The sequence below is a fragment of the Apostichopus japonicus genome, chromosome 10, assembly GCF_037975245.1.
Source record: "Apostichopus japonicus isolate 1M-3 chromosome 10, ASM3797524v1, whole genome shotgun sequence".
Classification (NCBI taxonomy): domain Eukaryota; kingdom Metazoa; phylum Echinodermata; class Holothuroidea; order Aspidochirotida; family Stichopodidae; genus Apostichopus; species Apostichopus japonicus.
The window spans coordinates 10,226,840-10,298,928 of NC_092570.1; the positions used below are offsets into that span (position 1 = coordinate 10,226,840).

The following is a 72,089-nucleotide window of genomic DNA, read 5'->3' on the forward strand; positions in this document are numbered from 1 at the left end:
ATCAAGAATTGAATTTGTGATATCTTAAAATAGATGAACTATTATAGATATCAATAATTCAATTCAAGATATCATAAATTCAATTTCAGATATCTGTATTTAAATTAATGATATCAAAAAGTATGACGTACATATCACGAATTCGGCCATATTTAATGATATCATAAATTCAAATTAATGATATCATCAAATATGGCGTACATATCACGAATTCGGCCATATTTAATGATATCATTAATTCGAATTTTTGATATCATAAATTCCAATTAATGATATCATCAAATATGACCGTACATATCACGAATTCGGCCATATTTAATGATATCATTAATTCTAATTAGTGATATGTACATATCATTAATTCGAATTAGTGATATCAGTAGATGTGACGTCATATTTCATGATATCACTAATTCGAATTAATGATATGTACATATCACTAATTCGAATTAGTGATATCAGTAAATATGACGTCATATTTGTTGATATCATTAAATCGAATAAGTGATATGTACATATCACTAATTCGAATTAGTGATATGTACATATCACAAATACATTTAAAGATATCTTTAAATCATTTCTTGATATCACTAATTCATTTAATGATATCATTAAATGAATTATTGATATCAAGAAATGAACCGAATTAATGATATCATTAATTGATTTAATGATATCAACATTTCGAATTCTTGATATCAACAATTGATTTCATGATATCATCAAATAATTAAAGATATCATTAAATATTGAATAAAAAGTAAAACGGCTTGCCATAACGCCGTCATAAAATTTGAAGTAGTTCAATTTCTATGGATGCCGTTGAGATTATATTTTTACGTGACACCAAGCCGTTGTCGTACATGCGTGTCAGCAGTTTTGCGAAACGCAAGTCGCGCCATCGACACACCGCAACTTGAAAGTGTTTCAGTATTTTAGACTATAGTAGTGTAACTTAATCTTACAGAAGGGAAGAACTTACAACATGGATAAAATCCCGTCATTGGCCGGTTTGTATTATTGTGCATCATAAACTGTCGATGACGATTTTGAGCTCATGTAATACTGTGGATTAGCCTGCCTGCTTACGAGCCACAGTCATTGTAATTCGTAGGCTATAGCCTATTGATCTAACTAGGCCTAGCTATTTAACCTTAGGTTGCTAGCAGCGGTATGTAGGCTACGGTAGCCTGTTATTGTGAATTATGGTTTACCTACGACTTGAACTAGCAAGTTGCAACATTTGAAAAGTCACTCTACCACACATCTGCAATTTCCAATTCATCAAATAAGTAAGTTATATGAGGTGTATTCCTCAGTGTATCATGTCTCTCTCGAGTCTCATGGCCAGGGTGTTATAATTTTGATTGGAGTAGGCCTAGGCTAGGCGATTTAGCTTGACATCAAAGTTTGGCATAGGAATTAGGTTTGTCAATGATCACAGAAAATAAAACAGTTGCAATATAAAGTAAAATTCTTTCCTTTTTTCAGTGAGAGGAACAGAGGGCCTGTCTCTATTCAAAGGACCACCTGTAAATAAGTTTGAGGAAGGCTTTGGCAGGTAAAGTAAAATGGCAGTGTAAATTAAAGCCCGAGACAGATCGATACTGAAAAATGATTTGTTTAAGCTATATCAAGAAATGAAAAACCAGAATTGGATAGACCTATATTACATTTATTTAAATGTTGGCCAGATGTACTGATTTGTGAATGGCCCTGTATTCTATGTACCATTTGTGATGTGATATTACTAATATTAACTCTGCCAACACTTGTTATCTTGCTTTCATTTGAATAAGAGTGTTTCAAGTACAACATAATTTTTGTTGATATATTGCAATGTACTGACATGTGTCAATGGAGACAACAAGTGTCTCTTTTATGTTTGTTGTTTTTTTGTTGATGCTTACACTTTAGCATATTAGAAGTAGGGTGAACTGAGGAAGTCAGGCCTTAGCCTCCTATAGTTTAAAAGCTAATTTGAACATCATGTAGGTCAGCTTCAAGCATCCTGAAATACAAAATTGCTGAAACTGTTGCTTCCAAGTCCAAAATTAATGTTCAGGTTCCTTCTCAATGAAATTATTCTCAGATGTGTGGCACAAACAAATAACTTAAACTTATTTATGAACATCAGGCATTAGTGGGAGGGGGAAGGGAAGGTCTTCTTGAGGGTTTCAGTTCTAGCTTCTTATTGAGGTAAAATTATTTATTTTTGTTGTAGGAAAATGACAAATATATGCCTTTTAAGACATGTGATACTTCTTCATTTCTTATGCACTGGCAGAGATGTTTAAAGCACTCAAGACCATTCTGACATAATGATTATTGTGATGTTACATAATGTCTTTTGGTTGGTATTTATTTCAAAGTTTGGAAACTAGCATCGATGCTGTCAATCCTCAAAGAGTTCTGCAAGCCACCAGACCCAACCATCCTGTCATTAGATCTTGCAGTTGTGCACATTTGTAATCTGCCACACCTAATTTCAGTATCACTGCTTCATTTAGATTTGTGTTTTGTTTATTTTAATACTAGTAATCTGTCTTTCCTCACAGTGATACTAGTCCAAAATGTAGAGTTATGAAGTACAGCAAGGATGGGAGTCTCTTTGCATGGTGTAATGGAGATTGGTAAGAACATGCTCAAGATGTGTTAGCCTATCAGTGCAGTTGTAATATATATATGATAATTTTCATGGTATTACACAGCAAAAATGCTGTGACTAGATGAACAAGCTGCTACACAGTTGCACATATGTTCTGCAAATGTCTGTACACAGTATTCCCTATTAAGTAGTTTGTTGTATCTCAAGTGGTTATGGTTGTTTTGGAGAAAAGAGCTTGAAAGTTTTGGAGGTCTGTCTGTGATGAGCTAAGAAGTATCGTTTACTTCTGCTTATTTTTATTAAACCCAAATATGCAGAATTTACCAATTAGAAAATGCTTGTTTTATGAAATGTGCCTAGAATATTGACTTTCAGAATCTTTGGATGGTGTCATGCAGGCACATAACTGAGCCTCGTATTGCCTTAGGGCACCCTTTTTGTTGATCTTGATAACTTTTATGATAATCAACATTACTACAATCCCATAATAATGCAGTTTATTAGCACAGGTAAGCAGAAATGCTTTAAAATAGTTATGATATATTATACTACAGTATATATTATAACTTTTGAATATTTCTATTTATTTTTGCATGTCATTGATAGTAATGAACAAAAAATGTCTAACATTTGTGAATATTTTTTTAATGTACAAAGTAAGTTTCATGAATTACTTGCTTCTGTATAATTAACATTCATAGGATGAAGCTATCTGAGGAGGATGACTTAGAACTTTGTATTGTGTTACGTTTGGTCAAGTTTCATCTTTAATGCCCAACATTAAAGCAATTTTTTTTGTCCAGCTCCAACTTAGTTTTGTTTGTTTTTAAAAGGAGTAACTAATGTATCATTGCCAAACCACTATAAAGACAGTAATTTCGAAGTGTGTAAAGAAAGATATTCCATTTCAAAGTAAGATTAATCTTGCAATTGAAGTTAGTGTCCTGAAATAATCTGTTCATTGAAAGGAAATTTGTAGCCTGTACTCCTTAATACATACTGTAGCAAAGGCCCAAGCTATTTCTTATTCCTTTTGTGTTTTTAATTCCCTTTGTTTCAGTGTATTCGTTGTGAAGACAGATACATTTGAAACTGTGTTTGAGCTGGATTTGTCTAGAACATCTGGATTGGTTATATCTCCAAAAAATACTTGTCTAGCAACATGGGAAATTTATCAAGGTATGTGCATGTCATGAAATTCACCATTCATAGATATATAACAGTTACAATACAAATTACTAAATACTAACATATGCTTTGGAGGCCAGACCTATTTACTAAATTCTTGCTGGCTCATCAGTTATACTTTTTTTATATTTTTAATCGGTAAGTTAACTTTTAATATTTCACACTTTATTTATTTTATCATTATTTTTCTTGGGGGGGGGGGGCAGAACATGCACATTTTACATATGTTTTTTTTTTTATCTTTGTTGTACATTGAGTCAGTTTGAGTTGTTTGTCCTCATTCTTGTTGAAAAATGTCCTTGGAAGGAAATTTTGTAGAATATTTTGAGTTTTGAATTTATTTCTGGAAGTTAATGGTACATACTGTAGTCTACACAAAATAAGGAGGAGAATTTTAACAGTCATTAAGTTATTTCAGGTAGTTGCATCAATGTTTGTAAAGGTGTCAAAATATTCATTTATTTTTAGATTTGAACAAAACTGATTTGAATACATGTGTTTTCAGTTTTGACTATGTAAGTTGAACATCAAAGGTTTTCAAAGATGCAAGGTGGCTATGAACATTGAGGCTTGTTTCAAAAAGCATTGGATATTGTTAGATTTGAAAAGAGCAATACATTTTTTTTTTGTGAGAGCACCACAATGATAGCTTGTTAATAATAGGAATATTTTCTTTTTTAGAATTTTGTAGGTGATTTAAATGAGGTGTAGTGTTTCCCCAAATAAGGATGGATAAGTAAACCGTTAAGTGTTTTATGAGTATGGCATGGAACAAAGGAATAAACTTTATGAAAAAATTCCAATGTTCTTTGAGATGTGAGAACAAAGTGGGATCAAAGTGAAACGTGCAGGTGAGGGGGTGGGGTTGAAGATAAATAATTTGATTCAAAGTATTAAAGGCACAGTACTACTTATTTGCATCATACTGTACTAATCACTGAATTGCATTCAATTCATAAAGAGTGGTGCATGGCTGTTTTTTAAAACAAAAACTCATTTTTGATCTTTTCATTTTTTACTGTTCTGCATTTTGCTTAAAATTCCTGGTAGTTTGTCAAATCCTCTCAGGGGGAAGTTGCATAGCGATGAATTAAGAACATAGATTGTCTGTTGTTTTTGTAAATTGTGTTTTTTGTTTTTGTTTGTTTCATCCCCTGTTGTAAGAGCTTTATCAATATGATCCTTCCTTCTGGCATGTATGTTTTCTTCTTTTGCAACGACATTTTCAGAGGTACATGGAAGACCAACTACACCAAACTTTCATATTTACGATCTGGAGTCTGGTGAATGCCTTAGGACAATAACCCAAAAGAGGCAGTTGGAAAATTGGTAAGAGTGGTCGGCATAGTTGTTGTGGCTGTTTTATCAGTTGTTATCATTCCTACGGGTACTGTTGATCAGATGGTTAACTTGCATTACTTAAAGCAGCATTTTGCGTCCTTTTCTATGGTTTTTCTCAACCTCAATGATTCCACGATGCCATAACAACATACATAAATAGCTTATCTATTCAAATCCGACTTCAAATGGTGGCATAAAAGTCGAAAAATTTACAAATTTCAACTTTGTTTTTCTCGAAGGTATTTTCTGTTGGGATCCAAATAAACCTCGCCCATAATATAAATATTTAAAAGCAATAAACGTCATTGGCCAATACGTAATACAACACCATGCTTGAATTGTGTAGATTGTCTATGGCAGTTGTACCAGGGAGCTGTTAAGAGTCCAGCTCGCTGGTAGTATCGAGTTACCAATGTGACGTTTGAATCTATTTTTAGCAACGGCTCATAACTAAACCTGCATCTCTGATTGGTTGGATTCAAACTAGTGGGTTGGGGGAACTGTATGTATTAATGTATTAATATAAAATGTGGAATTGGTCGGTGGACACTTTTCTCATTATCTGCAAACGTCCCTAATTACTCGCCAATTATGACGCATTTGGCAGGGAATTAACTTGGCTAATACCTTAGTTTGCTGTTTTGTGATTGATATATGTAAAAAACTCGATGGGCTTGAAAAAGTGGAAAACGACGACAAAACACAAAAAGCTTGTTTGTGATTGAAGCTTCATTTCCTTTGCCATCAAATATGCTGGAACATAGAGAATGTGGTTAGCAACCAAGTCATCCCTAGATACTTGTATTGTTGAATTTGAAATGTTAATTTCAGAAGTTTCTTTTAAACCAAAAAGACACATTTCATACTTACTTTAAACTGATTGCATTTTTCTGGGTGTGTGACTGCAAGATGTTCAAGCTAGTCCTGTGAGAAATCTTTTTGCAATATGTTATGAACATTTTATATGACAGCAAAAGCTAAGTACAAACACTGCCCTAGATAGAAAGCAGTAACAATAAAAAAAACTGATGGTAATACAGAGATCTCAGAGCAACTTTTTCCAATGTTTTGAGTAATACAGACATTTTGTCATAGTGTAATCATGTAAGAATATTATTTTTACTGAATATTTGGCCCTTTCATATAATCATGTAGTTTGTTTTCAGGGAGTGTAGAAGAATCTGCCTGCCATGACATCCTTTCTGTTTGATTGTTACAGGGAGCCACAGTGGACAGAAGATGAATCTATCTGTGCACAGATCTCAACGGGAGAAGTCCTCTTCTATCAAAACAATGATTTCTGTGAGTATAAAACCTGTTGTTTATTCTGAGCTCATTGATAGCTTATGGTTTCTTGTCTCTTGACAAAGGTCATTGGTATGTTTAGGGAATTTCACCAATTTTGGCTTTATGGTGCACCAATTTGCATCTGTCACAAAAATCAGTGGACTAACTTTACACAGCAAAACTGGTCTTATTTCAAGAAATATTCCAGTGGCAGACAATGCCACTTGAATGTAAATGGAAAATATTTCACACTGTTAGTTGAAACTCCCATGATCTCTATGTCTTGTCCTCAAGTCAAGATATGGTTGATTGAATGGACTCTATTATAAAAATGATAATGGACACTTTGTATATAGCACCGGTATCCGCCTGAAGGTGCTCTTGGTGCTTTGCAGAAAAAGCAGCAAAAGGTTACATAAATGAAATTTGGAACAGGTAAGTTTTTAGATTTTCTTGAAGGTTCCAAGGCTGTTGACAAGTCTTACTGATTGAGGTAAGTTATTCCACACTTTTGCGGCTGCACAGGAGAAGGATCTCTGGCCTCACCGATTCCTTGAAATATGATCCTGGAGTAGGTTTTTGCTGGACGAACGAAGTGCTTGACGAATAGGTCTGTATGGCTGTACAAGTTCTGACAGGTACACAGGTGCAACATTATTGAGAATTTTAAAACCGAAAAGAGCTGTCTTGTAAATGATCCTCTGTTCAACCGGTCACCAGTGTAATTTGTTCAAACTTGGTGTAATATGGGAACCTGCTGAGGTTAATCTTATTATGGCTTGTTAACCCTGAATCCTTCTTCCCTGCAATAAAACCAGTAGAGTGTCATAACAGCAAATGCTCTTCAAATGCTTTACTTTCCCATTATAAGTCTTGTTGAGTTTTCACTTGAAACTTGCACATCTGAAATGTTTACTTAGCTGTCAAGGTTCTCTGTAAATTCAGAAGTTTCATCAAAATGCAAATTTTATGTGTAGAAATATTACTTTCTTCCATGAATAAGTGAGTTACATGTTATAAATGGAAACACAAAAAACTTTTAGAGTTGACTTGACATCATTCCCTCTGCTGTTGCTAGGATATATTCACATAATACTTCCAAAGTTACAACTCCATACAACAATGGAAGTTGTTTGACCTGAAGAAGTAGAAATCTCAGTGTTTTTACTTGTGTCTCAGTGTCTCAACTGTGTCTCAACAATCTCAGTGTCTCAATTTCAGTCACCAGAATATCAATATATCAATATATAATGTCATTATTTCCAAAGTACTCCATGGTTACTGGTCAATGATGAGTACCTACAATTCAATACAGTTGAATTCCTAGCTGTGGAATTTCAGTGCCATGAATTAAGCCTTGTACAAGGCATATTTCAAAAACCAGTATAGTCATTGAGGAAAGCAACGCTAATGACATGTGTTTCCCTTGTGACATACAACTGTATGGTTGGAACATCTTCAGACTTTATTCAGGTCTCTGTTAGCTAAAAGCATACTCATATGTCATTTTTTGTTTTCTATTTACCCATCTTCAGCCAAACCTGTACAGAGATTGCAGCTCAAGGGAATCTCAAGCTGCAAGATATCTCCAGGCCCTGTACCTCCTAAAGTGGCAGTGCATGCCCCTGGAGCTAAAGTAAGATATTATTACAGGGAGTTTGAATTTATGCAGTCCTTCAAAAGTTTGCTCATTTGATCAAGTAACTGCAGTTTTGTATTTTCTTTTGTGAGTTATGTTATGTGAGTGAATGTGTAACTTATGTCGATAATTTGTGAAGTTTGGTTCTTTGATCTTCCAGGTATTTATGGCTTCTTTTGTTTCTTTATGTAGGGCGCACCTTCCTTCGTTAGGTTGTTTAGATATCCAAACTTTTCTGGTCCTGGTGCTGCTCTGGCTAACAAGAGTTTCTACAAGGCAGACAGTGCTCACATTCTATGGAATAAACAAGGTAAGAACTAAGGAAATATTCTTTAAAGGAAGCAGTCTTCAAATGTCTGATAGAGCATTGTCTATGGCAGGTAGAGTAAAGTGTCTCTCTCCATCTGATAGAGTATAGGTAGTCTGTTATTGATGAAGTACAGATAGTCTCTCTGATAGAGCATAGTCTCTTGTGGGTAGAGTAAAGTGTCTCTCTCTCTGATAGAGTACAGATAGTCTGTTATTGATGGACTACAGATAGTCTCTCTAATAGAGCATAGTCTCTCGTGGGTAGAGTAAAGGGTCTCTCTCTCTGATAGAGTATAGATAGTCTGTTATTGATGGAGTACAGATAGTCTCTCGTGGGTAGAGTAAAGGGTCTCTCTCTCTCTAACAGAGCACAGATAGTCTGTTATTGATGGAGTACAGATAGTCTCTCTGATAGAGCATAATCTCTCACGGGTAGAGTCCTTCCTCTGATAGTCTGTCTGTCTATAGATAGTCTGTCTATAGATAGTCTGTCATGATTGAGGACGTATATAGCATTGTCTCTCTCTTTCTTATAAGGTTTGGTAGTCTCTCTGAATTGAATTGTGGGAATTGTGGGATATGTGTATCCTGGATTTCGATACAGACATGCAACTCAGTAACTTTCGATAGGAACAGAATATCGAAGACCAACTAACAATGTTGCCATTGTAGAACTCATTCTTCTCATGTACCACTACCATAGACTAAGATTGGGGGGTGGGGAAGAAATAATGATCTGTTTAAGAATTGTTGGGGTGGGGGAGGGCAAACTCAACAAACATATATCAAAGAGAATCTAGATATTGCAAACTTTGATGGAATATTGATATAAGGAATATGGTAAGGATGATCATCATCTTATCAAAATTATTTGATGTTAAATCTCTGATTTGCCTGCTTGTTCCCACTTTGAACGGTCCCTAGCCATGGAAAGCCACAAGCACTTGGCTTAATTAAACTTCTGAGTTCCTTGCGAGCATCCTCTGGATCCAAACCATCCAAAAATCATTTTGATAAGATGTGAAGCTGTGAGCATTATTGCTCCTTAAAAGAGTACAGTTATTACTGGTACAAGGTCTGTAATTTCACAGTGGTTGATGTTTACTTCGATGTGAATCATTGTTATTATCTCATCTCTATTCCTCTCCATTAGCCACTGCTGTATTGGTTATATGTGTTGCTGATGTAGACCAATCCGGGGCTTCTTACTACGGTGAACAGACTCTTCACTACCTATCAATCAAAGGAGAAGGAAGTAACGTAACACTCTGTAAGTTTACCTCTTGAAAGAAGTATTGTATGGGATGGTTGGTTGCTGCCTTTCCAATCTCCGTTAAACCATAATACTGTGACAAAATTGCTTGAACAAAGGAGCAAGTTTGCACAAAGACACTTTTATCCTTAAAGAAGTGGTAAATTTGTACTAGAGGAACTGACCTTTCAATCCTAAAAGAGAATTGGTCAAAGGCAACTTTGATCTATGCTAGGTCTACATTCCTAGCATCTGTTTTAGGGAGATGTCTGCTAGTTTTGTTCCATTGTTGTAATTTACTGACATTGAAGCGGGAAACTTTTAAGGTCATCTGAAAATCACCCCATATTCTGTCCATGTTTCCTCCTTAAATGTATTATAAAATTGACTTGGAATACTTTGGACACGAACCTTACTATATTGCTCTTAACGGTTTATGACTAGTTAGGAGGAGCTAATTGACGTGAATGTTACATGACTTGGCCATAGTGATACAAAGTACCAACACAATACAAATAGCATCAGTATGCATGTCTCACTACAGGTAATACTAAATTCAGACTCATACCAACAAATAACTTATTCAAAGTGCAGTGATTATTGGTTAATTTTGTTTTGTTTACTCTTTTTTATTCTTAGCAGTAAAACTCTAACATGAAGTGTCCCTAAAAAGTAAATGACTTAAAGTGTTAAACACCAATTTCTACTATTCCTACATAATCATATTAACTAATTGTAACAAGTAGTTTTGTCTGTCTGTTATACTTATAACATATTACTTTATCTAGCCATGTTTAAACAAAGTTTTGCTTTCTTTAGTGTTTTGTCTCATTTTACAATCTATTTATTCTTATATTTTCTGATTTTGTTTGCAGCCAAGAAAGGTCCGATCTACAGTATCGACTGGAGTCCTGTTGCGAATGAATTTATCGTTGTTTATGGATGTATCCTTTGAAGGCAGAATCATATCTGAAGTTATTTTGCTGTTTCACTTTTTTAAATTTTGAAAACAATCCATACAGCCATGTATTCAAGTCTCCATCGTTAGTGTGACGAGAAAATTCACAAATGCGTAGCATTGGTTCTAGCAGTGTCACTTAGGAATTTAATGATCGAATAGTGATTTATAACAAGTAATGTGGACAGTAATGGAGAGTGTATAGTTGCCCAAATGAAATATGTGTAAACCTATGATATACAATGTGTACATAGATATATTGTAATCATATTGCTAAAGAAGTTCAAAGATGAGTAAGAAGATATTGCACAATGGTTTGAATAAACTGGCCAAGCTAATGAAAGTTTATTCTCAAGCCAACATGTTCAGGAGAAACCCAAATAGAAATAGCAAGTTCAAATGCAAGCAATAGTCCACTTGAAGTAATACTCATGGTTTTCTGCTTTAAGTGATACTTGTCTATTAGTGATGTGCCGTTTACACGTTTAAACGTGTAAACGAATGACACATTTTTTAAACGTTTAATAAACCTGATGAACGTTTAAACGAAACTATGATATCAACTGAAAATTAAATTATTGGAAAAAATCGCGTATCAATTCCCGTGTTTATTTTGTCTACTACGCGAAATAACAACACAACTTACGATCAGTTGAATCATAAACCGCGAACATAATCGTACTATTGTTCCCCCCCCCCCCGATGTATCCGGCGATATGAATGGCTTGTATGCACTACATTTCTGATGTATAAATAACAGATTACTCGGCGCTAATAGATTTTCTACCGGCTTAAAAGGCGTGCACACTGCTTGCTCTAAGCTTTTTGTAAAACTTACCGATTAATCGGCGCTAACAGATTTTTTAATACGGGCATGAATAGCTTACGCTCTGCAACGCTGTTATCCTTTTGTGAAAACTTCCTGATTCACGGCACAATTGTACTTTATATCGAGCCGACAGCGGCAGTGCAGATAATCCAGTCAATGCATGTTCGATCGGAATGATTACAATCCCTGTCCATCACATTGAACTCTCCCACCAGACGATACTGGATCGAATACTCAACTTGGTAATAGTTGTTCAAATACATGATCAAAGGAAATGTATCAATTGGAGATCGTAAAAATTGCTTTATAATATGATTGGTCCAATAAATTCAGTAGTGGCTGACAAAGTGTTCGAAGGTACCAAATTGCACAAGGCTCTAGCCATATTCGCGGGTGGTGTCTTGGCGGTAAAAATATGCTCTTCAAGGAGTGAAGAGAATCTACCGTCTACACTTCAAGTACAAGTTGAAAAAATATCGCTAGCAAAAGCGGAGATTTGGTCAGCAAAAGTGAAAGTTGTTTACGTTAAAGTTCGAAACATGTGTACATCAACGTCAGCGAACAACCAACAGAAGAAACAGTGAAAGGAAACTTACAAAGAAAATAAAATCTATTAGAGCACAAAGAAAAGTTGTCCAACGGCAACATCTGTCATTTCCAGCCATATATGCAACATTTTCATTCCTTTTGTATTCCTTGGCTCAACCCTGACGCCAGGTGTGTCTGTGAATACTGGACTGTGATTGGTCTAATGTTACTTTTTGCATATTTGTTGTTCAACTAACAGAGCCCTGTTCAAATGTTTTCTCACTGCTAGGACTGTGTTCTGGGCCAGCTGTGTGCGTGGCTGTACATGTTGTATGGTATTTTGGATTGGGCAATGTACCTTTCAAGTTTTAACCATCATTTTTTGGACACGAACTGTGCGCAATGTGTTTGAAAAGATTTTCCATATCTTCTACTGTTAAATTGAAGTAAAATAATGAAAACATCACAAAGAGGACAAACACGTTGGATATAACAATTTATTTTGAACTGCATATCGTCATTTGAGTGTTTACTTGTCACAACTACTAACGTTGGCCACCAAGGTCAGTTCAATACTACAAGGTCACCAAACTGATTCACGCATATAAGAAACTGCATAGCCTAATGTTAGGCCTAGCTTTCATTACTCAGATCTGGTATATCGTGTGTGCTGATCGTAGCTGACAATGTCGTCTAGCAGAAAAGCTTTCTCTAGTTGCAGTTTACTTTCATATTGCAAAAAAGAACAGTAAATAGGAGAAACCAAAGTCAACAAATGATGGATGGAAGCTTTAACTTTGTTTTTTTCCAGTATTTGCAATTCACATTTTGGTTTTCTTAAAATAAAAAATAGTACCGAAATTCAGTCGGAAAAGACCGATTTCGGTACTAAAACCATTTCTCGCGATTTTTGCGAACGTTTAAACGAACGATTAGGTCTTTAAACGAAAACTCACAGCCCTACTGTCTATGTGAAATAATAGTTTCTTCAGTTATTGTTGTCTACTTGTAGTGAGGGTTACCTACTTCAAGTAATGATTACTGCATGGACTTAAAAGAATGGTTATTTACTTCAAGAAATGAGTATTCACTTGAAGTAACAGATACATACGTGAAACAACGGTTACATACACCATGCCTAGGTTGTCATCTTCAAGTAATGGTATGCTACTCAAAGTAATAATATCTTTTCATTGGACTCTGATCTCTGTTGCTAAACGTCTGTAGCTCTCATGAATGTTGTTTGATAAATTATTCTCCTTATCAGATATTTTTTTTTTCTCAGTCATGCCAGCCAAGTCGACCCTCTTTAATCATAAGTGTGAACCTGTGTTTGATTTTGGAACCAGCCCAAAAAACTCTGGCTACTACAACCCACTTGGAGACAATATCCTTTGATTATTTTTGTTGAAAAAAGTTCAAGCAACTTGCTGAGGTATATTATTAAACTTAGTACCTGAAGTGAGTAAGTGCACCTTGGTGTGTGTGCTGGTTTACTGCTGGAAGTTGAAAATTCTCACAAGGGATAGGATTAATGAGCTGCTTATTCAATAATGAGCTAAACAATAGTCAGTTTGAGAAGCTAGATCATTTTATTGTGCACTGTCCTTCATCACAAAACTAAGAGAGTACAGCCGCCTGTGTGACCATAAATGGTGGCGCTATACAATAATGCAACGATCGTTACAAGACCTATGAAAAGTTAACTTCCAGTTCAATTGCTATATTAAAGGTCAGCTTTGACTACATTTCTATAAAAACCGCATAAATATAGAACAGCATTACCTCCTTTGTATTCATTTGAATGGAGAAAAGACATTTAAAGTGTTCTGTCTGCTTTTTTGGTGAATGAACCATTTTACAAGATAAAAAAATGATTTTGTGTTTGTAAAAATTTTTCAAAGACACTTTAAAGAAAGCCTCTTTTGAGCCAAATAAAATTGTTTACAGTCAACACCTCATAGAAGTAAGTAATCATAGATAATGAACAGAATTTTTCTTTTATATGGTGTCCATCTGTAGTCTTGGAGTAAAAAAAACTGCCTTTTCTGTTTAAATTACTTGAAAATATACTTGTCATCTGCTTTCTTTAACGAATATCTCACTTATCTGTTTTGCTGGCTTTGGAAATCTTCGAGGACAAATGGTAAGTTAAGCATCAATTATTATATTGTGGCAGCTGCAAATGTTGGAGAGCTTGATTTGTGATAGAATTGCAATCTTTCAAGTTACTGATCATTCTTATAATATATTCACATTTTGATTTCATGTTGCCCACATTATTTTCTACCCCCCCCCCCAAAAAAAAGGGGTGGGAAACTTCATTCTTCTTGAACTCATTTAAATTTTATGTCCAATGAAAGTTCAATTATGAAATTTCAATTTTCCTATGATATGATGTTAAGTCCATAGTCACTTTCAGGCATTATGTGCTCAGATTTCTTTTTTTTTTGGCTGAGCTTGACTTTTTTTATTGTATTTTCAAGTCTGTGTGTTGGTGCTTTTTTTTAGTGTTTATATTTGTATGTGCATGTTTGTGTATGCGTGTTAATGTTTGTAAGATGTACTGTGTGTTTGAGTTTACTTTAAATTTTGTGTCCAGTGAAATTTTCACTTTCTTTGGATGTAAACTCTGTAGTTACTTACAGGTGGCTTTCAATTAGTATATTGTGCTCAGTTGTTATTTACGGTTTTCTTATAATTTCAAGCTAATTCTATGTGTTTGTGTTTACATGTATGTTTATTTGGTATATGTCGACTCAAGTGCTTTATGATGTATTTTCTCCCAGGAATTCTGGGATAGGAAACAACTTACAAAGATTGGTGCTGCTTCAGCTCCAGATACTACACAGTTTCTCTGGTCTCCTGATGGTCAGCATTTTGCAACAGCCACTTGCTCCCCAAGACTCAGAGAAGGGAATGGGTAAGGGACTTTCTAACAATGTATAGGACCCAATGTATCCAGCCTCATCATATCCAAACATTCTTATAATGACCCAATGTATCTAGCCTCATCATATCCAAACAAATGACCCAATGTATTCCAACTCATCATATCCAAACATTCTTATAGTTGAAATGACCCAATGTATTCAAACTGATCATATCCAATCAAATGACCCAATTTATCCAGCCTCATCATATCCAAACCAATGACCCAATGTATTCCAACCCATCATATCCAAACATTCTTATAGTTCAAATGACCCAATGTATTCAAACTGATCATATCCAATCAAATGACCCAATTTATCCAGCCTCATCATATCCAAACCAATGACCCAATGTATTCCAACCCATCATATCCAAACATTCTTATAGTTGAAATGACCCAATGTATTCAAACTGATCATATCCAATCAAATGACCCAATTTTTCCAACTCATCATATCCAAACATTCTTATAGTGTAAATGACCCAATGTATCCAGTCTCATCCTATCCAAACAAATGACCCAATTTATCCAGCCTCATCATATCCAAATAAATGACCCAATGTATCCAGCCTCATCATATCCAATCATTCTTATAGTTGAAATGACCCAATGTATCTAGCCTCATCATATCCAAACAAATGACCCAATGTATTCAAACTCATCATATCCAAACTTTCTTATAGTGTAAATGACCCAATGTAGTCAAATTTGTCATCTCCAATAATTATTCAAATGTGGGGGATGTTAGGGATATCAGTCAAGTCAGGGCTCAAAATAATTTTTTGGTGACGAGGGCTCTTTTCAGCACAAGCAGATTTTTTACGAGGGCTGTTTTACTGATGACGGGGGCTCTTTTTGGTGTTGCGAGGGCTGTTTTTCCTGTATAAATTGTAGCTACATAATTGATAAATTTTTACAACATTTTATCAGTAAAATCCATATACAGGGATGAGCCTGGGGTAAAAAAAATCACAGAACTTTGTGGGTGAAACTATACTAATGCAGAGGGTGTCAGTCAGCACGCAGTGCGACACAGTTATAGGTGGGGACCATGGGCCTGCCTTAGTGCCCGTGGTAGGGTCCATGGGCAACGCCTTGGTTGGGGTATGGGGGTCGAAGCCCCCAGAAGCTCTGAGAAAATTGAGGTTTAAAGACAACATTTTGGTGCCTATCTTATAAAGAATTTTAAATTTATTAGAACTCTCAAAGCAAAGTTTCATACTCAAAATGCGCACACTGAAGCCACATGCCTAGCCTGTCGTTTGCACCCTACATGATTATATTCAATCATGGCGACCCATAATTAAAAAGTTACTGTTCGTAAAATGTACACAATGGTCAGTTTTAATCTGGAATAATATTCAGCAGCTACAGCACTACACTTCTCCTCAGTTGTATCCTAATCTAATGATACTAAAATATTGAAAATCATGGGAAACTTATGAAAATATCGTTGCAATATTGTTGGGAACGTTATGAAAATCCCGAGAAAAAATTACGGTATAGGCTCCAGTTTGCGTATGCTACAGTGTGTTAGGATAATAGTTTTGTCCCCCTGCAGGTTGGATATGCATCGGTAATGAAAAACATAATGACGGATCAAATAATATAGTAACGCTGTTGTTAGAAATTCACGGAAATTGGCAGGTGTTAATTTCGGAGGTAGAAAAGAAATCACGGAAATCCGCAATATCACATTAATATACCCCTCCCCCATTGGTTCATAGGCCTATATCTTTTTATCATGTTAGTCATTTGATCAATTCCCCTATATCGAAACAAGTCTGTTAGCTGTTCATAAATAACCCACACGGCACCATGTCCTACGACGTAAGTCAGCTGCGGTTCCGATTTTCCTATTAAAAAGGAGTCGGAAATTTCCCGCCATTTTGTAACTAGACAGACTGCATGGTCGTTACTACGACGCAAAACTTTCCCCTCCTGCCTTTTAGGTATATTAGGAAAAACATCGCAGGAGCTTTCAATGTTAGCTCACTCTTTCCACAGTACCGTGATACACAACACCTAGCTGGGAGAAAAAAAATACACATACACGGGTGTGCAAAAATGGTCACGCGATGAACCGATATTTTTTTAGCTAGCTAGGTGGTTGGCTATTGAGTGTGGGTTTTCATATTGCGTTGTTGACTAGACTATTAATTCGTGTGTGAGCGAACGTACAAACCAAGCTGTTATAACGAAAGGATCGGCAGTTAGGTTTTTTTTTCAGTGATTTATTTCACTGTATTGCATTGTGTCATCTTTTTAAACGTGCGGCGCCCGTTGACTGAAAAGTACATGTGGAGGGCGATTTTAGCGCTATTTACATTTTTTTTTTCGCCCCCGTGATTTCTTTTCTGGGGCGATTTTTCAACTTCATAGGGCGAATCGCCCTTCGCCCCCGTCTATTTTGAGCCCTGAGTCAAGTACCAGTCACCATTGGTGAATGCCCAAAAAACTATTATCTAATTTATTTGGCTAATTGTAAATTTGTACTTGATCGGTAAAATATGAAATCAAGCACAGTGATGGTGATATTAACAATCAGTTCTTTCGTTTGGGTGTTTTTCATAAATATCGACTAGGTGCCACATTTTGTGGTAAACAATAGTCGGATGGACATTGAAAAAAGTTTTGTTTTTGCTTGTAGTCCAAAGCATGACAACTTTGAATTTTGCTATCTGGAAAATGGAATGTAGGATGTATATTTCACTAGGATGCTGAGATTTTATCCCTTTGTTGTTTCAGGTCAAAAATAATTCATCTATGCCTAGTGACTTCTGTTGTCTCTTTTTGTTTTCAATAACAGGCTTTCTCAAGTTCACAGCTATCCCCCTTGTTCCAAAAGCATAATTTACAATTCTTACCTTGGAAATAGTAACAGCAATCAAACTTAGTCTCTATAATTTGTTGTTCCCTTCCTTTCTTTATTCTTTTGTTTTGTATTTCTCTGTTTCGCCTTTGTTGCGTCCTCCATACGTACCTTTTGTACTTTAGCCATTTTATTTGTTTGTAAGACTATATTTGATCAATTTCAATGTCAAAATTAACAGAACACATTCATTTAGAACCTGTGAAGTCTTCCATTATTGACACACAATTTGCACTGGATTTTTCTTAAGATTGTGTAACGTGATACCAACAATGTGATGCCAATTACTGTAACATTGTTCAATTGTTAGGTAAACTCATTGCACAAAACCAAAGTTTCTAAAACTCTGTTTAGTAATTTCCATCCGCAGTGGAAACAAATCTTTTTAAGATATTGGTAACATCTGAGTTCAGGTTCTTTATGATGTCAAATCAGTGTTATTTTCAATATTGAAAAAGATGAGACGTTTGTAATGAGGTTTAAATTTGTTTGTGACTAGGTTCAAAATATGGCACTACAACGGCACACTTCTATACGACCATCCGCTGAAAGATAAGCAGGAATTGTGGGATATCCAGTGGCAGACATTCCCAGAGGGAACCTTTACTCCAAAGGCAATCAAGGCTCCATCATCTGGAACATTTGTTGAGCCCTCAAAACCAGCTGCCTACAGACCTCCTCATGCAAGAGACAGGGAAACCAAGGACCCTGTAAGTTCACAGTCATATTGTTATCTGTTTCTTTTTGTCTTTTGTGATCACTTCTCATGTTCCTTTTCTTAACCATTTCCTTCTTTTAGTTTCCATCCTAGCAGCTTCTACTACTGCCCCTCAATTTATGTTCCTTTCCATCACCATCTGCTACTGGTAATCTTCATCCTAGCAGCTTGTCTTACCCTCCTCCTCATCCTGGCTGATGCTGCTTTAATCTTTATCTTAGCAGCAACCCCTGCTGTAAAGTCTTCTGTGTTCCTTCTCTTCCCCTTATCCGTTCCTTATCTTCTCCTTCTTCTCCGTTCCGTATCTTCTCCTTCTCCCTCTCCTTCTCCCTTCCTTCTCTTCTCCTTCTCCTGTGTTCCTGCATTTGACCTTCTCCTGTGTTCCTTATCTTCTCCTTCTCCTCCGTTCCTTATCTTCTCCTTTTCTTCTGTGTTCCTCATCTTCTCCTTCATCTTCTGATTCCTTCTCTTCGACTTCTTCTGTGTACCTTCTCTTTGCCTTCTCCTTCTGTGTTCCTTCCCTTCTCCTTTTCCTTTTGTGTTCCTTATCTTCTCCTTCTCCTGTGTTCCTGCATTTGACCTTCTCCTGTGTTCCTTATCTTCTCCTTCTCCTCCGTTCCTTATCTTCTCCTTTTCTTCTGTGTTCCTCATCTTCTCCTTCATCTTCTGATTCCTTCTCTTCGAGTTCTTCTGTGTACTTTCTCTTTGCCTTCTCCTTCTGTGTTCCTTCCCTTCTCCTTTTCCTTTTGTGTTCCTTATCTTCTCCTTCTCCTGTGTTCCTGCAATTGACCTTCTCTTTCTCCGTTCCTTATCTTCTCTTTCTGTGTTCTTTCTCTTCACATTCTTCTTCTGTGTTCCTTCTCCTCTCCTTCATCTTCTGTGTTGCTTCTCTTTGATTTTCAGATTGAAGTTATGGTTACTTATTATAGGTCGGCATGTGTGAGACCTTTTCATTGGAGATGTGTAGTTGTTTGCATTTGTGTGTACTGGGAGCCATGGTGTATCAAAAATACACATGAAAAAGCGAATGATATATATGCAGATATAACATATATCTTGTTTGTTGTAAGACTAGCTTTACTCTGTGTGTTTTAGCTTGATATTTGTTTATTAATCATAAGTCAGGGATATCATCAGAATCCATTTCATGGAGTAGCCTGTCATGGCTTGGTAACAGATTAGTATATACTGCCACCATTCCCATGACACTCAACTCCAAATTCCCATTCATGAGTGTGCTGAACAGAAACCTCACAGAGTTGTAACAGTACAATGTTCCTTGCTGAAAACTGCACCACTTACTGTTCCATTAAAACAATTCTTCAAAAGAAAATCTACAGAGTACCATGTACCTATTATTTCTAGTTAGTGCCAAGTATAGGAAATATATTAAAGCCCTGCATTTCAATCAGCTCATTACTCAGTTATCATTACATATTCATTTATACATTCCAGGCTATACTCACAATTTCACTAAGCTTCAGAGTAAGATGTACATATAATTTCTAGTTAGTGCCAAGTACAGGAAATATATTAAAGCCCTGCATTTCAATCAGCTCATTACTCAGTTATCATTACATATTATAAATTCCAGGCTGTACTCACAATTTCACTGAGCTTCAGCAAACCAAAGATTAGACGCTTGGGGGTGTCAGATTATGAAAGATATAACGGAAATATGAATGTGCTTGATTATTCTTTGACCAAGTTTCCCTCTTGGTTTCATATCCTCTGTATATTGTTATTACTGTTACATTTTTCCAAAGTTTTGTAGTAGCATACACTACCGTTACATGCAAGATCAGGTGTCTGAAAAGTGAAAACAACGACATTTAATTAGGCATATCTTCAATGTGTTGCTTTTGAAAAAATGAAATTTCTTTGAAACACAAAAATTGCTTCATTGGAAAAAAATAATCAGTGTACAACCTGCAAATGATTTTATGTACATAGATAATACTTCAATCGAGATCGGTCCATATATGCATATATAACATGTGTTGATGGTAGTTACATACATTAACAACCAGTGGTGTGCACAGGATTTTTCAAAGGTGGAGGAGGGGATGGGGGTGGGGGGCCCTGAATGATTTAGTTAACAAATGTAACCATCCCCCAGCTGAATCAATTCCCCACCACCCCCCCCCCCCTGGCTGACGATGGAAGGTGAGGCCATGGATCTCCCAAACCCTGGTTTGCGCACCTTACTGCTAACAAACCTAATAATTAGAGCAAGTATTATATATCTTATTCTTCATTTCTTCTGTTTCTACACATTTAAAGTGACATGATAAACTATGGATGACACCCTTTCGTTCCTTATTTTTTTCTTTAAATTGTGAATTTGTCTCTTTGTTTCTTTTCCTGTTTATACATAGCATGCAGACTCATACGAAGCTCCAGGCCATGTGAAGCAGGCCGATGCCCCTGGTTAGTAAACTACTCTAGATGTAATGTCTCCAAACTGTTATGTTTAGCTTTAATTATTGTGTTATTTTATGATCCATATATTGTATATCGTCCAGTTTTGGGTTTGAAGTAAAGACACAGCAGAATTCTGTGATTTTCTCACGAAGCCTATTGGACATTTATTTCCCATTGTTGAAGATTTGTGTTGTAACAGGGAGTTATAAGGAAACAAGATACAATGTTTAGAGTTAGTGTTTCTGCTGTGATGTCCCCATTCTCTAACTCTACAACTGTTGGTATGCTTCATTGAACCCAAGTAGTCTGCCCTATTCATGTCTGAACCATTTGAGTTTCAAAAGTGTGAAAATCCTGTCTGGTCATTAGTCATTAGAAAAGGCAGAAGGTAACTTCAAGGGTAATAATTGTTCGAACAAACAGTGCGAATATTGTATGGCAGTATAGAGAACTACCCATGCATCACAGGCAGATGAATGAGTAGTTTAGTGCTGTGCACCAGTAATGACCAAGCTGTGAAAGACCTGTATATAAGTGCAGTCATATAATGGGAAGTGCCTTTCTTTAAAGGACTTTCACACTTGGGCATGGAAACACAGGTTACTGAAAGGCCATCCTAATCCATTGGTGCATAGTATCAGATTGTATTGCCTAATCAAGGGCTGTTCAGTCTCAACCCTCACAACTCCCTGGCTTAGAAGTTGACTATTCCCTTACAGTTGTGGCTTGAGACATAGATAGATAATGATCTTAAAAAGCAAACTTTTACACACAGGACACATGCAAATCAACTACATACAAGCCATTGTTTTAACTTTATCAGCAAATTTTGCCAAAAGTCCAAACATTTAATCCTATAAAATGCTTCTCTTAGGGATTTAATCTAATTCTAATGACACTTGTTAAGAGTGGTCTGTTGTTGACAGGGTACAAAACTGACATCAAAGGTCATAGGGGTCAGAGATCAAGGTCATAGGGTCATCAGAGATCAAAGCTCATATAGCAATGTTTGATCATTGCGCATACTGTAATCGCAAATTCGTAACTTAATAATCTTTGATGATTGCCAAAGTATTTGTCATTTCTTCAAACATGTTTATAATTACTTCATTACTGGCCTGGTTCACACTTATCTGATGTCTGATCAAGGTGCCTATTGCGGTGTAGTTTAATTTCAATTTGCAAAATATGTGCCAGCTATCGCGCTAGGCTAGAGCCTAGCCTAGAACGTTGAATGACCTTTTACAGAAAACTCTTGCATACTAATCATCACACCGCTACGAGTTGTTACATCTATTCATTGCTTGCGCATTTGCTCTTATAAGTGTAGTTGTAGTAGCCTCGTAGATTCATTCAAAGGTTTTTGATTTAATTTGAAGGATTTTAAAAAAGGTTGTAGATTGAAAGTTGTTCACAGTTTCGTTCAGTAGATGTTTTAACATGATTTAGACACCACACATTAAGACACGAAAGAACAAATAAAGACAGTGTTTAAGATTTGTTTAGACTGTATTTCTCCATTTCAAAATGACAGTGATGACATTATCACTCTAACCAAGTAATCGCGAGAAGAGCTATGCGATTAATCGACTACAACAGAAAGAGTTGGCTATCAGCACTACCATGTCATATACAATGGACTGCAAAAAAATATCATTAAAATGTTGAATGATTTGATTCCTGGCCACAGTCCAAACAGAGCGGAAAATCACAAGCAAGTGCTATATTGAACACCCCACAGTAAAAATGGTACTGATTACTTTTAGCTGTTATTTTGTAAAAGGTGCCAACCTGAACTGAACAACAAGGTTTGCACTTAATCACTTTCATTGCTAAGGAATATTGGGTGCATATTGTGTTAGGTCAATGATGTTATGTTTAGCTGCAAATCAGTTTAGCTGAGAGTGATTTTCTGGTGATGTTTCCTGATAGTTAAACTTCCTTGAAGACAAAAGGTACCTGCTATTAAATTCTGCCATATCCCTAACACAAGCTGCAGGAAGAAGTTAATTTCTACCAACTCTTTTTCAAAATTCAAGTCAATGTTGATCCAGTGCTTCGAACCATTTATATTTCGTATGATGTATCTCTTCATATCATGCTGGGAACATGTTAGTTCTGCTTCAAGTACACTAAATGCATTATGCAATAGCATTATGAAATCCTCATATATATGTGATATATGTATATTTAATAATTTTGAATCTTTAAAAAAAATGCTTGCAATGTTTACCACCAGTTATAATGGTAATGAAACATATTTACAAATTCTAAGAAGTAGACACTTTGACTACAGGTATGACTTTGCAATGTGTATCTTCTCTAAGGTATTAAACTAGTCTGTGATCTAGCATTTTGCAGTGTGGAAAGAAATTGAGTTGTCAGAAAAATACTAGGCAGGCACACTAAAGGTGAACAACTGTGAGTTTGTTTAATTGTCATTACCCTGTATATACATATTTGTCCAGTTCCTCTTCAAGTGTAAAATGCAGAGTTTTATAATACTTCACAAATGCTTCCACTTTTACAGAACAGCCATTGTCAAAGTCAGCACAGAAAAACAAAAGGAAAAGAGAGGCTAAAGCCAAAGCCAAGTCTATCGAACCGGTAAGATTTCATTTGTATATTTTGGCGTGATGGTTTGGTATCCCGAAAGGGGTTCAAGAGAGGCCTGTCAAATTAATGGTCATAGATGAACACTGGTCGATGTTATTCATTCTCTTTATCAATGAATATTTGGAGGAATATGACGCAGTCATGTTATTTCTTGCACCGACTTCCGCGCCTTGCCATCGACATATATCCGACTTCTTGCACACAGTATTACGACGCAGTCATGTTATTTCTTGCACCGACTTCCGCGCCTTGCCATCGACATATATCCGACTTCTTGCACACATTATTACGACGCAGTCATGTTATTTCTTGCACCGACTTCCGCGCCTTGCCATCGACATATATCCGACTTCTTGCACACATTATTACGACGCAGTCATGTTATTTCTTGCACCGACTTCCGCGCCTTGCCATCGACATATATCCGACTTCTTGCACACAGTATTACGACGCAGTCATGTTATTTCTTGCACCGACTTCCTCGCCTTGCCATCGACATATATCCGACTTCTTGCACACAGTATTACGACGCAGTCTTGTTATTTCTTGCACCGACTTCCTCGTCTTGCCATCGACATATATCCGACTTCTTGCACACATTATTACGACGCAGTCATGTTATTTTTTGCACCGACTTCTGCGCCTTGCCATCGACATATATCCGACTTCTTGCACACAGTATTACGACGCAGTCATGTTATTTCTTGCACCGACTTCCTCGTCTTGCCATCGACATATATCCGACTTCTTGCACACAGTATTACGACGCAGTCATGTTATTTCTTGCACCGACTTCCGCGCCTTGCCATCGACATATATCCGACTTCTTGCACACATTATTACGACGCAGTCATGTTATTTCTTGCACCGACTTCCGCGCCTTGCCATCGACATATATCCGACTTCTTGCACACATTATTACGACGCAGTCATGTTATTTCTTGCACCGACTTCCGCGCCTTGCCATCGACATATATCCGACTTCTTGCACACATTATTACGACGCAGTCATGTTATTTCTTGCACCGACTTCCGCGCCTTGCCATCGACATATATCTGACATCTTGCACACAGTATTACGACGCAGTCATGTTATTTCTTGCACCGACTTCCGCGCCTTGCCATCGACATATATCCGACTTCTTGCACACAGTATTATGACGCAGTCTTGTTATTTCTTGCACCGACTTCCGCGCCTTGCCATCGACATATATCCGACTTCTTGCACACAGTATTATGACGCAGTCTTGTTATTTCTTGCACCGACTTCCGCGCCTTGCCAACGACGTATATCCGACTTCTTGCACACAGTATTACGACGCAGTCATGTTATTTCTTGCACCGACTTCCGCGCCTTGCCAACGACGTATATCCGACTTCTTGCACACAGTATTACGACGCAGTCATGTTATTTTTTGCATCGACTTACGCGCCTTGCCATCGACATATATCCGACTTCTTGCACACAGTATTATGACGCAGTCTTGTTATTTCTTGCACCGACTTCCGCGCCTTGCCATCAATATATACCTGACTTCTTGCACACAGTATTATGACGCAGTCTTGCCTTCTGAATACCTTCAAACCACTCATGCGTTCAAAAATATTTCGTACCAAAATTCTGCTTATATTCATCCTTTTAACATGTATTGAAGATATTCTGGAATAGGACCAACAACTGCAGGTCAACATTTAACATCATTTCGTATTATTTTTTTTTAATGAACATTAAAGCAGGTTTGTATAGTTGATTTTGTATTTCATACTGAAATGCCCCAACAAATCCACATGACAACTTGAAAATCTTTCAGTTTGCATATATATGGTTAATACTAAAATGAAGAGTGTCTGGGGTTCATGATAAGGTATTGAAACTATAAAAGCACATTCATAATTTGTAATTATCATGCATTTGTTAAAAATGTTTATGAGGATGTATTTTTTGTCAATTGCAATCTAATTATTGAGTAATTACTCAAAACTAGGTTTAATGGACTTGTCAATCCAGCACAAAAGGGCTGCCCAAATAAAACAAAACTACAGAATGAAATACCATCATAATCTCTTTGCAGGAAGTTCGTATCAAATTATTGATTCCCACAAAGTATAAAGTTTCTTGCTTAAACAGTCGATAAGGTCTGTAACCTGACCGTATGAGACTCTTGACCCTCCGGTACTTTGGTTTCCTGACATAGTGTAAAGTGACTGCATACAAAATACAGATAATTTAAGGATTGTACTTTTTATGACAGCAAGTTTCCCAATCAGTGTGAAATCTTTGCAAAATAACCTGTTAACAATTTTTTTTATGAAACCATACGCTCAGTAAGTTTTGCAATCATGCTGGTGAGCATGCATGCATTTGTTTTTCTCTCTGACCGAGGACTTCAGAGAATTTCAGGTCCTCGGTTGTGATTTCTAAAGAATCACCACGTTCTCAGAAGAATTCTTTTGTATGGGATATTGTTAAGGTTAGGGTACATGGATTTGAACAATGAAAAATACAATGGGGTCTTTGGTCTGAATGTAATACAAACATGTGTGTATGGGTGTGTGGGTGTGTGGGCATGTATGTGATGGCTAGCTTGTAGACACGATATCTCAACAACCACAAGGTGAATCAATGTCATACTTGGTTGGTAGATGAGCGTGCCATAACGAGTAGATGTGCCTGCCCTATTGTTTGTGGTTCCCATCCTAATGAATTTAAATGAGTGGGCGGGGTTTAGTACTCTTCACACTGGTATGGTGATGTTGTACAATGTACATAATAATCACAGTTTCATAATGTCTCCAAATTTGTCATAAATATTTCATCAAATTGCAAGAAATGGCTTTTATACACAAGACAAGAACCAAATGTTCAATGGTTTTTAGCGCTGGCATATTAGTTATTGTCATACTACTTTCATGAAACCAACAGTGTACAGTATTTTATTGTTTTGCATATCATGAATATTAATCAGTGAGCATAAAAATCTTAATCAGATATCTCTGAAATAGTCTAATTTGCTGTATACATGCTTATGAGATCATAAAATTTGACCTCGCTAATATTCATACAGTACATCATACATGTATCTGTTTTTATATGTCGCTAAATAGACTTGTTCAATATGATATCTGATTCCTGGCACCTTCCTGTGTATGTTGCCGCATTAGGTCAATAGACAATCCTTCTTAGCATCAGAACCAAAAAACACTTTCTCTTTCTGGTTGTCAGCTTCATGTGTAGTACATATGGGCTGTTTTACAATCAGGGTACATACATCAAAAGCAGCTAGGGTAAATATGTATATCAAAATCAGGGTACATAAATTCAAAATCAGGGTACATATATCAAAACCAGCTAGGGTATATATCAAAATCATGGTACATATATATCAAAATCAGGGTACATATACAGTATATCAAAATCAGGATACATATATATCAAAATCAGGATACATATATATCTAAATCAGTTTACCTATAAATCAGGGTACATATATCAAAATCAGGGTACATATATCAAAATCAGTACATTTGATCACCATGGCAGTTTGTTAAAGGATCTTGAGGATTTCTCTTGTTACAATCTTCCCTGCCTGTAGCAATTACCACTGGAGTCCCCTGTTTTTGGCCACAAACAGGGGAGATTGAATATCTACCTGATTTGGTAATGCTAGCCTTGTACTGAACGCTCCTCTGCACAAATTCATGATTAAACACACATTGTACTATTTCAAAGGTCGAACCGAAATTGTCTTCACACAGGAAAGTAGTACCAGCCATTAGAGCACTTGTGTTTACAATCATATGTTTGCAGTACTTTATTATGCAATCAAGTAACAAATGATTAATACTGGAGTGAACTTGAATAGGACTGTTCTTCTATAGGCAGGCTTGACAATTATGTAATCCTAAATTAAGTACATCCACTCCCCTTCATAACACATGTAAAATAATTTGGATCCATTTATTTTTCATGTTTGGTAAACTGTGGACTATACTGCAATTTTTGCCAAATTTTTGTAAATTTTTTTTTACCCCAGGCTCATCCTTGATCTTAGGCCTCAATCAGAATGATTATGAGATTTCTGGTCCAGTGCACCCAATCTATGTCTGCTTTATGCACTGAATGATGCCCATGCCTATGCCCCAAACACATTAAAGCAGCTATCTCACTGTCTTCTAGGGACTCACTTAAATTCAAGTCAGAAGCCCTGCATTAGTGGGGGTAGGGGGGAGAATTAATATGATCTGGAATTCTGGGTGGGCACGTTAGAGGACCACAGAGTTGAAGCTTTGCTGACGAGTACTCTTCTGGTTCTTTAGCATTGTAAGAAGGGCTGAACAGTCAATTGGTGTATTTACGTAATTGAATAGTTTGACCATACATGTACAAAGTGATGCTTCAATATCCTCTCATTATGCACACAGATTTTTGTAAACTGTATCTGAGAGCTTTCGATACGACGGATGGCAGAGAATCGTGAGATTATGAAATTTGATTGGAAAGAAATATTGTTAAAAAAAACAGGGGCCACAACATTGTTGTGCAAGATAATAGTGTCAAAACTATTCTGAAAAAGTAAAAAACAGACCGGCAAAGTTTGTAAACTCCTTAAGAGAACATATAGTTTCCAGATATAAGAAGAGGATGCTAGAAAAGAGACAAATTTATGTAGCTGATCAGTATATATGTTACTAAATATGGATCAAACTCAAGACACTAACATCCACAATAAGTGGGCTCATGCACATGCAAACAACAACATGCACACTAAATCAGACAATTTCAGATCCCAATCAAAAGGAATCATCCGAAATTTTGCAGCAAACAAATTAAAGACATTACAACAGAAGGAACAGGCCAGACACTGGAGGAACAATAAATGCCAGATTAGGAACCAAAAAGTTACCGTTAAGCACAAAAACACAATCTATCAAAACCAGCTCTCTTGCACATGTAACGATGTCCTGATATGATTTTCATTATTTCTTGTTCTTATTATATCTATAAAGATAATTCAATCAGACGTGAAGTAAACGCCCATGATAATGGTCACATAGGAAACAGGAACAAAACCTATTGATGTTGTTGTATAATAAAAGGGTTGTCAAATAAGCAACCTGTGAGATCCTTAAATGAACAAAGGTAATTTTGTTCCAGGATTGGCATTAAACCTACAAAACTGTGTGAGACAAAATTCCCACAAGTAGTTTACTAGATACCTCATCAGAGATTTCACACATGCTGAAAATATAAAAATTGTAATGCAATGATCCCTTGTCGCAGGCCAAAGTAAATATGATGGTATGGGCATGCGATCTGCAAGTGGTGTGTGTTTGTATGTGTACGAGAGCCTTGGCTGTGAATACGATAAGGCAAACTGTAAAGGATGGTTTAATGATTGGGGAAAGGGAGGGGGAGTGGAGGGGGGGGGAAGGGAGGGGAGGAGGGTTACAGTTGATCCATTGATTCTGATTTAATTGTAAGGGTGCAGTGAATGATTACAAACCCCTTATATTGTTCTATTAAACTACTGTATGTAACTTCAGTCTAGTTGTAAAAGGAGTATATTGTGTTAAGTATCACCCCCAAAGTGGCGCAGGCCTGCATACCATTAATTGTGATGCTTACAGTACAGTATGCTACTCCAAACATGTACCAAACATATTTTATAACCAGGAGAAAATGTACTCAATACAGGGCTCATCCTTTGGACAACCTTGCCTTCATTTTGGTTGTCCGAAGGATTTTTTGGTTGTCCAAATGATAGCAACAAAACTAACAAAGCAGTAATGTTACTAGAGAAAAAAAGTTTGCGTGCCTGGGATGCAAGCCCCCAAAAAGTTTGCATTCTGTAATCGAGCACCAATGCGTTAATTGTATGATCTACTGTTACTAGAGTAGTGTTGTATCACTGCCTGTACTTTGTGAATGTTAAACACAATATATAGGGCAGATGGCTCAGTGCCTTAGCTTTTGACAGGGGCGGCCCGGCCTGCCCCTCCTTTCGCCCACCCTGCCATTTGAGCCAACTTTTACCTCCCATCCCATTCATCTGCCCTTGTATTTCCCTATTCGTGCAACTCTGAAGTTCTGTAGCTCCATGCTTTGATCTTGCAGCATTTCAACAACCAACTCTTCAAAAATCCCTGTACCTGCAGTGCGCATATCTCACGCTAAGTTCCACAGTTCACTGTACTTCTGCACTTCATTTTCAACTACACATGCGCAAATCCTCAAAACCTTTTCCAACATTTATCCTGGGCTCTTTGCAAACAATCATCTCTGAAAATTACAGTATTACTATGTGAATCGCTTTTTTATGCAATGTCGATTAAAAAAAATCAAACGAGGTTACTTTGACGATACACAAAGTACAGTAGTTTCCACACAAACGAACGTTGCACGAAAAACATTTACTGAAGCACATGGTCAATTGGACCGCGAAGAAATAATTGCAAATGTAACACTGCGTACAAGGGAATGCAAATCCATGTGATAAAGGGTGAAATGCATAAGCTGAAATAGGATGGGACTCAATATAATTAAGTCAATACAATTGACCTCCATTAACAGTACTCCAGAGTGAATATTGTGATAATAATATTAATTATTTGACCACATTACTGTTTGTGGCTGTTCTCTCTGGAAAGGAACCTTGGTATTTATAAGCAATGTGGTCAGATGTGACCTCAGGTGAAGGTCACCACCAGTTGGCTTATGGGCTGGGAATATTAACCACACACCATCTCCAACCACTGACACTAATGAAAGATGATCCATCAGTTTACCACTTAATTGCACTTCAGTGTCCTTCAGGAGCTGGAAAACCTTACCAGGGTAATGAGTCAACAAATGTGTTGGGATACTAAGAAAAGAGGTGGAAAAACTGCATTGCCTACAAGATACAGTAAGCAGCGTGGTGGTTTTATTGCCATGAACAATATCAGCCTGGTAATACAACAGATATGAAGAAAGAAACAAAAATGAAACGGATCTCTCTGTTTCTCTTGCGTCCAAATTTCCGAGACTAAGGTAATAATAGGCAAACAGATTGCTAGGTCTTCCAGGGAAGGGGAGGAGGCACCCAGGAACAATCCCAAAAGGAGGTTTGAAATAATAAAATGCAGAACTACATTCCTGTCTGAAATGTATTTCTGCGGTTTAAACTTGCATCAAGAGGGCAAGAAATAGCCGAAAACACTTCAACTGAAGTATCCAGAATCAAGACCAGGGCTTAGAAGACAGTCCAGAGAACTGTCACTCTCTTTTCAGAGATGTCTTTTACTTTAAAGTCACTTAAAGGAATTGACGAATCGCCCCAAACCGCGTATGTCCATCAAAAGTTAACTTTCCGTTGCTTGCAAGTGACGTTTTGTTTGTGTCGCCACAAAATGCAGACATGAAAAAAGTGATACCTTGTTATCTTTTATCTAGACCTGAGATGTCCATCGCTGCTATATGTACACTGTGCTGTGGGTATTGACCGTACTGCATGTACTGACTGTGCACTAGTGTCTAATTACTGACGGTAGCAAGCTGAGTGTATTTTCTGGGATCGATGGTGGTGTCTAACACTTCTGTTACACCTCATTGGAAACTAGGTCAGATTAGCGGCATGCGACGTTTCTTTGTGCGCGAGTCATCACACCCTTTAAGGAGGGGTGTATATTTAGCTTGGCCACTGCATTACAGTTAAGTCCCAAAAAGCTGGATCGATCTCAAAATCAATCCACATCCCCTTGAAAAATGGCGAATGTACAGTACACTCCTGCCCATTTCTAGTTGTTAAGGAAAAAGTCTCTCAAAACTTATTTAGTTGTGGGAGGGGCTGAAAAATGTGTTTAGTGTAGACTTGAATATTTTTCTCATGTAAATTTTGTAAGTTTTTTGTTTTTGCAAGTTTTGTAATCAAACATAGATTGTGGTGCAGTGTTCACGTTGATGCATACAATAGCCATACATAGAGTGACAAAGTTAAGTCTTTAGTCTTGTTCTTGGAAGTCTATTCCCAGGTTATTTGTGTTGTGTCTTAGTTTTTGTTCTTCTTTCATTAATTTTTGATTTACTGTTTAAACATATTTGAGCAGAGTTCAATATAAATGTCCTGATAAGTATGTCAGAAAGCTCTTAGTTTTCAGAAACTTACAGCTGAGGGTTTCATTCTCACTAAATTGGCCCCTCGTTAACTTTTATTAACTTATTTTAAAGTTTCAGTTCCTGTAATTAAGGAAGAAAGCAACGATACAGAAGAGCAGAGGTTTCATCGTAAACTGAAACTGTCGATGATTAATTTTTGGAATATGAAAGCAATAGATAACTCTTTTATGATTTAGATTAGTTGCTTATATAACTTACGTATCCAGTTACAGCTTTCCTCCTCATCCTGTTCCCTTCTGAGAAACTTTCTTACTTCTTCTTCTTCCTCCTGTGTAATTGACCATGCGTGAGGTTTGGAGGGGGAGTGCAATTTTAGAGTCGCCTTTAACAAAGCGACGATAATAACCTGCGAACCCCTGAAAGATCTAACTTCATTCTCAACATCCCTTTGGCTGATCACGTGACCCAGAGAGTGAACTTCTTTCGATACAGCTGACATTTCGTCAGTTTGATTTTAAAGGTGAAATATAGTCAATTAAAAACCTGCCCTAGCCTTTCAATGTCTTCCTCACAAGTAGTGGGGTACATGATGATCTTGGGTTAAACCAAACATTAATTGAGATATTATTTGTTCCCCATACACAGCTCCATTAGTTGCCGAAAACTTGCTGGGCATTTGTTAGTCCCAGTGTCATTCTATTGAACCTGTTAATGCCCAGCGGTGAAGTAAACGCTGTCTTCTGCTAGCCACCTTAATCTGCCAGTATCTGCTCTTTAAGTCTAATCATGTAAACCATTGGGCTGCTACCAGTACATCCAAAGTCTACTCTACTGACAAATTTTAGTTTAATGTCCAGGCAGGTATAGTCCAATTAGTATTCCTCCAGGGACAGTCTCGCCCGGGGGGGGGGTCCCTTAACCACTGCTCGTACAACCCCCTTGAGACCCAGATGTAAGAGAATAGCAACCCACCATACTGTCACTATTGTCCTGTAATATGGAAACTGCTTGTAAGGTACCCAAAACTGAACCCAGTGATATTATGACAGGTTTATTTACTAGAGTTTGTTACCTGAACTGGGACAGAACCCTCCTCTGCCACGGCTACCAGACATGGTGCCACTTGACAACTACCCCGCTCGGTAAACTAGTCAGCTGATAAGTCTCGGTGATCCCATTTCAGCCTATAACACTACAGTATGCGCATTTGACATTATTTGACATATAAAATACAAAACTGTACAATTTTCAAACTTGTCATAACTATTTCCTCCTCATTTTAAGTGAAAATTGTCTTAAAGTTAATAATGAGCTACAGTTAAGATACTATTTGGATGTAAGAATCAAATCGCACCAAATTATTAGAAGAAAAAAAACATGCTTATATATATATGTCAAGTTCAATTTTCCTCAGTGAAATGTGTTAACATACAAATGGTTTAAAAGTTAATTATGAGCTACAGCGAAAATACTATTTGGATGTAAGAATCAAATCGCACCAAATTATTAGAAGACAAAAAACATGCTTAAATATATATGTCAAGTTCAAGTTTCCTCAGTGAAATGTGTTTACATAAAGTAACCACTCTGTGGCCTATATATGTCAAGTTCAAGTTTCCTCAGTGAAATGTGTTAACATACAGTAACCACTCTGTGGCTTATATGTCAAGTTCAAGATTCCTCAGTGAAATGTGTTAACATACAGTAGCCACTCTGTGGCATATATGTCAAGTTCAAGTTTCCTCAGTGAAATGTGGTAGCGTACCATAACCACTCTGTGGCCTATAGCACAGGTCAGTGGACACTGAAGCCTCAGAAATTAGAATTAAGGATGTATGTTTGACATCCTACATGTAGTAATTTAAGAGATTTTAGCAAAAAGACAGTTAAGGTGAGCACCTCTCTTCCAAGTGGGTAGACTCATTTATAGCAACCATTTCCAATATCTGGAAAGGTTGATGAAGGCATCTGTGGAAGATATTTGTTGGAGAAAACGAGAGTTATTAACCACAGCATACCAGAAATCATCCTTCCCCCGAGCCAACATGGTCCACATGAGTTAACCCAGAATTAATTCTTCTGTGAACCATCATGACCCACATGAGTTAGCCCAGAATTTTTCTGTGAGCCATCATGACCCACAGGATTTAACCCAGAATTTATCTGTGAGCCATCATGACCCACAGGATTTAACCCAGAATTTTTCTGTGAGCCATCATGACCCACAGGATTTAACCCAGAATTCTTACTCCTACAAGACTTGGTCGCCTACATGAATTAACATTCTGCTCACAAAGGCATCATTTCTACCCATTACTTTCTGATAATATTATAGAATGTACAACATATATATATAAAGCTTTGTTTTATTGTAATTAGCCTTAATATACACGTACAACTGACAATCTTGAAATATTACAAATATTTAAAAAAATGTTAGAGTACTTTGAAAGTGGCATAATGATTGCTACAAATGCCTCTGCTCTCCGTATTACACAGACTGTACAGACAGTTGACAAATAGTGTATTACCCCAGCTCTTACCAACTGTAACGATATCTTCTCTTTTTTCACCATTTTCTAAAAATGCCATTTGATAATATCAATTTGATCAGTTTGAGTCCGTAAGTTGCAATATAGTTTTATAATCCATAATGTGTTACTATTGCAGGAAATCTTTTGTGTTTATTCCTGGTAACTGTCAATCAATATAGACAGCGAGAGTATCCTCTTAGTAGGTTTTCCAGAAATTGTGCGTATTGATATTTGTATCCGAGGTACTTCGAGGATCCGAAACTGAAAGAAGAATAAAACTTAGTACTTAGATATATTGCTCAAACGTGATGAACGTGTCTTTTGTCGAAAAACAAGCTGGACCATCTCACGGAAACCACTGAATGCATCTCAAGTTAATCATTCTACATAATCAGCAGGAAAGGTGACCCTGGTGTCTGTTGATTCACAACCCATTTCAAGTATTATTATTTCCTTTAATTGATTATTGATTGGCTGTATGTGGAGGTCAAGTTTTGGTATTGCACTAACTTTGTAGGACAAGATTCTAAAATTGTGTCGTTAATGGTTTTTGCTCAAGGTCATCTTGAAACCTACCACCCACCCAATGCAGCTTATGTTATCAAGAATGATTCTTTGATCATGAAGAGTTAAATACAAACCTACCTTGATGAAATTGAACTCGGACAGTTTATTCATAGAATATGGATATCAAGAAATGCAGTCTTCTATTATGAGCCTCACCCTAGAAGCATTTGGCATTTGAGTTGTAAGTTTCCATATTCCGACCAAACCATTAATGTTGACACTTAATTGGATAGCCCAATGCAGCCAAATTGGTATACAGTTGTTGGTTAATAGCTGGTATATGTAGGCCATCTGGGCCCATTTTTGGGCAGGGTGGGCCAAAATTTTATTTCCACAATGGCAATGTCATTAGTTATCTTGATTGTGAAAAGCCAGCCTTCCCACCATCTGTAGTGCAAGCATTAATTCTCTAAAACAATGCAGTTTGCCACATTTATAAATACGCCCCCCTTTAGTAAGACTGCCGTTGATTATTCACCACTGCCCACTTCTTCACCTTTCAAGCTTATTATTCTGGAGCGTTAGCCTGTGTGTTACGTAACCAATTCGCCAAGCCTAGCAAAGGAAACCAGCTGGAAAAGTCACTTGCACGGCTCAAATTACCTGCGATCTACCACAAGAGCCTATTAAAATGACCAAGGCAGGTGAACTACCTTGCTTGGAAAAATAAAATCGCAATTTAAGGACGTTAACATTAACAATTTCGAGGAAGCAATAAACCTTGCGCAAGATCGTGATACTTGGCGAAGGTTAATCACTGAGCATGTTGGATAGGCGAGACTCAACTTTCTACTACAGTACAGTACTACTAAGGCAGGTGAACTGTTATGGCAGTGGTGTTTAAGGGTGCATTTTCAATGTGGGATTCATTCTTTAGGCCCAAATTTGTGGGGCCCAACATTTTTGTGACCATTTAGGCCCACATGTTTGGGAGTTCAATTTTTAGGGGGTAAATATATTTTTGAGCCACTTTGTTTGGGCCAAGTCAAGTAGGGACCATTAATTCGCAAACTTAGGAGCAATTTTTTAAAATTGCATTAGCTCCACAACCTTAATTTAGACTATCCAAACTTGAAATACAGTTATTGGTTAACAGCTGGTACATTTGGGCATAAATATTATATCGGGTGATGGCGTACAACACTTTAATATTCCACTAAGCAAGAGACCATGGTGACCATTGGGCTCATGTTGAAATCTTGATGACATTTACCCCCAGTTTTAAGTAACAGAAAATTCACAAGGTTGATTATTCTCTTTGTATTCCTCTTGAAAGGTTATTAAGAATTTAAGTAAATATTTCAAACCTTAGCAGCCAATACCAGGAACTTCAATACCAGGAACTTCCTAGTTTGTTTTCGATAGGATGAAATATATTCGAGTTAGAAGATAAAAGAAGGGCAGTTTTCTTGAGCAGTAAATAAACAGGGAATTGTTTTTTTAACCTTATATGTTCATCATTTGATGAAGACAGCAATATACTATTTGTTAGGGGTGATGTGGAGGAAGGGATAGGTTTTAGAAAGGTGGTGGAAAAGTCACACTTAGTGAGCCCTCATACTGTACCCTTTAAGTTGAAGAAGATTTCAGTGTTTGAATTGTTATCAAATATTGGAACAATATTGCACCCATTTCATATATAAGAACATAAAACAATAAAACTGAAATTTCCAAGTGAATTATTGTAGGTCAAAATGATTGAACAGCTTATTCACCCACCCTGTCAATTCCAATCACTTACATAATAGTCAGTTTTCTTTATCAGTCATTAATCTGAGTGTAAAGTTTATATTAACGAAGGACACAATCACACAACACCTGAGCTATTTGGTTTACTATCAGCCAAAACAAACAATCAGCACCTACCAGTAGTAGTCATGATGGCAAGAGTGTCCAATTACATGTGTGTCCATTGACATACTGTACATGTGTTTGACATCTTGCTTGTAAACACAATCTCAACAAAGAAAACAGGGATGGATCTTCAACATTGTATGTTTATGCCCTATATTAGTTAGGTTTGGTGGAGGTCAAAGGTTAAGCAGGGTTAAAACTGAAAACCATGTACAGTAAACACCGTATTTCAATAAGGGAACGCAAACTTTGTAAAATGGATGTCCCCTCCCTACCAAGTTAAATGATGTATGTCATTGGAAATGAAGTGCAAAGCTCAGCTTGAAGTCAGGATCTGGACCTGGATAAAAATGTTGAACATGGCTTCTCAAGAATCCAAATCTCATATTCTTTGTCTGGTCGCTGTTGTTTTAGTTGGTGGTGCGTGAAATTTTTAAATGGAGGGGCAAAGGTCAAATGCCAAAAAAACCAAGTAAACATGGTATCTCAAGAAAGAAATTTAAGAGGCTCAGTTTTGATCTCATTATCAGTATGAGGATGCCTGATAAAGAGTAACAGTCCTTACCTTGTGTAGTGGAGGTGAAAAGGTTAATTGAGGTCAACAGAATGCATCTAGGTAAACAAAACAAAGGGCCTCGAGGAAGTAATCTTAAAGGGTGTAAAGACTCGCGCAAAAAGAAACGTCTAATGCCGGTAACTGACCTAGTTTCGAATGAGGTGTAACAGAAGTGTTAGACACCACCATTGATCCCAGAAAATACATGCAATGCTTGCTACCGTCGGTAATTAGATACTAGTGTACATTCAGTAAATACAGCTGCGGTCAATACCCACAACACAGTATACAAACGATACAGCGATGGACATCTCAGGTCCAGCTCAAGATTACAATTAAGGTATCACGTTTCATGACTGTCTGCATTTTGTAGCGACACGAACAAAGCGGCACTTGCAAGCAACGGAAAGTTAACTTTTTCAGATGGCCGCACACGGTTTGGGGAGAGTCTTCAATGCCTTTAAAGTGTATCTGATTCCAAAAAAAAACTACTCATGTCACTGAAACAACAATGCAATTTTGGTGGGGTTCCCCCCTCGCCCCCCTCACCCCCCTCGCCCTCCCATCTTCCTCTGTTCTTGTCATTCTGTGAAGCAATGTCTATTGACAATTGTGTCTGATACTGTTTGTTATTGCTTTCTCTCCAGTCAACGAGTTCTAGAAGCCAGGAACAAAGGGATGCCATTGCTATGGCAACTCACATTTTGACCCCAGAGGAAGCGCCTACCCAGGTGGGAGTCAGCCAAGAAATGGATAAGAGGATTAAGACTTTGAAGAAAGTAAGTCACACATGATTTCACTGTACTTGCAAAGATTAAAAGTAGGATATTTTGTTGGGGATCCAAATATTTTCCAGCTTGCCAACTTTGATTCAGGTGGATGTGATTGAAGCTAAGATATCATTCTTGCTTTTAGTTAACTTCAACCCTTTTTTTTAGGCAGGAACTATAATGATTCAGTGTTGATGGTGGTAAATTTATCTCGAAAAAAGGGAGGATTCAGACTTTCTTCCAAATGGCTAACTTTTGATAACATACGCTGAAACTTGTAAGCTTATAGTTATGTACGGGTACCAGTTAAAATGATAGCACCATTTTACACTTAAGCCTTTTCAAAGAGGGAACCACTTCCCCTCCCCAGGGTGGAGTTACTTTAAGAAGAGTGGTAGTACTGTACTTCATACATGAATCAGTTACTTTAAGTAGACTGGTAGTACTGTACTTCATACATGAATCAGTTACTTTAAGAAGACTGGTAGTACTGTACTTCATACATGAATCAGTTACTTTTATCTGGGTACTGTATATCCATTTCCCACTTTGAACACTGAAGAGAAACTATGCTAGTATATTCAGTAGGAAGTTTCCTTGTTTCTTTCCTCAATGGAAAATGCAAAAGGAAATGAATTTGCACAACAATTGCAAGCAGGTAGTTGTGAAGACAACCAGGTGGTTCATGTCAACCAACCACTATATAGATAGTTTCAGTTCTCATTATGTATACTCAAGAGAATTAAAAGTAAGCTTTCTATTGCACTTTTTCAAAGGAAGGAAATTGCAAAAGGAACCCAAATTGATACAAATGTTCTCCATGTACAAAACATTTACAGGTAGGACTGAGTATTAGTGTGTACCAAGCCATTGTGAAGCAAATATCAGTGAACATTGCATTAGCTACTTGCTTCAATTACAGTACCTTCTCTGTAAAATGCAAATGTAGACATTATGCTAGAGCGGCTTTAGTACAGTGTAGTCAAGGGGCACTCAGTTTTGCTAGCCTATGTTTCCACTTGAATGAGTACACAGTGTCGAAAGCCATTCACAGACAATAAGCTGGTTGTAAGGATGACAATGAGCATGCACTGATAGGTTTTATAGCGCAAACGTGTGTGGTTACTAGTTAATGTTACCTCTAAATACTATCCAAGCTTTAACAGTACTACATGAACTGCGGGATGCATACATCTACAGTAGTTGTACAGCAGAAATAAATATTTGTGCAAAAGGTAGAGTATTTAGTGCCTGGTAGAATATTTCTTTTTCCACGGGGATCTTCGTGCAATCACAGCAGATGAAACCCATGTGCATGTTTGACCTTATTAATAAAAATACATATTTTCACCATAATCAAAGACCACATAGAACTGATTAAGAAACACCACAGCAAGAAAGAGCAAATCCAGTGGTGTAGCCAGGGGGGGGGGGGGTGAGGGGGGCAGAGTGCCTCTATTGATTAACCTGCTGAGGCTACTGGGGCATTGAGTCATGTTGAATGCTACTACATGCACTGACTACATGGTCTGCAAGCTATGAGTATGAAGGCTACACGAAAACAGGATGAATGCCAGAGTTGCGGGTTGCCAATTTGACCTTTCTATCGATTCATTTGTTAAGTTTGACTATTTTGTGTGTGTTTTTCCCCAAAATGGGTAAAGTTTTTGTACCGAAAAAGGAAAATTTTAGTACACAAATGTAGTTAAAAATAATTATAGCACCTTTTTGCATCTAAGCCCTTTCGAAAAATTGAGGGGGACGACCCCTCCCCTTATACCCCTCTCCTAGGACGGCCCACACCCCACACCAAAAACCATGGCTACGCCCCTGAGTAAAGCCTCATTCTAATAATTCCCCTGTACTGACTTTCAGAAGGCAATAGTCAATGCCCTCTTGGTGTGTTGAGGTTTCAGGAATAGTTTTGTGATATTTAAGTTAAATGCTGTTCAGCATTAACACTTTGCAGTTATTCATTGTGTCCCATATGTCAATGTCACTAAGATATGCTGTCTAATAGGGACTGCAGTGTACAACAGTACTGTACTTTACTATATTTTTCTGTGAATGTAGACATCCAGACTGCAGTTGCTGCATTTATTAATACTATAACTACCAGTAGTTTGCTGTGAATGTGGACATCCAGGCTGTAATCATCACAATCGAGGGTTATCATGGGTTATCGTGTCATTGTGCGGTCTAAACTTGATGATGTATCTTCTTTTTTTAATTCTTTTTCTAATTATAGAAACTAAAAGCGATTGAAAAATTAAAAGAGCAACAGCAGAGTGGCAAGCCGTTGGAAGCTAATCAGCTGGAGAAACTACAAACCGAGGAATCCATCTTGCAGGAGCTGAAACATCTAGACATAAGTTATTCTTGAAGACGGGAAAACAATTGATCAAGAATCTGAACAGATTTATCTACCATCGCTGACACCAATCATGCCACTCTTTCTCTAAAAATTAATTCAACTGAGTGATATTATGAACAAAAGGACAGTGTGTACAGCGGGCAAGGGAAGTGTAACAATGGACACTATGAATGGAACAATGAGAGTGTATGTAGAATAAAGCTACTGAGATAACTACAGTAGGTTAAACTTAAGTCCCTTCACATACACTGCCATACACTGAACATTGCTGATGTTACATCACCAACCTAGTATAACTTGATAGTAATTTAGAGGAGTATGGGCTAATAGTTAGTAATCGTAGTTTTTTAGTTTAATTGCATGAAATTCCCTCAACATCAGCTGATCACTTTCATATATATACCAAGACTTAGAGCTGCTGTGTTTTAATTCATGTATGAACCAAGGCCAAAAGTTCTGTGTTTACAACTACAGTAAATCTTGTCTATAAATATGAAGTCACCTGCTTCTACTGAAGAACACCAGGATATTGAAATAAGTCCCTCCTTTGGAAAATCCCTACTTAAGTATCTGAGTAAGGATTGATTTGAGACACCCCTTCCACATCCTGTATCATTGTATGAATACTCACATATGTTTCTACAGTAAAAATAATGTTTAAACTGTATGAAATGTTATTTCTATGGAATAAATTATGGAACTTTCATTAATCCTATATTACAATTCTTGGGGTGTTTTCTGTACTCCATATGATTAAACTATACTAGTGCACACGTTTTCTAACCACTTGCTCCATGTCACTATCTTCAAACAACTGGTATATAATGTTTACATAAGTACAACCAATGTGACAAAGTCAGTGAAGTAAGTCTTTAGGCACCAAAAGTCATTGTCCTGAAACTTGAAAATTCCAAAATTGTAAGAAGTCAAAGAAGAGAAAATTTGGTGTTCTGTGACATTATTTACACCATTGAGACCACCTGCTAGTTGACCCCTGCTTGAGTAATACCAAACATTGACAATGAGAACAGCCAGATGGCCTAAAGTGAGGAAGGGGGGGGGGGGGATTAAATATGCTGGGCATTGGCATTCATTCAAGTATGTTTGGATTGTTGCGGAACCTATAAGTGCACCCGACCTTCAGTTTGTAGAGCATGTTAGTTGCTAATTTCGGAACCCTGATGAGATAGCAAAACATTCTAGTATTATGAAGGAAGGTTCAGTTAGTCATTATGAAACTCACATATAAGTAACAGACACTAAAATCTTTGTTCTTTGTTTTTCCTTTTCCTTGTTTTGTAAAGTGCCATGATGCCGAAGAAAATGAAATTAGAGATACTGTAGTAAGAAATGAGAGAAAATCATTAAAACCAAATCTTGCCAATATCAACTATGTAATGGCACAAACTGGGCACAAATTTGCATTGGTACATTTGAACGTTGCTGAGGTGGCAGAAGATTTCATGGTAGTTCAGCAAACATCACAACCATTGGAGGCACTAGAAATGTCCAAAGTAAAGGGGAGGGGATTTCTGAAGTGCAAAAATGCACCTTGGAAACACTTTCTTCCCTTGTGACAAAACTTTAATGCCATGTAACCGGGGTCGTTCATCACCATTATTCAAGAGGTATGTTGATCCATTTCAAGACCAACTTGCAGCACTGACTACCTGAGCAATGTTTCGAAAACCAAACAAAGAAAAGCAGCAACTTTGTTTATAATTACAATTGTACACTGTTATTGGCTGGGAGTGCAGGACCCCAGAAGCTGCAGCACTTTTATATAGTTCTTGTTTGCCTTTTTTACTGATTTTGGAATGCAAAAATAAATGTCAGAAATGTCAGAATTACACTTTACATTTCTCTGGAATGCATTTCAGGTCTATACGGTCACAAGCATTTTCAGATATTCTCACACCGTCAGTTTAAAGCACAAGTACATGTGAAAGTATTGAATTTATTTCAAAGCCATGGTGGGGGGATCCAGGGTGCAAAGTCCCCAGAAGTTGTTGGGTGTTTGAGGTATTTTCTTGCTCTCTCGTAACGACTTCAAAGCACAAAAGCATATATCAGAAAGAGAAATTTATATTTACTGTAAATGGTATTCCAAGCCCCGGAAACTGCAATGCTCTCAGAAAATTCCATCATAGCTACTTTAACCTAACCACAGGAATGCATTCTAGAGATTCCTATTGGAATGTACTTCAAAGGCCCCTGTAAAGGTCCCCTGAAGGTTGAGCATCTTGTTAGCCTAATATAACCAAAATAAAGGAAATTTGGACATATGGGACAATGTTTCAGTTTTGTTTTATCACAGCCAACTGGTGGGGGGGGGGACACCCACTTGCTGCTGTTAACTGATCAGGACAGATTCCCCACCCTGATCACCCCTCCCATTCCCTGTCAAAAATGAATACAGATGAAAGACAATTCCGAGGTGTTTAAGGTCAGAAAGAGATCTAGAAAGCATCCTCTTCTACCCCAGCTCTTCCCATTCTGAATCTCTTCTTTTCGCTACACTGTTTCACCGCAAAGAAGTGAAGAGAAATAACTCCACAATAATGACAGAGCTGCTTTGTGCTTCCTAATTTGGTTTCTGAAGATGCAATTTGTGTTGAATCTGCCATAAGCCTTCGGTTCAGTGGCGTAGCCAGCATTCTATTGTTAGGTGGGCAAGATTTTCCTTAAGGGGGGCATCCCCATGATGGTTGATGGTAGGAATTACCAAGAAATATATGTATTAATGGGCGTCTGCAAAAATACACACCCAATGGTACAGTGGAACATGATACACTGATTACCAAGTTCTGACCTTATATGAACATGAGCCCTGAGGTATGAAAACGTGATTAGAACTCGAAAAAATGTAAAAAAGAAGTAGTTTGAATACATCACTGGCTTTCATTTGGGGGGGGAGGCAAGACTGTAGCACAAAGCAAATTTGGGGGGGGGGAATTGCCCCCCCCCCCACCCCCCTCTGGCAACGCCACTGCTTCGGTTACATTATTGATGTCAGCAAGGTGAGGTAGGTGTAGACTTTTAGTCCAGGCAGGAATGAGACTAGTACTTGCAGAAGCCTTCAACAGTTTGCAAATGAAACAGTACAGCATTACATTGATCTTGTGGGACACACATTTTTTTCTTTATTGGCTTAAATAGCTGTTTATATCTAACATAGATCCCTTTGGTTGAGGGATGTTCAATTATATACAAATAATATACACAGCATGGTTAGAAAGGTCTTTAATCAGTTAAAAGATAAAGAAAATATGCAGCATTAATGCAGTGTCTTATAGCAAATTTCATTGTAATAAATGTTATACACAGAAGTACCCCTTTTATTTTGTTATTCTTAGAAAGAAGCTGTTTATGATTTCGATGGTTGCCGGACAAATACCCCCCGGACAAATACCCCCCGGACATATACCCCCCGGACTCATACCCCCGGGACAAGTACCCCCGGACAATAACCCCCCGGACAAAAACCCCCGAGGACGAATACCTCCGAGGACAACTACCCCCCGGACAAATACCCCCCGGACATACACCCCCGGGGACAAATACCCCCGAGGATAAGTACCCCCCCAGACAAAAAAAAACCCGGGACAACTCCCCCCCCCGGACATACACCCACGAGGGCAAATACCCCCGAGGACAATTAACCCCACCCCCAACAATTACCTCCGGGAAAACTCTACCCGCATAAATACACCGGCACAGATACCTCACCCAGGTTACTACCCGAACAACTGAAAAAAGGCCGTGGTCGGCGCAACTTAAACCAATTGGTTAGAAACTAAGCCGTAAAACCTTAACAAATCATCACAACTCTCTCTCTCTACCGATCAGGGTACTGCGAAAGGGACCAACTGGCGTAGCAAGCGGGGGGACAGAGGAAATAATACCATCAGAAATGTTGGGATCGCAAAAGCGATTGTGAAAAAACGATTTTAGTACATGGATGTGTAACTGATTGCTCCGATTTGCATCCAAGGGCATTTCGAAAAATGAGATATATGCAGGCCCATACACTGGGGGGGGGGGGGTCGAATGGTTTGGACGACCATCATATAAATAAATATTGAAAATTAAGGGACCACCCCTCCCCTAAGACTTCTCCCACAGGATACAGATCAGTATCGTGAATTCGACACCCATGGCGAAAACATGCGTGCGTGTCTGATTTACAAAGCAGAGTGGAAATGGGGAAATGGGGTAATGGTGACGGTCGTGGGAGGGGTATAAGGGAAAAGCGCATTTTGCACATAATGCGAAGAACGTGTATTTTATGTAGAATGTATGTAGATCTAGATCTCATTTGAGAATCACGTCACATGCCAGTGATATCCAAAAAAGTACACATGACAAAGTTCTCCTATCCCCAGTCTCTTTTCGGTCCAACAACAGCGAATAATTGTCGAACAGTGGCATTCCGGGCTTCTGTGAATATTAAGTTTAATTGCGAGTTAAAGACTGAAATAGGAAAGTAAGAATGTATATGATGTCATGCATGTATTATAAGTTGCAAGTCTTATTTAATCATTTTTACTTCAACTGTTTTCATTTATGACAAGTGATGTCTCTAACTTTGTTTGTTTAGCCTATACCTTCTGTTTGTATTTCAACATGACGTCATATGACCGTAAGATCGGACACGATAGTACGGCTGAAAAAAATTGCGTTTCGAGTTTGTGCCGCAGTCGTAATTTATGGGCCTTAAAGACTTACCCCGAATCATTTTTTTACCCTATAACCCCAATCCTAGTCCTACCAGTCCTAAGTACGTCCCTGCCTATAAGCTGATACAGTATCGGTATTCCGTAGCAACTAAGATAAAAAAATATAACATTGTTAATAACATAACATATTACATAGGAAGATTTATTGCACATGCCTCAATTTTTTCGATTGGTGCGTCCAGGGAACTGCTACTCAGAGTAGCAGTTCCATGGAGCGTCGTTGCGCCTGTAATTTTGTGTGTATACCGAATTTGCATATATACCCGATTTGCGTGTATACTAATTTTGTGTTTATAAACCGGGGCCCCTTGTCGACTTGTCTCGAGTGTGATTTAATCTTCCTTGTAGTTTCGCACAGTGCTCAGAGTAGAGGAGAGGCAGGTTTGTAACTATTACAATCTGATCTTGTTCTCGGGGTTGCCATTTAATGTCTCAACCGACAGACGTGAGTCAGTTCTCAGCCTTTAACCACTTCCGGAATTTTGAGAGAGTAGGTAGCAACCTGTCTGTCGCCACTGCAGGAGAACTAATGAACACAGTTAACCCGAATCAATTGCTTATCACTACAATGGAATCAACAACAACTGCAGTGCAGCTATTGGACTGCACCGGAAATTGAATAAAAAACTAACATTACAGCTTTTGACAGTCATAATCGAGATGGGAATTGAACCTGTGGGGCCAGCGTCACAAACACACAAAATGGAGGTGTGAAGAAGCGAAGACCTTATAGGAGACATTTTTGTAGGGGAGGGGACCTTGAGGTGTAGTTTTTTGATACCTCAAAATAAAAATACACGCATAAAACTGATTGTGTATATGTGACATCACCATGAATTTGTATGCCTCAAATCCCCCAAATTTACCCGAAACTCCTGGCGGCGCCAATGATGTTAGTATAGTCTTGCCTTAGAAGGGCAACATATTACACCATTTGGCATCTAAGCACACTTTCCAGTAGAAAATCTCTTAAAGGTGATGGGACACCCCATGAAAAATCCCAGGTATCGGCCAGACGCTACCAGCCTTTGTGAAAATTATTACAAGGAAAACCTATTATTCTTTGGCTTATGGGTGGCAATAGACACAATCGGCGACCGGCGTCACGTGACCTATAGTGGGTATACAATGTAAACAAACCAAGTGCGGTGTATGGCAACAACATGTATTTCCTGATGAAAAATCATCCTCATGGGTATTACGATCAGGTCCAAGGACAATTAGCAATCTCAGGGTTATCATGGTGTGACTTTATTGTATATTTAAGTGATTCACATGAGATGGCAGTAATAAGGATACTGTTTGATGAAGAATATTGGAATAGTTTGTTAAGTAAATTGAACAATTTTTATGTTAAGTCTCTTCCATTTATCAGATCTCTCTCAACATAGAAACATATAAAAAAGATGACAATATGCAGGGGTTATTATCTGTGATGGTAAACTTTGTGAGTGTACGCATGACCACCCCCCCCCCCCCAAAAAAAATATCCTTGATCTGCCCCTGGTAATAAATACAACATGGAAACATAATCATTTAACTTTTAAGGCAATGAATGGCAGTAAGTTAACATTAACAACAATCTTTATAATATATTGGTTTGAGGTAACACCATGATCTCTCAATGAGTTGGGGTGGTTTTAGCAACTCAACGTTTCAATTAGTAATCTCTGATCGTCTTCAATACCATTGTTTGTTCAGAACCACCCCACACTCATTGAGAGATCATTATGGTTTCACCGCAAAAATTACTGGATAGTATTTCCACCATGCAAAGTTCGAAATCCTACTTTACAATCCTACTCCTATTCCTACAATCTTATACTTTGGTTCATAGCACCTGCATTTTAATACTGATATTAAAAAAAAACTGCATTTTAAGGTACAGCCAATAATAACTACACTTGAGAAAGCAAGATTTGAGCCGGACAGATCATCAACATAAACAAAATGTAAAATCACTCGTCTCCTCCATCAGAAATAACAGGGTTCTGGAAGTTTGCCCAGCGGTCCATGAAACAATGCATGGGGGGTATGGATGGTGATCATGCACACCGAACAAGAGGGGTGGACCGTGGTTGTGCTTGCCCCGCCCCTCCCTTCTGCTCCTCTCATCCTAAAATGGCGTGCACTCACAGGAAAAAATAGATTAGAATAAGCAAAACAAGAGGAGCGTGGAGGCCGAGTGGCTAATGCTTTTGTTTTATATATAATCCTGTTATGTTGTGTCCTTGGGCAAGGCACTTTTATCTCGACTGCCCCTATCCATCCAGGTGTATAAATGGGTACCTGTGAGGTAACTAAGGTGTGTGCGCTGGATTCTCAGCAGCCAGCCTAATGACCAGGGATTCAAAGTGCTATGAAATGGCTGTGCCATATGAAGCGCTATACAAAAACTAACATAACATAACAAATCAACAAGTAAAATTACTCAGAAGAAAACTTGAAAATGGTAAGTCGCAATAAGCCGGAATTGTTCGGAGATTAATAATACAGAATAGTGTCACTATAACAAATAGTAAATAAATAGTTACTACCAGCAGTGAGCAATGCCCAACCCAACCCCCGGGCCTCGGTCCATTGTCAAACCCTATCCAGGAGTTTTGGGGGCTTATATATGAAAGCTCGAATTTTTTTAAAAGTTGGTAGGAGGTTATAAGGGCCAGGGCACACGACGACCCTAGTGGTGCCAGTTAAACCGTCACCCTGGCCCAATTGTAAATATGCTCTCGGAGTTGCCCGAGGGACCAGGGTATATGTTGAGGCCCGCGGGAAACTAAACTCGAATAAGACGGGCGTGTCCGTCGCTGCATCCGTCTCCTATAGTTAACGGCATATGTTCAGGGGTATATTCGTCCGGGGGTATTTATCCGGGGGGTAATTGTCTAGGGGGTATTCGTCCGAGGTGGTAGTTGTCCGGGTGGGTACTTGTCCGGGGGGTTTTTGTCCTCGGGGGTAATTGTCCGGGGGGTATCTGTCCGGGTGGTAGTTGTCCTGGGGGTAGTTGTCCGGGATGGTATTTGTCCGGGGGGTATCTGTCCGGGTGGTAATCGTCCGGGGGGTTATTGTCTGGGGGGTAATCGTCCGGGGGGTATTTGTCTGGGGGGTATTTGTCCGGTCACGGATTTCGATAGAGGTAAAAGTCTGCAGCAAACGCATGACTAGTTGACAGTAGCAGTGTTGTCCACAGGGGGGGGGGGACCGAACATATTTGGAGGTCTAGTGACACCCTCCCTTTGGAGACACAACAGGACAATCGTGCAACAATTAATATTGCTTAGTTCACGAAATAAAGAACAATTGTTATCCACAGTTCAGTTATATCCCTGGTGTACCCATAAACACCGATGGGCAATCCCGAATATTATATTCAAGTTTCCTTTTTCTTCTTTTTTTCACATTTCCTTTTCTTTGATGCATGTAGTGGCGGACTGGCTACACGGGCATTTTGGGCAATGCCCGGTGGGCTGGGGAGCCTGGTAGAAATTACAGCGCATTTTCACAGTAGTTAATAGAATACAGACGGGCTGTGTAAAAATATATTTTGAACTGTGCGAATCAGCTCATGAAATCACCATGTTAGTTAGTCTGTTAGTTCGTAACAAAAGAACGTGCTATTGGCAACCCGTCCGTGCCAATGGTGTTTATTTAGGTTTTTGTCATTTTTTTTTTCATGTTGTTTTTAAGGATTATTGTAACCTTCAAAATTGAGAAATATAGCACCATTTTGCATCTAGGCATTCCTTAACTTAAAAAAAATATCAAATCCCTTAAACCCCTCCCCCAGGACGGCGATCACTATGTAAGTAGCATATCAATGAATAATGGGCCGGTCTAGGTGGAAAATGGCCGGTTTTAAGACCCAGTCCGCTCCTGGATGCATGTATTACAATTCTTGTTCACTGACATGTGGCAGTTGGGTCAAGGGTCATTAGAAGTCACCAGAGGTCAAAGCACGTCTACAGTCTTTGGTGTACGTTGGTAAAAAAAATTCTAAGATATTGATATTTCAAGGAAGGATATTTTTACATAAAAGATGTGGCATGCCCATAATGACAGTAGGGTCTCTATTGTTTTGGGTTAGAAAAACATTATTTCATATCAGCAGAAGTTAATGTGAAATGCACAATTCACAAAAATAGTTATTTTTTTGTGCAGAAAGTTTCCAGCTTTTGGAGTTAAAATTAACATGATAAGAGATCAAAACCGGATAACCTTATGAACATGATATCTCAAAGTGCTCAAGATTGCTAGATTTTCTACTTGGTATGTGGCTTTCCTTTGATGAGCGCGAGGATCCTTTTGTCTTTGATGAAAGTCAATAATCGTTTGTGTTCTTTAGGCGGTAATTGCATGACAAGTTTTCTTTAACACTAGTATATATCAGACGAACACTGTTAGGCTATAGACAGAGTTTATTGTGACCAAGATTGCTTATGTTACACACATTGCAAAGTGTCAAAAATCGAACAAAAACCGTTGTGCACACTTACAACTGTGTTGTCAAAAATCTGAAAATGATCGTTTGGACGAGATGTGCTAAGTGTTCAAAACGACGATTTTCGGAGTTTTGGTAATTCGTTAAGATGGTAGCAATTGTGAAATACATCAATTTTCGAGTTTGTTAAGATGGTAGTAAGTGTATAAAACTGTTCATTTTCAGATTATGAAGTTTTGTCAAGATCGTAGCAAGTGTAAAAACGTATTTTTTAGACTTGAAAGTTTTGCAAGTTGTCAATGTGTATGTATGTCTCTTCTACGCTTCCGTATGTCGCGAACACCCTCGCATGTTGCAAAAGAAAATGGGGAAGTCCCTCCGGATCGAATGCTGCAGTGAACTAATTTTATGGTTGACGGTTGTTGACTATGTATATAAGCACTTGCTAGTTTAAGTTGGTTCGATACGCTCTTCAACCCGCGAGCTACAAACCGCTTAACAACCACACAAGCAACAACGCGGTTTCAAATCTCTTTTCCTTGCATGTGTCTAATAGGTTTGTCTTCAAACAAGGTGTTGAAAAAAGAGTGTTTCTTGCTGATCACAGTTTAGTATTGTGATAAGCGCGATTTGTCACGATTAGAACATCGATATTACAAGGTGAAAGTAGAGCAGGTAAGCACGTCAAAAATGTCTGCGGAAAGTTGTTCAGTAGTCAAGCCCACAATACCTTTTATAAAACGGACTGAGATCACCTGTCAACTAGATAAAGATATTCAGTCTGCTAACATACAGAATGTGGAACGCTCGGAATTGGTCACTTCCAGTTGCGACCCCGACGTGTTGGACGTCTCAGCTGACTTAAAAACAATACAATTGACGACCATCAATTACGTCGAAGCAGAACCAGAAGAGGAAAACTTGCCGGGCCTGTCCAGCAGCAGTACAGGAGAGGAAAATACGGGGGAGGATGAAATTCGCGACAAAGTGTTCGAACAGCTTATAATCCCTGAAAAGCAAGAGACACTTGGTAGGTCTAAATCACCAATCGACTTCGTCCGTGATGTTGGCTACAGTGTTAGGGATGCTTTCGATGAAGCAGGCCACACTGTTGAGTACCTTGCCAAGAAGATCATAAATCGGGTAAGTTCCACACTATACATATTATGAACAGGACAGTGATCTTGTGGTTTCATTATGAATTAGGAGTAATTAGGCGGAATGCCGTGAGAGGGTCTGGGAGGAAATGTTAGGGCGCTCAGTTTCTTACCTAACGAATGGAGTTTATATGGCAGACACTTCTAGCAAGAGTCAGCATATGAGTAGCAATATTTGTAGAGTATCTATAAAAAAAACCCATTAGAACATCAAACTTGACGCTATATAACCTAGTTGTTCTACGAGATTTATAAACCCCCCCCCCCCCAACCACCACCACTCATATAATCCCATGGGCACCCCCAACCACCACCACTCATATAATCCCATGGGCACACCTCAATTAGAGGTAAGCAAGCCTATACGTCTAGAGCTGTTACTTTGCCTCAATCCACCATGGGCAGATCATGCAACCGACACTGGCTTGGGATATTAAACGTGTCATGTATTATGTCAGAAAACTCCAGCCCTCATTTGCGAAGCAATTTTCTACATATGAATCCAATTCAATGAATATTACATGTTATGAAAACAAATATTTTTGACATTTCATACCAGTTGTAATGGTAATGAAACTTTAAAAAAAAAAATGACTATGGCAAGGTTCTAAACCAATTTAATTTATTTTGTGGAGAAATTACCCTTTAGATATCTGGGTTACTTAGTCTACTACGCCTACTATAAGCGCAGACAAAAGAAACCAAAATGGGTGAATAGAACAACTGTATTTGTATATAAACAAACTTGTAGTTGTTCAATTCAATGGAGGGGGTCTTTGTTACTGCACCCCTTTTGAAGTTATTTTGGTGACGAAGAAGCAAGTCGGCGTTTTGGTCCTTTAACATAGACCAAAGCTTGTGTAATGTTTATAAGCAGTACTCTACAGGGACGTAGCCAGGAATTTGCCAATGGAGGGGCAAAATGTAGGCAAACTATCAGAGCCGTAGCTTCGGCATTGCAAACTATCTAAGCGTAGCGCCACTATAGTTGGCGCGAAGCGTACAAGAAAATTTTGGCTGAAAATGCCTCCCAGATCGCTGGAAATGGCACTTCCCAGGCCTTGTAAGTTGCATCTTAGCATTTTTTTCTTTTGAAATTACTAGCGATATCATAAAAACATTAAAAAAAAAATTAAAAATATGCTCAAGGGGGGGGGCGGCTGCCCCCTTCGCCCCCCCCCCTTGGCTACGCGCCTGGTACTCTAGCTAGCGTGTGCCTACAATATAAACGAAGAAATGATTACTAAAACCGTCAGAACCAAGCTGTCAATCACGCCTGTTTCGAACTTTTCTATATTTATTTACGTGTGCAGAATTTACTGTTCGCCGCCACAATTCTTTGCAAATCTGAGTCTGGATTATTTTCCTGTGTAGCCAACCTGTGAATTTGAGATTGTTATGAAGAGCTGGCATTGACCAGCCAGCCATGTAGATGATGGAGCGGGCTAGGAATCCCAATATTGTAGCGCGCATGCGCACTACAATAACTAGCGTTAGTAACAAGGTGATATGACATCAAATATTTTCCAAACGACATACCACACTCACGACCTTAAAACTAGGATATCTCCCACACAAAACAAGATTTATAGCTGTTCGGTGGGGATGATGGGTTGTGATCCCCATAACATTTATACCTGCCCATGGGGGCAGACGTCATCCTCAATATAGTCTTGAATCATCATTTCCAGGGAGTTATCCTATTATAGAGCTGAATATGTTGGAAACTGGAATATATACATAGAAAAATTACAAGCTGAGACACCAATTTTCTTTTTTGAACAATCGCAAATCAAATCACAAGTTCCGCTTGTAGTGAACTAAGAATGGTGCTTATATGGTGTCATCCGTTCTTCCGATGGTCAATTAAAGGTGGCACTACTTTATGTTAGTAACTGCGGATGGAGCTGATGATTGTTGAGCCTGTAACGATGAACTAAATAAACTAAAACAAAACCGTAAAACATTGCATATTAAAAGACAAATATTTTGATATGGAAGCGCTAAGGTGCCATCGCAATGCTAATATGTCCATATAATTATGTCAGCAATTATCTATAAATGTAGATTTGCTCACTTATATTTATACAAAATGCAGGGAAATTGTCAAACTGATTACTGCTTGGAAAAGACAATTTCACATTTTGCAATTCAGTGGCATATTTCGCACATGCGAAGTTCTTTGCAGTTCAACCGTTTTCTGCATAGTGTACTTTAACGCGTTCAGTTCGAAATTTTCGTTTTGACATTTTGTAGAAAATAAAGTCAATTGGTGACTTTCGCATCCTATCAATTTGATATTTAGTTGAAAATGGTGAATTACAACACACATAAGTGAGTAATTGAACATATTGTTGCAAAATGTTCCGAATTTATTCAAAAAATCATTCAAATACGTACTTTACGTTACATGAACAATTTGATCAATTTTAAATATTTGGGTGAGTTTAATACTCTTAAATTAATATCCATAGCAGAAAAAAGTTTTCAATAACTGCAACTACTTTTCTTACCATGCCCCACAGCAATCATTACAAAATCTAGCGGAAAATAATGTTCACATTATCCACCCAACGACCAACCAAACCATTGGATTCGGTCTGCACCTCGAAGAGCATCGACACGGCTGCCACGCCGCGCGAGTTATGGAAGATGGATTGGCTTTCAAGTCACACTTACAGTAAGGATACAATCAATTTTGTTGGTAGTATACGGAGGCATGTCTAACTCCGGAAGGAGACAGGGTGGGGTGTTGCCACATACGACACTGAAGAAAGAACAAAAGGAATGAGGTTAAGGGGGTTTCGCCAAATTAAAACGCGGCGTAACACTGCAGGTTGAGAGGGGAGACCGTCGGGTACTACTTTTCGTATTTGGTGTGTATTTGTGTTATATTGCAAGAACCCCTGTTGTTCTTGGTGGAGGTCAATGGTCATCTGAGGTCACCATTCCCAAAAACTGGAAACGTTGTAAACACGATATGTCAAGTTAGGAAGCATGTTAATTTTTCATACTTAGCATCATAGTAAGTAGAAGACTGCTATTGTTCTTGGTGGATGTCAAAGGTCATTAGAGGTCAGCAGGACTCAAAATCACTTGTATGATATTTCTCTGAGCAGATCTTAAACTTTGCATGTGGAACACTTATAATATTTGGGTGTTAATGACGTGCATATTTAATGAGTAGGCAGGACATCATGTTAAACTGTTTAATTGTTAATATCTCCATATGCTGATGCCTGGTTTCATATTTTAAACAGAGTTGCCTTTATATATCTGGTACATGTGAACCGGCATATGAAAGAAAAACTCATATCCATTTCTGTATGAAAGCTTGTGAATTAGATCATGTACTCAGTTGACTATCACCCAGGTTTGTTTCAACACATTTATAAATATTTGACAGTGTATTTAGTAATTTGATGTACATTTGTATAAGGTTTACAGTGGAAAATCATGTTTTTCTAATCTTTCAAAGAGACAAGGTTTTAAGAGAGAATCTCGTAAGCATGTGTTAGTGTATTATTATGTACATTTACAGGAAGAGATACAGGAAAAGAGCATGTTTTTTTTCTAATCTGTCAAATAGGCAAGTTTTAAAGGGTGATATGTCAATCATGATGACTTCTGCTGCTAGTTTGCCTAGAGGCATTAAAGGATAGATAAACCCAAACATTTTCACAGAAGCATATGAGAGGGAAGCAAATGATCTTTCATTTCATTTTCTTTTCTTCCATTTTCAAGATATTATTGCTTTCATGTTCCTTCAGATATATATATGAAAGAGGACTTGGAAGTAAGTCTAAAATGACATCACAGAGCCACAATGCATTCAGTCTTTATTTTCTCCTTTGACTGGTTTCCTCATTGGGTGTATAGTGTCTGGGACTGTCTTTGTTGAAATAACAAAGATCTACATATCGGTTACAAATTGACATTGATTTTAGTGAAAAAATTGTCCTTTCATTCATAAAAATGAGAAACAATTATAAAGAAACACAAAACATTTTTACCTGGAAGTGGCTCTGTGACATCATGAATTGGAAAAAAATGGCCGCCCCTGATCTGACTAAAACATCAAAAACATTGTAAATATGATATCTCAAGTTAGGAAGCATGGAAAGTCTTCATACTTGGTATGCAGATGCGTTATATTGAATATAAAACATAATTTATTTTAGTGAAGGTCAATGATGGTCATCTGGGTCACCGGCGGTCAAACCCTATAAACCTTTTAAACTTGAAATCTCAAGGTAGGTATCGTGGGTACTTCTCATACTTGGTATGTTGATGCATTACATTGAGTACAAATCCCCTATTGCCTTTGGTGGAGGTGTGTATTGCCATGTACAGTAAACTGACCTCTGTTTATCATGCCATAGTATAATTGTACATCATAATAGTGTTTTATGACATATATATTGTAAGAGTTATTGCTTGTGAACAAGCAGAAGTCTAGTGTAATGAAATGATGGAAACCTCCATGCACTCTGGCTATTATTTATTTCCTGTCTTTTGTAATATTATTCCTTGAAGATGCGGTGATATTATCCGCAAACTCAACGGGTTTGATCTTGAGGGCCTCAAGATCGAGGATATTGTGAAACGCTTTACTGAAGTGGACGTTTATGAGAAAATCATATTGGTGAGTAAAACACGGCCAATACGATACAATGTGCACTTTAAAGTGTATCTGTTGTGGCCTGTTTTTATGTAATGCAGGGTTGGATTATGTGTAGTGCGGAATTCATTCCATCTCCTCAGATTTAATTGGCTTGATACTGTGCGCCACTTTTCAACAACGTAACTAAAAAAAAGTAGAAAAGTACAAGAAAAAGAGCAAACAAAGTTATTTCTCCGGGTTCTGCAACTTCTGCCCAGTCTCAAGGTACAACTTAATAATGCGATATGATAGGCCCAATTTACTGTCATCTTTATCAGTCGAAAGCGTGTGTAGACAGGGAGCAGGCGATTCTGTATGTTAGCTGTTTCATATCTTTCCATATTATGCAGTGTACCGTTTTACAACACTGTATTGGTAACTAATATAGGGTGACCTAAGTGGCTACACCCATGCAGGGGCGGCGATTCGTTTCAAATATTGGGGGGGGGGCATTTTCTCGGGTGCAGGCGCGTAGCAACTTCAGGATTTTCTAACACGAGGGGGGGGGGGGAGGCGCGGATTACTATCAAAGCTGAGCGCCACCATTGGTTGGCGCGCAGCGTACAAGAAAATTTCTGGTTTTGATAGCCCCCCAGATCACCGGAAATGGCACTTCTCGGGCTTGAAAATGACCAACCAGATGTACACTTTTGCCTGAGAACCAAGTTTCTTTCCCAATAGTTTTTTTCTCATCCATAACCTTTTTCAAGATTGTCACCAGTCACACATCATGTTCGACCTCATCGCATATCCTGTGGATCATTGCTTTTGTAGGTAATACTACGTAACGGCCCACAATACCCGTCAGCACCACTTTTCAAGGTTTTAAGCCCATTATTTGTTCAGAATTTGAATAACAAATTCACTTCAAAATATACCCATAATGTTGCACAAAATTTCATCTATGGACAACCAATATAGAAAAATAACCTTCAACCCCTAACAGACCGGTCAAAATTAACGAGTAGCCCTGGGAAGTATGATGAAGAATGTTGGTCAGGGAACTTTCGAAAATTCAGACAAAGTTAATTTATTGGTGTACAAATATAAAACCTCTTATAACGGCTATACTATAAAACTTCGATATCATAAAAAATACAAAAAAAATATGATCGCCCCCCCCCCCATCCCCTTGGCTACGCGCCTGCGGTTAGAAATCTTGTAGGAAACAGGCCAAATGTAAACCCATTGAACCCATATCGATTTGGATCATATATTATGATTGTACGTACTTACACTCATACACAAGAGATGTACAGACATTATGATAATAATCATGAGTGACAACATGCTATTCGGTCACAGGTCACAGAAACGACCACGAAGAGTCATTTACCTCATGCAGCATGTGTTGGATGAAGTTTTAGCCACCGCCAAATATGATTTGGATAAATAATCTCACGCATTATTTTCTATATATAGTACATCATTGTGTGTGTGTGTGTGTGTGTGTGTGGGATTCCGTCTCTTCTAAAAACATCGAGTTGGTAAAGTTGAGCAGATTTCAGATATTTCAAATATTTTCCCTGTCTGATTTATTTGAATGTAATATCTTTCGTTTTTGAAAGGTTGTTGAACGGATCACGGAAGACGAAAGTGGAAATCTGGTAGTATACGAGGTGGAACTCACCATCACCCTAGCACTGTCAGGTAAGGCGCAGCATTGTCAACACTGCATTCAATATCTCATGGGTTAAGGAGCCAAACCTACGATTTCATCTTCGTTGTCCTATTGTCATCATTATTTTTTTTGGGGGGGGGGGGGAAGGGGGGGTTCAAATGTGCATGCATCGTTTGCCTAAATCAGATATATATGGATCACTTAGTTCAATCTATCTAATATAGCCTTGTCACTCTCTCAACTAGAGTAATATATATTTTCAGAATATCGTAATCGATAATTGAAAATTGTCATTAATGGCTGAAGAAAGAGGATATTACTGGTATAAAAGAACTACTCTGAAATGAAAGATTAAAAGCGACAACTATGTCCAGCTGGAGACCATTGCAATGACCGACGGTATGTCATACCTTACCATGTTCTTTATTCAACTGTTGTTTTGAATTTATTTTAGACGACAACATTACGTTTACAGTGGAGGTAGAGGTGAATGCGACCTATCTGAGATACCAATCCACGACAAAGTTGAAGTACATCACACAGACGCCATTCAACGCATCACCAAAGTACCTCAGAGTGGACGGGCGGAAGGTCAAAATGACACCATCTACGGACAAGAACAGTAAGTTATCTCTCAGTTCTCATTCAGTTTAATTTGGAGGTTTACCTCCACCCCCCTCTCTCCCAACGCCACAATAATTCAAAGTAGTTATTAGCCCAACCTTGCGTGTAGACCTATAATTATATACCTAAAGTAATAGCCTAAATAATCATATCTCAGATTGCACCATTTCACGAGAAACTATGATGTGAGAGTACGTGTATCAATTTCAGGATAAAAGCACTTTGAGGCATTATACATTCGGCGGTAATGTGATTAACATTAGCCATGAATTATTTTCAGTAGGTGACCTTCACATCGTAATTGTCTGTACTCACTAAACAGACACTTTCTCATGTTATAAAGTTAACTTGGCGCACGCCAGAGGAAGGTCTCACACATGAATTTTGTATTCAAAAACATCAGTTTCACTTTCGTTTCCTAGATAAGTCTCCCATTTGCGGTTTTTATTTATAAAAGTGCTGATTTATTTCAGGATAGGCATCAGTATCTTCCTCACTGAGCTTTTTATTGGTATAAGTTTTCAAAATACCTTCCTGAACCAATCCTCCAATCTACTCCCTGCAGCCATTGATAATGACTAGAAAATGTGGGTTAAGAATGCCAGTAAAATGCCTGTTCACATATAAAGATGGGTGACCATACTATATGACTTTCTAGCATATTAAGGGGCAATGCTGATAGTCTTTTGAAAAGTTTTTTTGTAATGACTATTCGTTTCCTTTTGAGGAAATGTGCGTGTATGGAATTGGTCCACGTAATGCAAGAACGCTGTAAAGTATTTCCTTTCACCTAAACAGGTGATGTAGGTTTATTGTTGTAACTCCAGTCAGTTGGTCTCGATATATCAATATCTCGAGGGGTGGGGCTTCGTATGTATGTATTTATGTATGTATGCGTGTATGTATGTATGTATGTATGTATGTATGTATGTATATTAGATCCTCCTGCGGGAAGGAACTCGCGAAGAAGCCTCATTGGCTTATGTGTTTGTGACGCATTGGCTAGTCAACACTATCACACACAAAAAGTATACGGTGGTGTAACTTCATACATGTGTTACATTGATCCACCTTAGGAAGCAAACGAATGCTCATTTCTATACAAATGTCATGTCAGTTCACCATGTGTTAGTATCAGTGTCTGAAAACCTTGTAAACACCATGATTTCGAAAGCAAAGATTTTTTTTTTTTTTTGGGGGGGGGGCGTGGGTTGAGGTCAAAGACATGTTAGGTCAACATCAGTCAAAAACTTCGTAGAACATGATAACTGCAAAGTACACAGATCTACCGTATTAAGTAAACAAACCTGTAGTATTTGTGGAGGTCAAAGGTCACTTCTGTACACTGTTGCATGAAATCTTCTCATATTGGATATTTGGGTGGAATTTTACCACATATTTGTGAGATGGGAAACCACGTACACACGTTGCTAAACATGATCATGGTAATGTTGACTTGCAGGTAACTTTCATATGGAGCTATATCAAGGAGGATCAAAGCATCGCAGGGTTTGCGTAATAAGAAACAAGCAGAGTTCACACATCCTAGATCACGACGCTGGAAATAGCACACGAGTGGAAGCGGTAAATTAATAAAATATTTAATCCTATATTTACTTCAAGTAAATTGAAAGTCTAAGATATTTTACCACTTTTATTAACTAAAGCTCAAAAAAGTTAAAGGTAGTTACAGTCTTGTATCGAGGTCTTCTCACACGACTTTACAACAGTAACCACTGGTCACAGTTTAAACAGTCCTCGAACCTGGAATCCTTATGTCGCAAGTCAGTGCCTTTTAGTCTATTGACCAAAAAGCCCAACAATTATGTAGTATAAAAATCCTTACAATTTTAATCTATATAAAAAGTCAAGTTTTCACAGGACTATCACCGGCTGACTACATTGGCTGATATACCACTGAATAAGGTCATCAAACAAATAGCTATTTACTGCACTTCGCACATCCCTTTACTAAGGTGGAAATATTATGAAAACTTCAGCAGCCTCATTTTAGTTTTAGTTTTCCTGCGCCGATATAGAAATATGGATCACGTACAAGCATTATCTGTCACTTAAGTCAGAGAATACATCAGTCTACCAATTACACTCAGTAAGGACGATGCAATGAGGCATAAATTAGTACAAAAGACGTGCGAATGAAGTAATACTCTTTGTGGACCTCCAAACTATGCTGTATTGAATGTAACTGTTGGTAAGGCTCACCGACAAGAAGCAGCCGAACGATACTTGTCACGTAGAAGTTAGATTTAGAGGCAACCAATAAATTACTCTGGACATGACTTTGCTTGGTCTGAATTGTGTGAAAATGTTTAAAAAATTAGATTAATTTAATAGAAACTAATTTGAAATATTTTCTTTTTTGACGTCCAGAAGCCAGCACCAAACCCAAACTCAAACGTAATTAAGAATCCGGACGCGAAATTCTACTATTGGTATTCTCATCCGGAATTTCCCGAAGAAGATGTGTTCGAGTCAGTCACCAAGAAGAGTAAGTTTTCATCACAAGTGTATGGATGTCTTATACTTGAAAGCTTACACATGTGGCAGACAATGTGATACTAAGCCTATAAGAAAGACTAAATATTCAACATTGCTGAAGTATGAAGCTAGCACGAAGTATTTATAAACCATCCTGTTCAATGAAATTATCCATTGTCGTAATTGTGAATTAGTTTATCCTTTACCTAAAGCACAGCTTTATATCCTCAACAGCCCCTGCCGCTTTCTATACATTAGGGTAGATACATGTGAAAAATATTTATATTTGTATTCGACAAACTCAAGACCAGTTCTATTATAGCAATGTATACACTTGTAGTGACTGATCATTGGTTTCTGTGTTTCATGGCTGATTTGATGAGCTTCTTAAATACATATGACATTGGGAGGATATACAGATACATATATTATAACATAGGGAGGATATACTGATACATATAATATAACATAGGGAGGATATACTGATACATATAATATAACATAGGGAGGATATACTGATACATATAACATGGGGAGGATATACTGATACATATAATATAGCATGTGGAGGATATACTGATACATATAACATGGGGAGGATATACTGATACATATAATATAACATAGGGAGGATATACTGATACATATAACATGGGGAGGATATACTGATACATATAACATGGGGAGGATATACTGATACATATAACATGGGGAGGATATACTGATACATATAATATAACATAGGGAGGATATACTGATACATATAAAATACCATAGGGAGGATATACTGATACATATAACATGGGGAGGATATACTGATACATATAATATAACACAGGGAGGATATACTGAGACATGTAATATAGCATGGGGTGGATATACTAGTACATATAATATATAACATGGGGAGGATATACTGATACATATAATATATAACATGGGGAGGATATACTGATACATACAAAATATAATGGGGAGGATATACTGATCACATATACTATAACCTGGATGGATATACTGATACATATAATAAAGCATCGTGAGGATATACATATAATATATAATGGGGTGGATATATTGATACATATAATATAACATGGGGAGGATGCATATTATATAGCATGGGGAGGATATACTGAATCATATTATATAACAAGGGGAGGATATATTGATACATATAACATAGCATGGGGAGGATATACTGATACATGTAATATAGCATGGAGAGGATATATTGATACATATAATATAACATGAGGAGGATATACTGATACATACAATATGACATAGGGAGGATATACTGATACATACAATATATAATGGGGAGGATATACTGATACATATACTATAACCTGGATGGATATATGTGATACATATAATATAGCATCGTGAGGATATACTGATACATATAATATATAATGGGGTGGATATATTGATACATATAATATAACATGGGGAGGATGCATATAATATAGCATGGGGAGGATATATTGAATCATATTATATAACATGGGGAGGATTTACTGATACATTTAATATCGCATCGGGAGGCTATACTGATACATATTATATTGCATGGGGAGGATATACTGATACATATAATATATAATGGGAGGATATACTGATACATATAATAAAGCATTGGGAGGATAAACTGATACATATAATATAACATGGGGAGGATATACTGATACATATTATATTGCATGGGGAGGATATACTGATACATGTAATATATAATGGGAGGATATACTGATACATATGATATAGCAAGGGAAGGATATACTGATACATATAATATAACATGGGGAGGATATACTGATACATATAATATAACATGGGGAGGATATACTGATACATGTAATATAACATAGGGAGGATATACTGATACATATAATATAACATGGGGAGGATATACTGATACATGTAATATAATTAATATTTTCTTGTCCTCAGATCACTTCATTCAAGTCACAGAGAACAATGCACTCGTTGTGCGGAAGTGCTCCTCAGCATCCCAAGTAGCTGCGAATGGCCGATTCCGAGTAATCAATGCAAAGTAGAATTTTTGTAACTCCAGAAGTTTAACTTCATTTAGGATGAGATAGGTCTTTGAGCATTGTACATCAAGTCCCCCACTAGGCACCAGTCCCACACCAGGCACCAGTCCCATACCAGGCACCAGTCCCCACTAGGCACCAGTCCCCCACCAGGCACCAGTCCCATACCAAGCACCAGTCCTCCACCAGGCACCAGTCCCCCCACCAGACACCAGTCTCACACCAGGCACCAGTCACCCAGGCACCAGTCCCCTACCAGGTACCAGTCCCCTACCAGGTACCAGCACTCTACCAGGCACCAGTCCCCCACCATGCACCAGCCCCCACCATGCACCAATTTATTTTTTGTTTTTTTGTTGTTGTAAATACTTATGTACTGGCCGATTAAACCCAAGATGCTGATTAGAAACCGTCTTAATTTGATCAGTCCATACATTAGGTCATAAGAAACATACTTGCTGACAATTATAACAAAGAAGTGAACATACCTTATGTAACTAAGTAGTGTTCAGTTATGAGACACGGGTGAGAGGTGTTTGTGTAGCTATCTCTCTCTATGGGAATGATGTTAGGGGGGTGTCAGGGGGTAGTGATATCTATAAGCGGCCAGAATTACCACGGCACAAATTTACGTGCTGTTTTTGAGGAATATATTATTTGCGACTCTTAGAATAATGTGGGCCTATATAATGAAGACATAGGTTTCCGCTTGTATAGTCCATCTGAATAGCATCTTGTAGTCTATTTATTTTGTATAAATATGAATCTCCTCTGTATTCATTGAATTTTACGTTATATTTATTTTTATTTCATGGCTTCCAAGTGATCTGTCACTATAGTAGCCTACATTTGCACATCTTGCGTGACATTTCTACATGTGATATTACAAAACGAAGTTTGATGTCCACACAGTTTCCTGTGGACATTCTGTTAGAAAGTTGCACATTGTATAGATCAAACCTTTTCATTACAACCATGAGAAACTATGAACAAATAATAGTTGACATTGTATTCAACATGTCCCTTTTGTGTCGTGTCGGTTATTTTTCATTCTCCATCACTGATTCATATAACATTTACTTTTTGAATATAATTTGCTTAAAATTTAACCAGATGTGCTAGTGGTCGGTCACTATAGTAGCCGACATTTGCACATCTTGCCTGACATTTCTACATGTGATCTGTCACAATGAATTTTGATGTCCGCACAGTTCCCTCGAGCTGTGGTACTAGAAAGTTACACATTGTATCGATAAAACCTTTTTATTGCAATTCGTTTGTCTATATTTTCTGTATTCTTTAGTGTGTGAAATGATACTTATTAGGCCACTCAAACATTATTTGAAACTTCATTAATGTTACACTATCATAAATATAGTGGTATGCCTATTGACTTTCAGACATGTCGTAAATTCGAAACTGATTGTGGCAGAAATAAGTCCGCATCGATAACAGCCCAATATGTATTTTGCATCATCATCATCTTCTACATTCTCGTGGAACTAGTATATATCCTTTAACTAAACTTCATTGTGGCATTCCACATAACACATAGTACTTTCATTGTCATCAAGTACTTGAGGATAAGTCTCAAGTCTAGTGTCAAGTCACAAATGATTCGACTTGAGTTACCGCTAACACTGAAGGGTAACAATGCACGGTATCTATTCAGTTCTACCTGTAAATATGTGTGTTTGTGTTTTTTGGTGTTTTTGTGTGTGTGTGTGTACTGGTGTATATTCGTTTCGTGAATGCGCTTGTAATATATTTTATCGATTCATCACCTTTTTTGCTAATCATAAGAGTGTTTATGGGAAATCTGTGCATAGTATAGGCTATTAGATGATAATATAACCTGGAAGTTAGTTACACTGCAAAGAAGATGGATGTAGTTGTGATTTGGTGTAAAATATAAACCTTTGAAACTTATGTTGTGTTTTCTTAGTTGAAATCGAAAAGAAGAAGAAGTAATTACATCATCAAAATATATATGCTATTGGTACATTTATCTCATTTTTGGAGAATGTTTGTAATAAATGGTGAATTGTTTCATGCCCAAATCTTGTGACCCAACTTATTTCATATGCTGTATGATTCGTCATCATGTCTAGAAATGACATCATCAGTCCAACCATATACTTGTGCATTGAATCATTTTCCTGATATAATTGCTTGTTTAAGCAAAATGTTAGATAACTCTGGAAATACACAATAGTTTCTGACCCGTCGAATGAACTTAAATCTGAAGTCAACCTCGCCGGTTTGAGAGCTGGGCTGCAATGTATACCAACCTCGCCGGTATGAAGTATTCTCCTACTCTTTGATCCAGTGCCGCAGTTACGCAAAGGAATCACAATGTAGAATAAAGATAGATGCACACTGCCGCGGTCTACTTGTGCACGAACAAAGTCTGTGTGTGAGCTCATTGTTTGTCAAACTTATCTTTGAGAATTTGATAGAGACGGCTGTTATGAATCATTTACCCCTCCACCCTCCACAGCCAGGAGACACAACCCTAACCCTCCTCATTGGTATATTATGTGATAGCTAAAACTGTCATAAACAACCTACGCCCTCCTCTACCCACCCTCCACAGCCAAGAGACACAACCCTAACCCTCCTCATTGGTATATTATGTGATAGCTAAAACTGTCATAACAACCCACGCCCTCCTCTACCCACCCTCCACAGCCAGGAGACACAACCATAACCCTCCTCATTGGTATATTATGTGATAGCTAAAACTGTCATAACAACCCACGCCCTCCTCTACCCACCCTCCACAGCCAAGAGACACAACCCTAACCCTCCTCATTGGTATATTATGTGATAGCTAAAACTGTCATAACAACCCACGCCCTCCTCTACCCACCCTCCACAGCCAAGAGACATAAACCTTACCATGATCATTGGTCTATATGTGATAGCTAAAACTGCCATGAACAACGTACCCACTCCTCTCCCCACCCTTAACAGCCAGGAGACAAAAACCATACCATGATCATTGGTCTGTATGTGATAGCTATAACTGTGATGAACAACTTACGCACCCCTCCTCACCCCACCCTCAACAGCCAGGAGAAATAAACCCAACCATCATTGTTGGTGAATATGTGATAGCTATAACTGTAATGAACAACTTAAGCCCACCTCTCCCCACCCTCCACAGCCAGGGTACATAAACCTAACCATCATCATTGGTTTATGTGTGATAGCTATAACTGTCATGTACAACTAACCCCCCCCCCCTCTCCCCACCCTCCACAGCCAGGAGAAATAAACCCAACCATCATAATTGTTCTATAAATCACATTAAAAAACATGGATATCGCCTACCTTCAGAATACCAAGGTTTCTGTGCAGAGTGTTGGTGGGATAAGAACGATGGTTGAACGTAGCAGTTTGTGGTTTCAATGATAATCGTAACCTGTGCATTCATGATGGCGTATATGTGTGTGTGAGTGCGTTTGTGACACCCAGTTTCTAAACACGATATCTGAAGAAGGGAAGGTCAGACAAATTTCATAATTAGTGTGTAGAAGTACCACATTGAGTACAAGAAGCCTATTGTTTTTGGTGGAGGTCATTTGGGGTCAGCGAAAGCCAAGACTTCACGTCACTACGTTATCAAGACATCGAGCTGTCTTTTCCCCGTCATCGAGCTGTATTTTCAAGTGATCCGTAATAGTACCTGTTGATGGCGCCAATATTGCCCAAATGTACGGAAGCGTAGAGGGGACATTGCTCACTTAATAGAACTTGTCAAAGCGTAAAAAAAATCAAAGTTACCCTTTTACACACTTTTTAAAAAATGTCAAACTTCAGAAAATTGTCGTTTGCATATTAAGTACAACTCTTCAAATGCCAACATTCAGAAAATTGACATTTTGCACATTACTTACAACTCGTCAAAACATCAACACTCTGAAAACTACCGCTTTGCGCACTTCCTGAAAGCTAGTCAAAAGGTAAAAATTCTGAAAATTGTGCTATTTAATGCTCAGGCCGAACATCAAGGCGGGTCCGCATACAAATTACTAGGCCTACTCATTATTTATTATTATTTATTTATTAATTAATGTTGTTATGAATAATGAATTTTGCAACGATTTTGGCAACGATTGCCTCTCAGCACGATCGAGATTGTAGTTCGGTCACCGGCGGCAAGCAAGAAAACTTTTAACATTATATAGGGCCTATACACAACGAGAACTGTCGCTTATCAAATAGGAATGATGATCAAACTGACCCCTTCATGAAATGTATTATAATCAGCAATGAAGAGAATGTTGTCGAATATTCGTTCAATCGTAATATTTTTTCTCAAATGAGAATGTTCTTTGTCTATTTTCACATGTTTAATTCCCTAGTGGGCCACTGAGCCTTCGAGGTTGTTTACAGGACCATGGTAGAACATACATTTTTAGTCAGGTATTTTTGAATACCCAATAACCATAGGGTCCAGCGCCACTAAAAGAATCATCCTGCTCTCTTTTCACATGGTTAAATCATATGTGGGCCACGGGCCTATTCTGGCTGCTGCCTAGGTCGTGGTACAGCATAAAGTTGCTTTAATTGATATCTCAATGTCTAACGGGTATACCACAAAACTAATTATCCTGGTCAATTTCTCACGTCTGATACAATGTTGGTGCGCCCTCGGACCCCCTAAAAGGTTACAGTTGCTGTACTATACGGTTCATTAAAGCACCTTACATTGAGTTTTTTTCCAGCGCTTTTGGCCTTCTGGGTTCCCGGTCCAAAAATGAGTTGAGTTAATCAACTTCGCAAGTGATAGGGGAAAGAGGGCAGGGATGAAAGTGGGGAGGGTTTCCCTCTCTGATGAGAGGTTATAAAGAATCAGTATATGAATTTTTATGACTGGGATTGGGATCTGCGGTTGATTGCCGTCAATTATACTGTAGAATTTTCATTTTACTGCCAATCTTAAAGAATAATCCTCTCTGAGACATCTTCATATCCGGTATAAAAGGATGATAGCTCAGGTCAAAGTTAATTTATGACTGCAGAAAATGGGCTTTATCCTCAGCAATGATCGTGGTGATCTTTGTATTCAGGGATCCGTATATTGGACATCTTAAAATTGGACATCTCTCGACTGAGCGTCGGGAGGGCGCCCGCAGTCAATTCCACTTCATTTCTCTAATATCCGAAAAGTTTGTTTACCCTTTGCGATACACTTTGCACGTTAAACAGGATGTTTAACCTCACTGTGACTTGCCAAACTACCAAAATCCAGCACGTCGGTGGCCGACAACAATGGAAGAATGAGTCATAATTACCTAACTTTGCTGCGTACGATAGAATCATAACAAAGGCTGAATAGGGACCGGATGTTCTGATTTCACTGATAACCAGATATGTATGCACACCCATAGAAAGATAACAGAACCCGGTTTAAAGTCTGAAAACCTTAGTTTGATGTTCAACAGTAATAAACTGTGAAATTCGTCTGTAATTACTTGAGTTGTGTTTATAGATGTGAGTGCAATCTGTGACGATACTTATCCTAATGGAGTCACATAACCAGCTCCCCCATTCCTCCCCATTCCCCCACCCCCCCCCCCCCCCATTCCCATTAAACAGAAATGTCCCACACAGTAACGTACTGCAGATAGATCTGTAAGCCCCTTTAAGCTCTAGGCTGACCTCATGACTTAAACTCATGCCCCCAACTTGCCCCGCCCCGCCTCACCCCATATCCCATATCTCACCCCATATCTCAGCGTAGGGAATTTAAAGCGACATATCATAATCGAAACTACCAAGTCGACAGTCATGAGTAACGGTACGAGTGCGACTTCGGCTGATCCGAGTCCGACCCGAGTTTGGACCATTTGAAACTTTGGGCAACCGCAGAGAGTTGTATTTGTGAAATTGTCGGGTTTTTTTTCTATACAGTTAGGTTATCGTGTGTGAGCGTCTGTGACACTTGCTTGGGTCCGCGGTAACTCAACAACTTCGGAGTTATGGATATTTGTCATACTTGCTATGTAGATGTATTATAGTGAGAAGGTGTGCCATACTGTTTTGGCGCAGACCGTATGAATATTAATGAGGTTATGGGGTCAAACTTAAAAATCTTTACATTACAATAACTCCGCAACCTTGAGTCGTATTGTAACCAAACTTGGTATACAGTTGTTGATTAATTGCTGGTATATGTAAGCCAACTTTTTGGGGACAATCTGGGCCAAAAAATATTTCGGTCCGATATTTGGGCCGGGTAGGTCCAGTTTATTTCCACCTCAAATGAATTTAGGACAAATTCTTTGGGCCCAAATTTGTGGGGCCCGATATTTTTGGGACCATTGGGTCCAGATCGTTTGGGGTTCAATTTTTTTTTTGGGGGGGGGCAAATATATTTTTGAGCCACTTTGTCATGGCCAAATATTTGGGACCACTTTCGCGCAAATTTTTATCGGGCCCAATTACTTTGAGAGGGACAGAAATTTTAAAATTGCAATAATTCCATAACCTTGAATCATATTAAATCCAAAATTGGAATACTGTTGTTGGTTAATAGCTGCTACATGTGGGCATAAATATTATGATATTGGGTGATGGCATACAACACTTTAATATTCCACTAAGCAAGGAACCAAAGGTTGAGCTCTTTTCCGACATGTTCAACAGGTAGTTAATTCTGAAGGGTAAATGTCAAAGTCACAACAAATGCACCAAAGTGTGTAAGCTCTTTCGGACGGTTATGGTAAACAAATACCACACAAATAAACAACATCAGACAGCTTACTGAAATATGATATATGATTATGAATATGATATGAATATGCATGATTATAATGATGACACATGTGCATTTTCATACGTTAGTATTGTTCATTGTTATTTAACTGTAATTATTCATTTTCGAAAATTATGATTAATAAAACAAGTCAGTACAGTATACTTGCTTTACCTAAAAGGTTAAAGCGAAGCCCTTGTGTAATAATCGAACTGTAGTAACTATATATGGCACTGAGATATAGGCTAGACTGTAACTGCTTCCGATTTTTGCAGTATTTCTTGCCCCCTATTTGCCCCCCCCCCCTCCCCAGATTGCCTGGTGCCTCCACTGACTGCCAACATATCGGTGATTAGTGGTAGCCATACACCGGATGTCTTAACCAAACTTGTGATAAAACCTTGAAGGGATTGTTGGATATTATTTATTTTCGTGGGAAAAACAGGATATCAAAGTTCCGGCATGCATGACAGAGTCGATTCTACAATTAGCTTCATTAAACAGTCTTGTGTAGTTATCTATGACGTCATCGGCTGATAAGACACGTTAACACTAGACGGTTGAAGGGTCCAAAGCACAAAGTCTAACGCCAGATCGGCGGCTTGTTGACACTTCTTGTTTAAAACAAAACCTATCCAACATTAACATTCAATGTATAAGAATAACAGACTTTAGCCTGGGAGACCCCCTCTTATGAAGGTGTAACGTTTTCCCATGCGGGGAGGGGCGGGGTGAGGGGGTTATTATATTTGTTGGAATATGATTTTCTAATATCCAATATTTCGTTAACGTTTTTACAATTATTTATCTCGTAACATTTTAAGCACAAAGGAAATGTTAAAACATTATGTAATTTTTACATTTTACGGTGCTATATCATATAGGTTTTACCTCCATTAAGGTTATACTTCCATGTAGGTTATACGTCCATGTAGGTTATACTTCCATATAGGTTACCGTATACCTCTATCATGCTCCATGTATAGGTTATACTTCCATATGGGTTATACTTTCATTTAGGTTATACTTCCATGTAGGTTATACTTCATACGCCTCCATGTATAGATTATACTTCCATGTAGGTTATACTTCCAGGTAGGTTATACTTCCATATAGGTTATACTTCCATGTAGGTTATACTTCCATGTAGGTTATACTTCCATGTAGGTTATACTTCCATATAGGTTATACTTCCATGTAGGTTATACTTCCATGTATAGGTTATACTTCCATGTAGGTTATACCTCCATGTATAGGTTGTACTTCCATGTAGGTTATACTTCCTTATAGGTTATACTTACATGTAGGTTATACTTACATCTAGGTTATATTTCCATATTGGTTATTCTTACATATTGGTTATACTTCCATATAGGTTATATCTTATGCCGTCGACACTGAATTCGCACTTACTTAGATTACCAGAGAGTCAATGACCAGGCGCGTATCCAGGGGGCGTTGGGGGCGCGCGCCCCCCGGGTAAGAAAAAAGAGGAGAGGAAAAAAAAGAGAGAAGAAAAAAAGGGAAAAAGAGGGGGAAGGAAGGGTAGGAAGGAAGGAAGGGAAAAGAAAAAGAAGAAAGACAGAAGAAGGAAGAAAGGAGGGAAAAGAAAAAACGGCAAGAAACCGGGAAGAGAAAGAGGAACAGTGACATAATTACAGGGCTGATCCATATATTATATACACAGGGTAGCCAGTGACGGATCGATGCTTTCGGAAGGGGCGTGCGCCTCACCCTACCCCTTAAACCGACAACTCCATTTTGATGTTCCATTTTTCCTCTCTCACTCTCACAATATATATATATATATATATATATATATATATATATATATATATATATATATATATATATATATATATATTAGTGAGAGAGGAAAAATTGAAACAACAAAATGTGCCGCCCGGGTTAGAATCCTGGATACGCCTTTGGTGACATGCCAGGCGTTTCAGTTAGCACTCAGCTAGGGACATTACATACTAAAACATGATTTTGAATAAATTGTGTGAGAAATGAAATTTGGCTCTTCGATATGAGTGATTAAGAGTTACCAAGCGCTCTTCAGTGAGTGTCATACTGCAACATTGCCTATATAGCCATATATGTATGATGTAAACGACCAACCTGCTACCTTCTTGTCTTCTTTGTTCCAACTTAGACAACATGTAATTGCGGCTGAATATAAGTGACCGAAGTGCTAGATGTATGAAAAAGAAGTCACTCAACCGAACTAATAAGCAAAACTTGTGAATATAAACATACATAGTATGTAAGGAGTGCCGATCAAAATAGCGACACAGTTCATTTAACGCCAATTTGGTCGCTGGTTTGTTGGTTCGCTGATACTATCTACGGATGCCCATAAGCTACTTTTCAATTTGTCAACAACCTCTCCTATTCTTATGAGGCGTAACGCACATGTTATCTAATAGGCTGGAGTCACGGTAGATTATAAAACAAGGTTTCCACAATTTAACCTCTAGTGTCTCCAAATGACCTTTGACCTCCACATAAAACAATAGGCTTCTTGTACTTAACATGTCACAACTACATACGTAATATGAGATTGGTCCAATTTTTCCTTCTTGAGATATCGTGTTTACAAGGTTTACACAAGTTGACACAAGTTGACCCCAAATAATCTTTGACCTCCACAAAAAGCAACAGTCTTCTTTTACCAAATGTGGTATACTCCTTCACACGAAATACGGGGTTGGTCCAAGCTTCCCTTCTTTCTTCTTGAGATATCGTGTTTACAAGCAAGGCGTCACACACACACACACATCCGCCTGCATGACAGCATATGTTACGATTATCGCCGAAACCAAAAAGCAGATGTCAGAAAGGGGAATTTAATTTCTGCGGAAGGTATTCCAAGACCAAAAGCTGTAGTGCTTTCCGGAAAACATTATAGAGATTTCAATTGGAACGTATTTCAAAGAACCTGTGGGGGAGGGGGAGGGAAGAAACGTGGGAGGTTCAACACTTTATTAACCTAACATTACCCAAATAAGGAAATTTGGACGTGATGGGAAATGTTTTCGGTTTTGATTTACCCCACGGACTGCGGGGGGGGGGGTACTGGACATCATCTTGATGGGGAAATGACCCCCATTTCCTCTCCCCTTGGCGCCATTGATGAAGCATCATGTAATATGGAAAAGCTGTTAGTTTAAGGAGCCAAATACGCGTTTTATCTGATGACTACTCCCGGATAAACCCTCCAAAAGGTAAAACAAAGACTGCTCGAGGTGTTCAGAACTCA

General features: G+C 38.1%; 2 protein-coding genes across 3 annotated transcripts; both read left to right on the top strand.

Moving 5' to 3' along the window:
* The first annotated feature begins 852 nt into the window (after positions 1 to 852).
* Positions 853 to 40,972, top strand: LOC139975322 (eukaryotic translation initiation factor 2A-like). Its single transcript, XM_071983165.1, has 18 exons — positions 853 to 1,013; positions 1,495 to 1,564; positions 2,562 to 2,636; positions 3,672 to 3,790; positions 5,029 to 5,128; positions 6,360 to 6,442; positions 7,963 to 8,063; positions 8,259 to 8,376; positions 9,529 to 9,645; positions 10,503 to 10,571; positions 13,228 to 13,329; positions 14,048 to 14,088; positions 14,732 to 14,865; positions 18,249 to 18,459; positions 20,846 to 20,897; positions 23,422 to 23,498; positions 37,761 to 37,892; positions 40,132 to 40,972. Exons 1-18 carry the CDS (start codon positions 989 to 991, stop codon positions 40,264 to 40,266), a joined length of 1,761 nt encoding a protein of 586 aa, XP_071839266.1. The 5' UTR covers positions 853 to 988; the 3' UTR covers positions 40,267 to 40,972.
* An 8,899-nt stretch (positions 40,973 to 49,871) lies between these two features.
* Positions 49,872 to 64,112, top strand: LOC139975323 (uncharacterized). Of its 2 annotated transcripts, XR_011795714.1 has the most exons (9): positions 49,872 to 50,577; positions 53,117 to 53,271; positions 55,128 to 55,236; positions 56,823 to 56,904; positions 57,330 to 57,497; positions 58,962 to 59,083; positions 59,891 to 60,008; positions 61,955 to 62,158; positions 62,194 to 64,112. XR_011795714.1 is itself a non-coding variant. In XM_071983166.1 (8 exons), the coding sequence occupies exons 1-8, from the start codon at positions 50,125 to 50,127 to the stop codon at positions 62,059 to 62,061; spliced, it is 1,314 nt and encodes a 437-aa protein (XP_071839267.1). In that variant the 5' UTR covers positions 49,872 to 50,124; the 3' UTR covers positions 62,062 to 64,112. The 2 variants fall into 2 exon arrangements, 1 of the variants encoding a protein (XP_071839267.1); XM_071983166.1 differs by having other exon boundaries at positions 61,955 to 64,112.
* The last annotated feature ends 7,977 nt before the right edge of the window (positions 64,113 to 72,089 follow it).

What these genes read in the sequence shown, in the direction of transcription:
- LOC139975322 (XM_071983165.1), top strand. Translation starts at nt 989, where the DNA reads ATGGATAAAATCCCGTCATTGGCCG. An exon ending in TTTGAGGAAGGCTTTGGCAG is followed by an intron (nt 1,565 to 2,561) that starts GTAAAGTAAAAT and finishes CTTTCCTCACAG; the next exon opens with TGATACTAGTCCAAAATGTA. An exon ending in CATTCTATGGAATAAACAAG is followed by an intron (nt 8,377 to 9,528) that starts GTAAGAACTAAG and finishes CCTCTCCATTAG; the next exon opens with CCACTGCTGTATTGGTTATA.
- LOC139975323 (XM_071983166.1), top strand. Translation starts at nt 50,125, where the DNA reads ATGTCTGCGGAAAGTTGTTCAGTAGTCAAGCCCACAATACCTTTTATA. An exon ending in TTTATGAGAAAATCATATTG is followed by an intron (nt 55,237 to 56,822) that starts GTGAGTAAAACA and finishes CGTTTTTGAAAG; the next exon opens with GTTGTTGAACGGATCACGGA. An exon ending in ACCATCTACGGACAAGAACA is followed by an intron (nt 57,498 to 58,961) that starts GTAAGTTATCTC and finishes GTTGACTTGCAG; the next exon opens with GTAACTTTCATATGGAGCTA.